This window comes from Brienomyrus brachyistius, unplaced genomic scaffold (genome assembly GCF_023856365.1).
Source record: "Brienomyrus brachyistius isolate T26 unplaced genomic scaffold, BBRACH_0.4 scaffold64, whole genome shotgun sequence".
Taxonomy (NCBI): domain Eukaryota; kingdom Metazoa; phylum Chordata; class Actinopteri; order Osteoglossiformes; family Mormyridae; genus Brienomyrus; species Brienomyrus brachyistius.
Window position 1 is genome coordinate 944,650 of NW_026042339.1, and position 71,415 is coordinate 1,016,064.

The 71,415-nt window shown below is 45.3% G+C and overlaps 3 protein-coding genes and 1 long non-coding RNA gene across 5 annotated transcripts; all 4 read left to right on the forward strand.

Moving 5' to 3' along the window:
• The first annotated feature begins 870 nt into the window (after positions 1–870).
• On the forward strand, positions 871–9,635 carry LOC125725312 (PX domain-containing protein 1-like). Of its 2 annotated transcripts, XM_049002146.1 has the most exons (6): positions 871–1,139; positions 1,369–1,653; positions 6,550–6,641; positions 7,107–7,224; positions 7,326–7,455; positions 8,171–9,635. In XM_049002146.1, the coding sequence occupies exons 2-6, from the start codon at positions 1,401–1,403 to the stop codon at positions 8,292–8,294; spliced, it is 717 nt and encodes a 238-aa protein (XP_048858103.1). In that variant the 5' UTR covers positions 871–1,139; positions 1,369–1,400; the 3' UTR covers positions 8,295–9,635. The 2 variants fall into 2 exon arrangements, with proteins under 2 accessions (XP_048858103.1, XP_048858104.1); XM_049002147.1 differs by lacking the exon at positions 871–1,139 and having other exon boundaries at positions 1,166–1,653.
• A 2,248-nt stretch (positions 9,636–11,883) lies between these two features.
• On the forward strand, positions 11,884–26,547 carry LOC125725302 (protein disulfide-isomerase TMX3-like). Its single transcript, XM_049002136.1, has 16 exons — positions 11,884–12,007; positions 12,262–12,316; positions 12,920–12,959; positions 13,116–13,239; positions 13,473–13,518; positions 14,305–14,385; positions 15,490–15,589; positions 16,154–16,231; positions 16,976–17,042; positions 20,593–20,691; positions 21,776–21,833; positions 21,939–21,992; positions 23,003–23,059; positions 24,231–24,360; positions 24,679–24,747; positions 24,923–26,547. Exons 1-16 carry the CDS (start codon positions 11,944–11,946, stop codon positions 25,274–25,276), a joined length of 1,476 nt encoding a protein of 491 aa, XP_048858093.1. The 5' UTR covers positions 11,884–11,943; the 3' UTR covers positions 25,277–26,547.
• Positions 26,548–40,904: 14,357 nt separating this feature from the next.
• Positions 40,905–43,753, forward strand: LOC125725306 (uncharacterized). Its single transcript, XR_007387432.1, has 2 exons — positions 40,905–41,127; positions 41,256–43,753. It is a non-coding gene; the product is annotated as an uncharacterized LOC125725306 (long non-coding RNA).
• A 7,465-nt stretch (positions 43,754–51,218) lies between these two features.
• LOC125725304 (dermatan-sulfate epimerase-like protein) lies at positions 51,219–59,050 on the forward strand. The gene has a single exon (XM_049002138.1). The coding sequence runs from the start codon at positions 51,997–51,999 to the stop codon at positions 55,600–55,602; it is 3,606 nt and encodes a 1,201-aa protein (XP_048858095.1). The 5' UTR covers positions 51,219–51,996; the 3' UTR covers positions 55,603–59,050.
• Positions 59,051–71,415: the final 12,365 nt, after the last annotated feature.

A 71,415-nucleotide genomic window follows, 5' to 3' on the forward strand; every position in this document is an offset into this window, starting at 1 on the left:
TATGATTTTTACATTTAAGATTCAAGTTTTTATTTCTCATATGCATGAATCTACGTGTAAATCAGAAGTGACATTGCCGCTATTCCAGATTGTGCAATAAACATGATTAATCGTTTATTTTTCAAATAAAAACACCTCACCATAAAATATTACAGTGCAAGTATGTCTAAATATAAAATTCACTGGGTTTTGTTTTGTAAGCAGTGACGATTACCATGGAGAACATGTGCTACCTTATTTTTGGCTCCGGTGATGCCCAGTCTGATGTCTGGTCATCAACAACTCCGCCCCACACACTGACCACAATGACAAACACCACTGACACCACTAACATGTTAAAATGTGCTCTGATGATGACTGTATGAATCCCATAATGCAAGAGACCTGGGGATTTTGTGGAACAGTGCTATTTGAGTGCAGGGCTGATCTCACCATTACTGGTAGCATTTGTCACACCATTTCTAAGAGGTTTTTATAAATGGATTTGCGTGGTTTGGTTGTTACTCTTAACAGTTTAACAATTTAATGATTCGTGACGAGTGATAAAATCTGGAAAAACCTCAGGTTCTCTGAAACGTTTAAAAAAGCAAGTGAGAAACCTCAATATAGAGATCTATAAAGGCGTTCTTTTTTAGGTCAAACCCTCAACGCGACATCACTTTAGAAATACGCCACTACTGTTTTCTTAACTGCTTTTTGTTCTGTGTACCAAATCCTCCTTAATTGTTAATCACTAAAACATCTATATCTCAACTGGGTCAAACTTCTAGTTCTTATACAAAGGAAACTCAAGAGGAGACTGGGGCGGGGTTGACACGCGGGAGGAGTAGGGAGGGGGGTTGGACTCGCTTCGGCGGAGAAGAATCGGAGTTTTTTTTCGTGCCTTTTAAGAGAGACGGGACACCTAAAAATGGACTTCAACATTAAACTTAAGTTTAAATCCCAAAGAAGCACGTACACTGGGGATTTACATAATGCAAAACGAACGCTAAACGCAGTTTAGGCTAAGTGTAATATTTTGCCTCTTTGACGTTGTATTTTTAAGTGTAAATTTGTAGTATACCATTATAATTTTAATCATTAAATTCTTAGGGTAACGCATAAAGTCATAAAACTTCGGAAAAGCATTAATTATATTGGTAAGTTGGATAAAACGTTAAAATACCATTCAGTATCGGTGGATGACAGAGTGCCACTTTGCTTTTTGCTGACAGTGCCACGTTTGGAGAAGCTTCTGCGCTTAGCGGTGCTGTCTGTCGCCGGCCTGGGTTGGTACGCTGGTGCCGGCTTGGACAGAGGACGCCCATTATATGAGCAGCAGAAAGGGCGCATCTCACAGTTTCCTGTAACACTGTTCGTCCTCGGCAGGGGCACCAGCATGCGAGACTGAGTGCGGCGGGATGGCATCGGCTGTTTTTGAAGGCACGTCGCTGGTGAACATGTTCGTGAAGGACTGCTGGGTTAACGGCATCCGGCGCCTGGTCGTCAGCCAGCGGGGCGAGGAGGACTTCTTCGAGATCAGGACGGAGTGGTCGGACAGGAGCGTCTTCTATCTACACCGCAGTTACTCGGACTTGGGGCGGCTCTTTAAGAGGCTCGTGGAATCCTTCCCGGAGGACAGAGGGGATCTGTCTCAATCTCCGCTCATAGACGGTAGGCATTTCTGACTTTTTATGAGTTTAAACAAATCCTGCTACAAGACTTTACTAAACCGAAAAATCGCAATCCACATAGACATACACATTGAAATACAGGGTTGCCAATTTTGGTCAGCTGGCTGGCGTGAGATTTTCAATTCGAGACAAGTCTGCACGCACATTCACACGCGTATATGTGTATGTAACGGTTTGTTAACTTTGTAAATACTTAGGTAAATAGGTTTGCAAACTATTCCAACACTTTTGATGTAGCTAATTTCAGGTTTATAATGGAATAATATAGATTTATAGATAGAGAACTTTAAATGCCTTTGAGATATGCATACACGTGTGTCTTGGAATTGTCTATCAAGTTACGTCAACTAGTGGCACGCAGTCTTTTAATGCTTGCTGTTACAGACTTTCTGAATATCAATCCGTCTATTTCCTAACCACCTATGGTGGTGATCGCTTACTAAACTTACTCACGAACAATCAGATTAGTGAGGTTCAAAACCCTCACGGTCCATTTAAAACATTGTTTCCCTGTTCTACCGAAAAACAGGTCGCTTAATAATGCAGTCACGCAAACGACACCAAAGCGCCTATCCATCACCCCGGCCTGCCGATCTCTGATTGCTGTCACATAAGACCAGCTGCAGCCCAGTGCCACCGATAACAATACCGCAAATAGAGACGATTTCCCGTATTTGAATCGATCAATCGATCGATCAATCAATCAATCAATCAATCAAACAAACAATCAAGCTGGGTCACATAGCATAGTGATAGGTGAATAGTCTTAATGTAAAAGTGATGTTAGCAGTTTTCCGATGTCTGACGAACTAAACCGAGTCCTTTGCAGCAAAATGTGGGCGTACTGGGTCATACTGGACAGGGGGAGTATTTCTTACTGTTACTGGCTGGGTGTTCGGGGATCAGTGGCTGATCTATTACCTTGGAGCCAGATGGTCCCAGCAGGGGTGGGGGGCATGTGTGATAAATGGCTTGAGATGGAGGTACACCCCCCCCCCCCCCCAATTATTCTCACAGACGTGGCTCAGTTTCTGTAGGGGGCTTCTCTCTGGGCCCATTGTTTTCTTCACTGCAGTCACTGGTTTAAAGAGGCCACCAATGGCCATTGCTGGCACAGTCTCCAAAACACTGCACCCAAACTGAGAGACGAGCAGCTACACTTTGCTTTGTATTGATATTTATTAGAGCAATAGATACGTGTAATGAAATGATCAGTGATGTCACTTGGCATGTGGTCCATGTCTGTGTGAAGGTCACGTCTGCATCCTTGTCTATGTTTGTCACACTGAATGTCCCACCAAAAGCCCCTTTGGACCCGGAAGTAGGTCTGTAGCCTGGAACAAGCTTTGGGGGTTCGGCAACCCGCTGTATATTTTGCAGACATGAGTGGGGGGGATGTTTTTTGTCTCTGGATTGCGCCAATGGGGGTCTAAAGCAAATTTCGAGTGAAGTTCAAGCTAATTGCCAGTCAAGAATGTAACACGACCCGGAAACTGACTGATGTAAACCTTATGCAGCGCTGGGCAAAGGGTAGGTTGAGCGTCTTCATTTGGTGGTCCTCTCTCTGGGGTCAGCAGGGCAGCGAATAACAACAGGATCGGTTACCCGCTCTCTTTGAGGGGTTATTCAGTAAGAAGTGAGCATGCTGCACGTGCAACATTTTAATGAATGTAAGCCTCCTTCACTGGTAACTGAAAAGTACCAATTTGTCCTTTTGAGGTGCAGTTGCTTGCCACTGGGGCTGCATCCTTAAGGGTCTGCCAGTCGTACACTAGCTGTAGGTAAATGTATCTTTTGGTCTAATTAAGGTACAGAAATGGACTCTGAGGAACATGTTTATATCGTTGTTGGTATATTAATCTTGTTTGTACCTTGGGGAACAAAACTGTACCAGGGCTGTACTCATTTTCCTGACAGTGTAGTCAGTAGCTTAAAGGGAGGTTAAAACAACAGCTATGTTTCAGGATGGGCTCCCTAACCAGAGGTGGACATTTCAGGTCCAAAAAGTACAAATCCAGTCCTGGATTTTCTTTCAACCAACCAGTTGAGTTACTCTGTGACTGTGACTCTTTATGCTCAACTGGTTGGTTTAAAGAAAATTTTGGATTTTTTCACTTTCTGGATCTGAAATGGGGGGGCGGCATGGTGGTGCAGTGGTTAGCACTGTTGCCTCACACCTCTGGGACCCGGGTTCGAGTCTCCGCCTGCGTCACATGTGTGCGGAGTTTGCATGTTCTCCCCATGTCATCGTGGGGTTTCCTCCGGGTACTCCGGTTTCCCCCCACAGTCCAAAGACATGCTGAGGCTAATTGGACTTGCTAAACTGCCCGTAGAAGTGTATGTGTGAGTGAATGGTGTGTGAGTGTGCCCTGCGATGGGCTGGCCCCCCATCCTGGGTTGTTCCCTGCCTCGTGCCCATTGCTTCTGGGATAGGCTCTGGACCCCCCATGACCCACTAGGATAAGCGGTTCGGAAAATGGATGGATGGATCTGAAATGTTCACCTCTGTCCCTAACATATGTAGATCTGCTAAACCTGCTCTGATGACTCCCATGACACGCCCTCTTGTGGTCACATGATGCAGTGCCAGCTTTGCCGATTGGTGATAGTGGGGTTCTGCTGTGTCCTATTCTGTGACAGTGTTTCATATCAGTACATGCTAGTGTTTATACGTGTCTGTAGCCTGCTTGCTGTCATAATGGACTTTGTCTGAGACTTTTCCACGTATGACCATTGTGATGATCACTCCAATGCCGTGCTCTGATCTGACCGTTCACAGATCAATACTCTGTATTGTTATACAACTTCCCAGCTGAAGAAGATTAAGTCAGAATCAAGTTGGATAAACAGTCCCAGGACAACATTGTCTAAAAGCCAAGACCTGCCCCCCCCCCCCCCCACCCCCAAAGCTCCCGACAGGAAGTGACATCAACCCGAGCCTCCCACTGAAACTTAAGACCCTTAGAGACTTTTCTCACGGAAGCCACTTTTGACACACAAGACCTCCCTGATCATTATTAAATTGAGTTTGTTAGACTATGAGTTAGGAATAATAGAACTGAAAGTGCACGAAGATTAAAAATAAGAGCCAAGGGTTACATGGTTTTACCATGTTGTGCTTCAGCAATCTGTACCTGAACGACTGCAGCCTTTGGCAGGTTTTGTTTTTCATATTAAAAGTAGCAATTTTACGAATTGCTTCAGTCACACAGAATCTATTCCCATCCAAAAAACTGCTGGGACTGCTGCTCTTTTCTGAGTGGGGAAGGTCCTGATTGGCTCTGCCCTGTGCCGACTCTACCGCTGGGCCTGTTTACATCCTGGTATTGAGAGTGTTGGGAGTCACAGGCGGGAGGGGAGAGTCACAGCACTCTGGGGAGCGGGAGAGCGGGTTGAGGGCCGAGCGTCTCCCTGGGTTTCAGGGACACAGGACATTCCTAATCCCAAGACAAAAAACAAACAGTCTGCTTTTATCTCGTCCGTGTTTTTGAGCATCACTTCATGTGTAGAATTAAGGTCTGTGGATTGTGGATGTTTTAAAGTCTGCTATAGCGTCATGCTGAGACAGTCAGGCCATTGCAAACCATTATATACTGTCATCCAAGACTCATTAAAATACTTTTTGTCTGATAACTTTAAATTTTCATATTTAACCTCAGCAAAAGATTATATTAATGTAGTTGCATGATGACTTGTGGCTGGTTTCTCATCCCTGTTCCATTCTACATCCACCCAGCAAACTTTAAATAACTGCTCCTGCAATTAGGTGACTTGGGGCTGGTCTATTGATGATGGCACTGCCTTCTATCAATGAATGACATGTAGTACATCGGCTCTGCTCCGAGACATCCTCTGAAATGGCCTTTCTTTCTTGATAGCCGAGACTGTGTCTCTTTGTCAAGTTCTGGTACTAAACAGGGAATGACCTCACCACCAACCCCCCCCCTCCCCAACCCCCCCCGCCTTGAAGTTTGGCAGGGATTTAATATGACACATAGAGTTCTTTTGATTAAGCAGCTAAAATGCATGACTGGTAAAAACCTGAATAAACCCATATACAAGAAAGTTAATTTAGTGATTTTTTTTACATCAAACAGAACCTGTGGATGTGATATAATTAGATACATTGCAAATGTTTTAAAAAAAATAAAACCAATAAGACCAATCTATTTTATCATAGTGATCACATAGATTTTATTCAGGTTGTTTACAAAGCAACTACTGTACATATGCAAAGATCCACCCAAAAGAAAGACTCACAAAGAAGCTTTAGGAAAAAAAGTGGCCTATTGGCACTGAACGCCTCTGGTTGTATCACTCTTACAGAACTTTTTTTTTTTTCCGGCACGGCCAGAGACAAAAATTGGTGTGAATTAGCACCAAATGCACCCGGCTAAGGAAGATGAAGATGGCAGAATCAGCACCTGATGTTGTAATGATTCATTTATCACCATTAATGTGTGTGACTTTTAGTGACTATTTGCAAGTTCACTCAAAGTGATAACTACAAGTCAAGACACATTGCGATATTTAGTCACGATCCATTTATTTCTGTCTGCTGATGCTTTTTATAGCACCGTGCATTGTGAATATAATTGACAATTTGCTGCTCCAGCTGACAAACAGAAACGTCTTTATTGACACCAGAGAGCTGCTTGCCTGCATGGCTAATTTGCTGCTTCTGTTAACATGGTCTTGAAATGGCTACATTTGGTCAGCCCTGGTGGATTTAAAGACCAGAAGATACATTGAACTGAAAAGTTGGTTCCTCAAGTCAGATAATTTTGTAGTGATGTGAGCAGCGTCCGAGTGCGTGAAAATTGTGTGAAATTGTCTTTGAAGCTGTTTAAAAAGTGACTCGTGTGATGTGCACTAGGACTCGTGAAGATTAAAGAGGCTGGTGAGATTGAAGCCAGGCTAAATGAGGTGGAGAGACTGCTGAAGACCACCATCCACATGCCCTGCAAGGTGTGACCCCCCCCCAGCGATTCTCACACAGAGGCACAGACACGTCGTATGAACACACACACAGTTCAGGGAGGTTTGTGGTTGTCAGTCATGTCGAGGAATCCAAAAAGTCGTGCTTCCTATGGGAGGTACCACAACCCAGCAAAGCCTTCATACGCACTCACTCGCAAGAACAAGTGGAACAGGAACTTAGGACTAGAAAGGCAAAATCACTGGCAAAGTAGCACGTGTTTCATGGAGCAAACCTAGGCCTAGAAGCTCTCTTTATGCTTGTTCAGTGTATCTAAGTGGGATGATCGACATACCAAAGAGAACAGCAGGGCATGACGTTCCCACTGAAGTTCCAGCAGGAGAGGGTTGGGGTCGTGCAGACCCGCCACTCACACAGAGAACACACCCGTCTCATTCCTCAGACAGACGCGATGGTGTGCTTAGCACATAGTGGCTGACGTGTGTCATCTCCAGTATTCCAGGTCTGAGGTGGTGCTTACTTTCTTTGAGAGATCTCCGTTAGACCAGGTGTTGAGGAACGACAATGTCTACAAGATCCAGCCATGTTTTCAGAGCCCAGTCAAAATATCCGGTAGGCCATACCTGCAGTCGTCTCCTGTCAGATAACCGGAGCTCAGGCTTGGTACTGTACATAGAGAACTGGTGTTCAGCTTTCCCTCTTTGGTTTTGTAGAGATCATGAGATCCAATGGATTCTGCCTGGCAAACACTGAGAGCATTGTGTTCGATCAGAGTCAGCCTCATGATGAAGACCAGCCTCATGACGAAGACCGCCCTCCTTCCACAGACCCGGCACAGCATCTGTGAGTCTCCCTCGCTTATTCATTTATTGTTCGCTCCGTTTTCTGTTGCTCTCACTTATTTTGCTGTTATTTTATGCTGTCATGCATTCAGTCCCCTTTTGTATTATGAGTAATGACCCAGTCATGCCTGTGCAGAGAGCAGGACGACTCTCTGTATTGACTCACAGTCAGAGGAATGCTCACAGCTGGGAGTCACGCGTACTCCCCGGCCATTCCAGCACTTCCTGGAATGCCGGCACCTCCCTCGATCCAGGAAGTGCCTCACAGAGAGGAAACGGCAGGAATAGATGGGAAGAGCTGATTTTTAAACAAGTGTTTTGGAGCACGTCCAGCCTCACCCCTCCGAGGGCCACGTGACATGCATTTTCTCAGGAAAACCAACTTTTGAAGATCTTTCATATGTATTCTGTAATGTATTCTAATTAGAGGGCAACATGTGGCCCAGTGAGCTAAACCTTTGTCCCCGTGATCGGAAGGTCGCAGGTTTGAGTCCAGCCTTGGCGCGTCTGTGGGTCCTTGAGCGAGGCCCTTAACCCCCAGCTCCGCGGGTGGCTGCCCTTTGCGGCCAGCTTGCTCTCACCTACAGAGAGCAAGTTGGGGGAGGCGTAAAGAGAATTTCTCCAAGGGGATCAATAAAAAGTGTCAGTTAGTGGAAGTAGCAGAATGCATCTCATAAAGATTCTCTGTTGATGATTGTATATGCATCTCCATCCAGGTTTGAGAACAGCGATGACTTCCTGACAGTGGAGCCCGATGACATTCATGATGACCCCGAGGTCTATGTCACAAACCTGTCCTACTACCACCTGGTGCCCTTTGAGACTGACATCTTGGAGTGATGCAAGGTTCCTCCAGCTCACTCTGTCCACCCCTGGCTTGGCTGGACGGTCAGCTGCCCCTACAACGCCCTGCGTCTGGTCTCCTGTGCTTCAGGACGATTCGGGTGATCCTGGGCTGGGTTCTGGGGTCAATGGGGGCTGACGCAGCATATCTGGCCAACCTGGTTCTCCTTTCCTGGCCTTTGGGGTGGATTTTCTAGAGAATCAAGCTTTATTTAGTTGTGATATTTAGATTAATACCAGCATACAGTATCCATGTCGTTGTACCGGGTGTAGCTGAGGACAGCGCCAGGATTAAACCACTTCTGCCGGTTTGGGATGAGCGTGACCTCTGGTGAAAAGACCCTCCAGGACCTCAGATGAGCTTGAGCCACAGGGAGAAATTGCTCCTAGAAACAATAGCCAAAGTTTCCTCAAGACTTTCCAGTTGCACGAGTTCCTCCTCTCAGGAACGGAAATCTTCACCACCCATCGGCTGATGTTTCCTGCTGATGCCTGACGGGACAATCAGAAGCTATCACGTGATCTGTGATCTGTGAATTCTACCTGTTATCAGGAGTCGTCCTCATTCCTCTGTGTATGTGTGTTGCCAAAATGGTTCTTGTGGTGTTAACATGAATGATGCACATTATATTGGACGAAAGGGCTTAACTTACAATCTGTGAACGTAAACATATTTCCGTAGGATCGATCCAGTTCTTACTAATGACTTCTTAACAGAGTCCAGTAGGTCAGGTGTTCGGTGTGACCCAGCGATGGCAGAGGCTTGTTCGGCTGGCCAGCCTGACTCAGTGCCTCAGTGGCGCCATCAGCTGTCTGCTGAGCAGCATTTGCATGTTGCATCCATTTTTGACAGCTGGCACAGAGTCTTGGCACGTAAGTCTGCAGTAGCTAATCCATGTCAGATGGTCTTTTCCAGGATATGAACTTTGCTCTGCTTTGCTATGTAAACTACAATTGGAACATTGTAGTGTTAATAAGGCTACAATAGAAATGAACAGGAATTAAAAATGGTTTTGTTAATTACACCTTCGGATTGTAGGTATATATTCTGTTCACGCTGTCTTACTAAAGGGAGAACCTCCGACACAAACTTAGCAGACAATTCAGTCTTAGAAGTTGTTTCAGTATTAGAGTTATGCGCCGCATAATGACCATGGTGTCATACGATTATACTGTAACGGAGCAGCACAGTTCCTGTCGCTTACTGATTTGTGGTAATGCAGGTGTTAACCATTTGTATAAAAGTATAGCACATATAATTATGTACAGTATGTAATACTTGATAAATAATTGTGTTCCTAGTTATAAAAGTTTATTGTAGCCTCGGTGTGTACGTAAGTACACTATATGATGCACAATGATGAAATCCCCTATCGATGCATAACAAGCATATAGCCCAGTCGTTAAGAGGCGCATGACTCTGTCACAGGCTCCATTTTGGCTCTGTAGATGGTTATGGGGCTGTCACAGACTCCATTTAGGCTCCTTAGATGGTTATGTGGCTGTCACAGGCTCCGTTTAGGCTCCTTAGATGGTTATGTGGCGGTCACAGGCTCCGTTTTGGCTCTGCAGATGGTTATGTGGCTGTCACAGGCTCCATTTTGGCTCTGTAGATGGTTATGTGGCTGTCACAGGCTCCATTTAGGCTCCTTAGATGGTTATGTGGCTGTCACAGGCTCCATTTAGGCTCCTTAGATGGTTATGTGGCTGTCACAGGCTCCGTTTTGGCTCTGTAGATGGTTATGTGGCTGTCACAGGCTCCGTTTTGGCTCTGTAGATGGTTATGTGGCTGTCACAGGCTCCATTTAGGCTCCTTAGATGGTTATGTGGCTGTCACAGGCTCCATTTAGGCTCCTTAGATGGTTATGTGGCTGTCACAGGCTCCATTTAGGCTCCTTAGATGGTTATGTGGCTGTCACAGGCTCCGTTTTGGCTCTGTAGATGGTTATGTGGCTGTCACAGGCTCCATTTAGGCTCCTTAGATGGTTATGGGGCTGTCACAGGCTCCATTTAGGCTCCTTAGATGGTTATGTGGCTGTCACAGGCTCCATTTAGGCTCCTTAGATGGTTATGTGGCTGTCACAGGCTCCGTTTTGGCTCTGTAGATGGTTATGTGGCTGTCACAGGCTCCGTTTTGGCTCTGTAGATGGTTAAGTGGCCGTCACAGGCTCCATTTAGGCTCCTTAGATGGTTATGTGGCTGTCACAGGCTCCGTTTTGGCTCTGTAGATGGTTATGTGGCTGTCACAGGCTCCGTTTTGGCTCTGTAGATGGTTAAGTGGCCGTCACAGGCTCCATTTAGGCTCCTTAGATGGTTATGTGGCTGTCACAGGCTCCATTTTGGCTCTGTAGATGGTTATGTGGCTGTCACAGGCTCCATTTAGGCTCCTTAGATGGTTATGGGGCTGTCACAGGCTCCATTTTGGCTCTGTAGATGGTTATGTGGCTGTCACAGGCTCCGTTTTGGCTCTGTAGATGGTTAAGTGGCCGTCACAGGCTCCATTTTGGCTCTGCAGATGGGCTGGCAATCACAAACTCCATATTGGCTCTGTTTGTCTGCAAGTCATGCTAAAGTTCATTGTAAGAAACCAGCGGTTCAAGTGTCGGGACATTTTAAACTGTGTTTTATATTGATGTTGAAACAATTTGAAGGATGCATTTTATTCAGCACCTGCACAGGTTTATTGTATAAACCACACAGACCAAGCAAAAAATTCTCTCCATCAGTCACTGAAATAATGCATTACAACAAATCACACAGCACTGTGTGTGTGTGTGTTGAATGTTGAACATTATACCACTTTTGAGAATGCTTGATAATCTCTCATAGATGAGGGACATTTTAAAAATAAAGACAGTGATATTTTTGTAAATGTCTAATAAAACCAACTTCTGTTAACAATTACTGTGCCATTAATGAGACAATAAATGTTATTGCTGTCATGAGGCCCCATCCATCCATCCATCCATCCATCCATCCATCCATCCATCCATCCATCAAGGACACAGGGCTGTGGTATTACTTGGAAAAGATGTAATTATTCTTCACATAAAGAAATCATTTAACAATTCTAACCCCCACAACAGCTGAAAGGACATTCGTCCTGCATTTATAGCTGATCAGCTGTGTTTTAAATGTTTTCACACAGCTGTTGGCAAATGTGTTAGACAATTTGGACAAAACAAAACAACTTGCAGATTACAATGCTGCATATTTCACATGGTACACGTGATTGGCACCACATCTGTGTTCAATCACGCCATATACTCAAATTTTCAGGCTGTATTCTTTTGCTTACTGAACAAAGTGCCGTAACCATATGCTGAAGGTATTGCTGATGATGATATAGGGGAAGTTTATCACTGTGACATTAGTATCAGCTCTCATGAGCTGTCCCGCAAACGACACATAACCTTATCATTACTTCAAACCAAGGGCATTTCAACAGCCCGTTTCACAGATCCAATAAATGATTACCTCTGCGATCGTGCGGATAATTGCTATCCATATTCGTCAAAAGCTGGACATTAAAACTGATCCAGGATCAGTGGTTGTTAGTCTTAAATCAGCCGTATGACGTCTGTGAGGTAAATCATTAAACTGATCCGGAGTCGGTGAGCCGCCGAAACTTCGGTCGCTTGTGCGCATGCGTCGTAATGTGCCTCCCACAGGAAAGATGGCGCCGGAGAAGTCTGCGCGATTCTGTGCAGGTACTTACCAAACTCTCATGTACAATGCCCTTGCTAGTTGCATTTCACCCGCCCTGAATCATGTATATACATGCTCTGTCCAGTCATTTTGAAATAATGTTTCTTTTTATACTGTTAGTTCGTAAACAAGTAGAGCTGTATCATGCTAGTACCTTGTCTGCCCGGCTAACTGGCTAAATGGTTAAATAGGTCTATATGGGGTGTTTTCTCTGTCCTTAAAAATACTGATGGCGCGTCTGTCTGCGTGCTGACAGCGCTGTTGCTGAGTTTATCTACGGCCTTCGCCCACGTCGAAGACCTGGATGACACGTAAGCGATGCTGAGATTTGAGGGACGCGCCGGGGTGCAGCAGATGTGCCGGTCAGGGTGTCAATGTATTGGGGTCGGGGGTGGAGGGTGCTGCCGCCTCAGACGCTCGGCTCCTTCAGCCTTGTACTCTGTTAGTCTTATAGGTCTAAAAAGCCTCGCTGACTGAGAAAAATGAATAAAATAAGTATATAATAATGGGTGTGAAGACCTTGGTGCAGATAATATGATGTTCAGTATATTTGCTTGACGGTAAGACGTGTTTTTGCAAATAATGTGGCACCTACCAGATCTGCACTGCATGCACTGTGTAACTGGCACAATGTGGGTTGTGTATGTACAGTTTGCTTTATCTGTCTGTTTTGCATTTGTTTGTACCCTGTGCATCCTGAATTAGATCAGGCGTGCTGTAAACATGCAGTTTAAAGAAGTTGTGGAAAACCCATTGACACTGTACTTTAATCTAATCTATTAGATATAATTTGCATTTAACTTTTGACAGACAGCCTGATAAACCTTGCCACATGCTAGTTATTACTTATTACACGTTATCTCGATTGCATTTGCACAGAATTTAGTGTAACTTGTGTCTTTCATATCCTGCAGGTTTAAGGACAATAGAGCAGATGACATCTGGTTGGTGAAAGTAAGTGTTGGCATCACATAAACCAGCAGAATCAGAATGTCTGCCCTGCTGGCCAGATGGGCAGCTCACCCTGACTGCACCTGCACCCACTGCTCCCCAGGCATGGAGCCGCTGTGCGGCTTGTCCTGCTTACATGCAGTGATGTGTGTGTTGCAGTTCTATGCGCCCTGGTGTGGCTACTGCAGGAAACTGGAGCCAGTGTGGCATGAAATCGGGGCAGAGCTGAAGAGCTCAGGCTCGTCGATCAATGTGGGGAAGATGGACGCCACAGCGTATTCCGGTGAGTTTCCCGCCTGAGGTCCCTCAGTTTCAGGCTTCCATATGTATTGTATTCAGGTTCACTTTTAATCCCATGCAGCATTATCCAGTTAAATTACAGATCGTGTTTATATGTTGATGAGTCAGGTGTCTAGTCTTCTTCTTGTGCTGTATTTTGCTATGTTTTCCCAGATGTGTATTAATAGTGACATCAATAAATTGCTGATTTGTAAACAATGACTATGTTTTTTTCAGGCGTCGCCTCAGAGTTTGGAGTGCGTGGGTATCCCACAATTAAACTGTGAGTGTAAATCGCACTTCAGTGTAACAATGCTACTGTATGTTGTCTTTTTAATTAGTCGTTCTTTTCAGGTTACGGCGGTGTGTTACTGTAATGAGGGTGCTGGTGGTCAGTCATTTCAAACCAGCAAAAGATGCTGGATAGCCTGTAAGCCCTTTGAAATTGAAGAATTTGCATTTTCTTCATTATGGGCCTTTCACTTTGTCTGTCGATTGCAGTCTTCGGTCTCACCTTGTGTTGCATTGGTATTGTGTGTTACCACTTCTTACCTTCTTACAACGATTCAAAGCGCATTGAGAGACTGTCTAATAGGAATCATGGATAGTGGAGTAAATTTAGCTTTAAGAAGGATCCAGCTCTGTCTGTGAGGTTTAATAATAACGTTCCTTATTCTGTATGATAGGACCTGAATTGTTCTTCATTCCACTGTGGTTCCTCTGCTGTTTCTACCATCTAAAGGCCATACCGCCATTCAGGGCAGTATGCATGAAGCCTTTGTTAGAATCGGCATTTCCGTCACCCATTTGCATTCTTATAGAAATGTTGCTTTCAGTCCACGATCTTCAGATTGCTAATGAAGCTACGAGCGCCCAACCGCGCAGAGGTGAGGCGAAAGAATCGCCTTTTTAGTGTTTTATTTGCCCTGACCTCAGTCTCTGCTTAGAGTTCGCTCCCTTGGCGCCTGTCAGGTGGAAAGCATTGAATGCTCACGGGCGTGTCTTCCTCTTCCTGGTGCGTTTTCTCCCAGAAGTCCCTGCTCCGTAACGGCCGCTCTTCCTTCCTCAGGTTGAAGGGCGATCTCGCTTACAACTACAAGGGTCCCAGGACCAAGGATGACATCATCGAGTTTTCAAACAGAGTAGCCGGGTAAGACGTCTTTATATGCGGACGCGTTTGCCCATTTGTCGATCGCTTGGTTACGTGATAAGGCGGCGGTAAGACACCCGCGGGGACTGGCATAGGGGTCAGTGACGTACTGCAGCAGAATGCGGCGTGTCGTTCTCATTGTGTAAATCAAACCTGACAACCTGAGAATCTAATTAATAGAATGTAAAAGGTATGTTTATGTTTACTCATGGAAAAAAAACACAATTTAACATTAGAACGTATGCAAATTAACAGTAGTACGATAAAAACAAGCAAAATAATGTCTCCGGTTCTCCAGGAAGTTTTATACCTTGTTGGATCACTGCTTCAGTTCCCAAACCTCTCCTCAGGTCCACCCCTGCCTTTCCATATAGTCATTACATTTCACCACCAGCTCCATTAATTAATTAACTTTATTAGTTAAGAAACTCAATGAGGTATTGATTAGAAATATGATGTGTGCTACTGGTCCAGTCAAAAAAAATTCATGGGCGTATTGGATGACTGTAGGGGAGGTTTTGAGATGGTTAAGCCAACGCACTCTGACAGACGTAATGCAGTTTTACACCAACATGAAGGTCATTTGAACATTTTCTTTGACTGCCTTGACTTTTTTTGCATTATATTGTAGATGAATAAAATGGTGTCAATGGCTTGTAAAGTGGTGTTTTTTTTTTTACCTTCCCCCATACTGACTCTTATTCAGCTTCCTGTGTGATGCTTCCTGCTTCCTCAGTGGTTTTTTGTTTTTGTTTTTTTGCTGAACTGGACCATTTATCCTGTACCTTCTATCTAAGGGTCTTAGGGATTGGTGCATGGGGGCAAATGTAATTGACTTGTCCACTAGGTGGTGCTGTGCACCTGCGCAGTTTGTGAGGAGGCATCTTCATAATTTTGTCTGGTCTCATGCGTTGTAGCATGTGCACGCACACGTGTGTTTGCTGACTCCGCTCCGGTGTGTTCCGATTCATACTTCGCAGTCTTGTTCAGTACTGCACTGCTGCCTGTCCCTCTCCAGCAATTGTACTGCAAAAGAATTTCACTGCGTTCCCGGCACGTGGGCCAGTGAAACTCAAAACCGCCTTGTTTGCTCTCCCTCTCCAGGCCAGTGGTGAGGTCCCTTCCCAGCAGGCAGATGTTCGAGCACATCCTGGATCGCCATGACGTGGTCTTTGTTTATATCGGCGGGGAATCGACCCTAAAGGTGAACTTCTAATGGCATGAGATTCACTCCTGTTGGGTGAATAATGACCAGCAGGTGGCGTGCTGGTGAACAACATGGACTCTTAACATTGAAGTTGGCAGTTCTAGGAATGATCCTTAATTGCTTCATTAGTAAAGATGTTAGCATAGTGGATTCATGGATTTGCACACGTCTCTGTTTCTATACAGTCATGCGCCACATAACGACGTTTTGCTAAATGACAATCCGCATACACGATGGTGGCCCCGTAAGATTGTACTGTCATGGAGATAAAAATTCCTATTGCCCCATGACATGGCCGAGGTAACGTTGTAGTGCAACACATTACTCTGTTTGTGGCAATGGTGTTGTAATCAAACCTACTGTGCTGTCAGTTGTGTAAAAGTATGGCATATATATTTATGTACAGTAAGTAATACTTAATGATAATAACTTTTTATGATGTTTGCACAGTGATGAAATGGCCTAATGATGCATTTCTCAGAACATTTCCCTGTCGTTAAGTGATACGTGGCTGTATTGGAAAAGGCGAACCGTGATTCACGCAGTGTCCTGCTTTTCCAGGAGAAGTACATCGAGGTGGCTTCGGAGCTCATTGTCTATACTTACTTCTTCTCTGCGCTGGAGGACGCTGTTCCCCCTGTGAGTCCCTCCTGGGCACTGCGAAGCTGTCGTCCGCATTTTTTTTGTCCAGCAGAAGAGACTGATCAGAAACTACTTTTAGGAATGCTGTTGCTTCAGAGTTATTAGTGATTTGGAAAATCGGCTCTTTTGTTAGTGGAACCTCTTGGTGCTGGAATGTCTTACCTGCACTGACCTGCCTGCTCTCCACTGAGGTTCCCGGGAGGAAAGGTGCTATATCCCACTGTTAGGACCCCCGGCCAGGCTCCATGCGCCCGGCTTGATGGGTCGGCTGTGCCGCCTGTTTTTGTATAACATGGCAGACCGTGAATGGACTGAACCGCTTTCATGTCCTATGTCTGCCGTGCCAGTCCATTAGTGTCCTGCCGAATAGCCGTTATTAATGAAATGACGATTAGATTAATAATAAAGTCATGATTAGTCATTAATGAATAGTTATCAGTGAAAATTGTAATTTATAATTGTGACGGATGAATAAAGATTAATTATCATTGAAGAGTTATTAATCGCCATTGTGCAGGTTGGGTACTCGGTTATTCCGGAATAGTTATTAATAATAACTGTGTTCACATTTGTGCTGGCTGGGTAACAATGAATTATTAATGAACAGTTGATTATAAATAAACATCAACACCATGGTGCTTGGTGGATAATGATTTGTTAATAACTTCGAAGGCTGTCACGTGCCTCACAGCGAAAATGATGAAATGATGACAGCTTTGTTCCCCCCCGGTTGCTTTTTAGACCGTCACTCTGCAAGAGCTCCCTTCTGTCGCGGTGTTTAAGGACGGAAGCTACTTCCTGTATGATGGTGAGTCTCGGACCATGTTTGCCCTGTATCATTACCCACAATGCAGCACAGCCGGCACACACAAGGATTATATCTACTGTTTCCACAGAATGGTAAACATCCAAAAGTAAATAGGATTCATTGGCTTCTTAAAAGACATTAATGGGGTCCCTATTTATTTTAGCCCGAATGTAGACGGAGAACGGCTCGCTACTGACGTAGAAGGTCATTACCTTCCCTTTGTCTTTTTTAGTAATACATGAACTATTATTTTCCACTGACATAAATCTTGAAGGCACAGAGAAATATATATATTTTTTGCTACAAAAAACATACCAGCTGTTTCCTAGTTTATTACTAGGACCATCACGATATCAGATTTTCACGATACGATTACTGTGGCCTAAAGAATTCACGGTATGGATCATGGTATCTATAGAAATTTTGCACAAAATAATTATAATAATGCTACCATTCAAATTCATCTTTAAATTTGTTTATTGTGTGTGTTCTCTTTTTCAGCAAATGAATTACACTCAAAATATCAGTAGTGAGGTGGATAGTCTAACTATAATTGTATAAAAGCATACGCAGGAATTAAATAATCACACTACTTATTGGATGATGAAAAGCTAACCGAGGCTAAAGGCTCCTTTTGCGCTTACTGTTGATTGGCATTTCCTGCAGACCCCGTCTAACACCTTGTCTTTTTTATGAAATCCCGTAGTGATTTTTATTTATTTTTTTTATCTGATCCCACTGATTTAGAGTGACACAAATATGGCTGCAAGAAATGCGAAATGCACAAAGCTTCACATTTCAGTTCACAGTGAACCAAAGCTATAAGGGTACCAGGATACCACGCCGCTGGATAGCAGCAATTTATCCTGATGGGAATGGACACAAAAATGTAAGATATGGGATATTTAGGTAATAGTGTTGATGCAAAAACTGGAAATTGATGACCGGAGTGAACACTTCAAATGACAAGTAAAAAAAAAAATGACGACGTCATTAACACCACTTATCGCTAAACAATGAAGCAACCATTGTATTTTGCTGTAAATGTAAACAAAATGGTTTACTGTAAAATGGTAGGATTTTTTTTATAGTATGTTAACACATGCTCAGAAATTCACTTCTTAGCTGATAAATTTGATTAAATTACCTTCTGGGCCATTGAACACATCTAATAGGATGTCTGTCTTTCAGTTTGATGTAGCTGACAAGTGTTGACAGGAAATAATGCACTATGTGTTTAAGTACTAGTGCATTATTGTTGTGTGTGTGTGTGTGTGTGTGTGTGTATGTGTGTGTGACATCGTTCAAAGTCAGTGTGCTCCGCTTGGTCGCAGCTGCTGTTTTATGAGCTCCGGCACCTCACTGTTTGCAAATGAAGCACTACTGGAAACCAGTGTCAAGCAGCAGTCCCACCACACGCTATGTTGGACTGTGAATCAGATAGTTACTGGCACAGGATTATTTACAATGTTATTGACAGAATATAGATATTTCAGAATATAGATATTTCAGAATATAGATAACACGGTTACTGCCTAAGAGTATATCGTGACACCTCTGTTTGTAACTTAGTGTCCAAATTGGCTCCCTCGCATGTTCTCTCCACATCCTGCCATTCTTGCTGTCTGTAGTGGCACAGCATCGCCGCCCTGTTGGCTATATGAGGCCATTTTCTGCGAAGAGTCTGTGTCCTGCCTCTTGGGGTATAGGGGGATCAGAAAGGGTCCCCCCACCAGGGAGGCTCACTGGGGCTCGGGGCTCCTGCAGCGGGTCAACATCAACGTGTTCTCCTCCATGGCCTGCTGGAGGCTGGCGCTGTGCTGTAGCTGCGCTGGAAGCCGGTACTGGAAGAGCAGAGCATCCAGGCAGAGTGCCACCACGAATGGGCTCCAGTAGTGGGCGTTGGAGAGGCGGCAGGAGCGATGCAGAACCCGCAGGACGAAGCGCAGGCCGCCGCCTCCCTCACGCGGCAGCGTGTCTGTCTGCTGCACCTCCCCGTTGTGGAAGAAAGCCTTGCGCAGCCAGAACGCCAGCAGCACGGGGTCATCGCAGCGGATCTCCACCACGTACATGGCGCTGTCCGGCGATTCCTCCAGCACGCTGATGTGCAGTGTGTCCGGGTCCCCGGGGGCCGCCATCGCGGCGAGAATGACCCGCGAGAGAGCGAAGGAAGACGGGCTGATTTGATGGAGAGATGGAAGGATAGGCGGTAGCGACTGAAAGGGAGTGAGTCGGCCGTCACACCTTGGGGTTACGCTGAATGCTGCCTCCTCCTGAACGAGTCGAATAATGCTGTGTTTTCAGAAAGGAGTGCAGATATCCTGCCGACGAGGCCCGGCCCGTCAGCGGTGAGTCAGCAACATATACGGCAGTGAATCCACGACTCGTGCAGAGCTGTTCCCACCGCACGTTCACTACTCTTTTCTCTGCTCTGGAGGACTAAGTCCTGGCTGACACGCTGTCATAAAAACAAACAAGCCTCCACGCACAGATACAGATTGCCTCTGGCCTCATGAGCTGTTTGTCGTCACGCTTGTGATGAGCGATCCTTCAGTTGACATTGGCCAGTGAGTCGTGAGGCTGCCACCCAGTCCTGCTGTTGGTTCTACGCAGCTGAACGAGAGCTGTCCTGCAGATTTACTTCAGTCAGACGTTGGTCTCTCTCGATCATCTGGAGAGCGTGCTCTGCTGACTTACCGGCGTGGATCTCCTCTTCTGAGTGGAGTTGCAGCTCTCGGCCAAGGCTGGACCCACACTTGTCCCAGTGGGAATGTCTGAGTGCTGCTCTCCAGGTGCTCACCAAGAGCCATCTGGAAGGAGCTTCGTTTGAGCAGCTCCAGATATGTGGTGGTGATTGAATTGCTGAGGGCGGTTTGGCAGCTTTAGAGAGCAACGTGATCCATAAAACCAGTGGAGGGGGTGGCGGCCAGTCCTGGCTCCGCCCCCATGGCCACATCAATGGCTCTGCTTTGCATGCAGTGTAAGGAGAGGCTTCGCTCATGTATGTGTTACTGTGAGAGACACTGCCCTTCAAAGTGCCTATGCTGTTAATTCCATTTGACTTGCATATAGGGAGAGTAATAATCTGAGTGATCTGCATTCATATCTGGAAGGTTATGGGTTTGAAACCAACGGTCGGCTAAGCAATCATATCACCACTTGGGCCTTGAGCTTAAGCCTAGCTGCCCCAGGAGCACTGGATATTGGCTAACACCCAATATCCAGTGCCCCCCCCCCCCCCCGAGCGAAAATTTCCTCTCTCTACCAGCAGGACGATAAGGCAGGTTAGCTAAACCATAGAGGCTCATAAATCGTATTGCCGGATGTGTCACCTGAACCATTCCGGATAATATCTTGCTCACAGACACCACAGTAGAGCCACTTGGGACTTAAGCCAGTATTTAACTCCTATACTACCTGCTGCCTTATGAACTTTGATGTTGCTGCAAAGCTGGGATTTGAACCCAGCATCTCCTGTTCGCTAGGTTAGTGCGTTAACTGCTGCAGAGCTAAAATGCATATTTAAAGTGACTCTCCTGTCCCCTTCCAGCGTACCAGCACGGCGAGCTCTCCTCCTGGGTGAATAAAGAGCGTTTCCGCGGTTACCTGGACATCGACGCCTTCACCTTGTACGAGCTGGCGGAGACGGGTGCGTGAGTCACGGGGTGGGAGAGTGTTCAGTCCTTGGCCACCTTCCCTTGTCTTAATAGTAATATTTTTTGTATATTCAAAACATGTATATATTTGGCCTTATGTGCGTCACATAGCTGACTGCGAAACAGAGCCGCCCTTGTGCAGAAGAGGAGGCGGCTTTAAATGGGCTCAGCCCTGACAGACCATCCGCTCTCGCTCTTCACGCGGTGCCTGTCCTACCCGACCCCTAGTTTCCCTGCATTTCTGTTATTTTCTGTTCCTTAACTCGGACTCGTCATGTAAAGCTTGACTGGGTTGTGCAGGATTCGGGTAAAAAAAAAAAAAGCATGTCAGAAGCTGCTTTTTAGGACTGACCTGCCCCCCAGGGGACATGCTCCCCAGCTCCAAGCTCTCTTCCGATTGGGCCAGGATTTTCCAGCTGCAGCAGTGTGATTGGTTCACTGAACCTTAACCGTATGACGGTTTGACTTTGTAGTGGGAGGAGCCAATTACATGCCGTGCAGGGTCATGCTCTCACTGTTCCGCTCACCTGCACACGGACGCACGTCGCAGAGGAAAGTAACAAATGGGGTCAGACATACGGTGGATGTAAAGAGTTTACACACCCCTTGTTAAAATGTCAGGTTTTTGTGATGTTAAAAAACCAGATGACGGTAAATCATTCCACAACCCTTTCCACCTTTAATATGACCTAACAGCAGTACAATTAAATTAAAAAACAAATCTGTTAGGGGAAAATATTATAAATAAATAAAAAAAAACCTACAATACGCTGGTCGCATAAGTGTGCACACCCTTAAACTGTTGAAGCACCTGATTTATCATCGTCTCACATAACAAAAACCTGGTATTTTAACAGGAGTGTGTAGACTTTTTTTTCTTTTATCCGCTGTCGGGATATTTTGTGTTCTTACTTTCCCCCTCTAGGGGGCAGACTGCACTTTCGCAGTTCTCTTATGCTGGTTGTATACATACGTAGTGCTGCTATGACCTGTGCCTGTACTAGGTGGTAGTATCCTGATAAATGGTGGTGCTTGTCATCTCTTATAAACTGCTTGTTTTCTTTTCTACCCTGATAGGGAAATTGGTGGCAATAGCAGTTGTGGACGAGAAGGTCCCCACAGAGGAGGGCGCCAGGTAAAAGGCTGATTTTTATACCCTCGTCATTCAGTTAAAGGCGAAAAGCAACTTTGAAGAACCAGGCTTTTCATGTCAGCTTTAAATGCTTTTCCTCCTCTCCAGGATCAAGATGCTAATGGAGAGAGTGGCAACAGAATACAGAGATCAGTTTAGCAGGTAAGATCTGAACATGAAAGTGCTGAAGTCCATAGCCGTTTAGGTATCAGTTTAGCTTACATATATAAACGAAGGCCCAGAGCTCCCCCAGTTCAGCAGCCAGCGTGTCCTGGTCGCTGTGTTCTGTGTGGCTACAGAGCTGATGAGTGACATTGTAAGTAGAGCAGAAGCAGTGGATAATCCGGAGTGCAGGCGGGACACCTGCTCCCAGCAGCCCTTAGTGGGGTTTTGCCGACTTGTGGTGCTCAGAGCTCACAGAGGGTGGTGCTGATTGTGCGAGTGTGCATATCCTGGTGAGGTTAACCCTCTGCAGTCGGCGATGCCGCGTGTCTTTCTCGTGTATTTCCGTCCATAACTCGCTGAAATCTTACTGTAGAAAAATGAAAAAAAAACGCAGATTAAATCTGTAATCTGTCTTCTTTTCAAAACGTCAATTGTCGGAAGTATCAAAGTTTTTTTTAGGTTAAATCGGCAAAAAATTAAAGCATGTCACCTTTCTTTGTTTTACCTGCATGGGGGGCGTGTGGTGCCGCGCTCACCTGAAGATCTCTATTCGCATTATAAATTCGCATTTCCACATATTCAGATCGCATTCGCGTGGTAATTTGAACAATGCAACGATGAAATGCGATCCGGATACATCCCATCAGTGCTATAAAAGGAGGTGGGGGGGGGGGGGTGTGGCCAGGTGTCAATGGCTCATTCATACACATGAAAGTTGCTACATATTCATGGAGCCCAGAAATAGTGACATGGGTTTGGTTTTTCTTATTTGTTTATCCAGTTTAGTCATCTTCATGTAGCCAATACTTTGTTTTGATCCCAGATATCTGATCACCAAACTTCCACCATTGCTTACTATGTACTTTTATAATGTTTCTGCAAGTGTTCTACTTATTTATTAAGTTTATGATATTGAATGAAATGTGTGACCATTCCCCAGTCAGTCAAAGTGTGTTCCCCACCCCGAGTCCCCAGAGGGTTAATCCTCAGAAATGCTCTTCCCACAGAGACTTCCAGTTTGGCCACATGGATGGGAACGACTACATCAATGGCCTCATAATGAGGTGAGTACAGGGGCTGCGGCCGCCTCTGCCTGCCTTTCACACTGCTGTAGTCACACTGTCACTTTTATGCAGATGAAGCCTTTTGTTGGACTTTTCACTGTTTTAATGCTTTATTCACATGGTGTATAGGATCAGCTAGCAGGATGAGACCAGGTCGGCAGCAGCAGGCGGGCAGGATTACGATCAGCAGGCTGGAGCAGCAGCTGATAGGGGCCAGATCAGCAGCCAGGATTACCTGGCAGGGACAAGAGCAGCAGGCAGGATCAGGTTCAGCAGGCAGTATCACCTGGCAGCGACAGGAGCAGCTGGCAGGCAGGATCAGGGTCAGCAGGCTGGAGCAGCAACAGACAGGGGCTAGATCAGCAGGCAGGATCAGGGTCAGCAGGCTGGAGCAGCAACAGACAGGGGCCAGATCAGCAGGCAGGATCAGGGTCAGCAGGCTGGAGCAGCAACAGACAGGGGCCAGATCAGCAGGCAGGATCAGGGTCAGCAGGCTGGAGCAGCAACAGACAGGGGCCAGATCAGCAGGCAGGATCACCTGGCAAGGACAGGAGCGGCAGGCAGGCAGACAGGACCAGGATCAGCAGGCAGAATCACCCGGCAGAGACAGGAGCAGTAGGCAGGCAGGATCAGGATCAGCAAGCTGGAGTAGCAATTGACAGGGACCAGATCAGCAAGCAAGAGCAGCAACAGGCAGGATCAGCTGGCAGGAGCAGAAGCAGCAGGTAAGCAGGATCAGGATCAGCAGGCCGAAGTAGCAGCCAACAGGGGCAAGATCAGCAGGCACGATCAGCTGGCAGGAGCAGCAGGCAGGCACGATCTGGATCAGACAGGAACAACAGGCAGGATCTGGACCAACATCAAAAGGCAAGAGCAGCAAGCAGATAAGAGTAGGATCATCAATTAGGATCAGCAGGCAGGATTAGGATCAGCTACAAGGAGCAGCTAGCAGTAGCAGGATAAGCTAGTAGGATGAGGCAGGCAAGACCAACAGCAGGAAAGATCAGCTGGTAGGAGCAGCAGCTGATGGGCAGGAGCCACAACAGCAAGCATGATCAGTTGGCAGAAGCAGCAGGCTGGAGCAGGATTAGCATAACGTGTGAAACGCATGATTGTTTATTAGTTTGGGACAGTGACTAATGAGGATGGGGGTGTTCTGTCTGCCCTTCAGTGAGGTGCCAGTGCCGTCCATCATCGTGCTGAACACGTCCAACGATCAGTACTTCCTTCCTCTGGAGCCAGTGGAGAGCCACGAGCAGATGGTGGAGTTCATTAACAGTGTGCTGGATGGGACAGCCCAGGTGTGAGATCACATGGTCTTTGGGTGAACGGGCATGTCCGTCCAGGACTAATTTACTAGCAGCTGCCCTTCCTTTAACTTTGTAAATCTGATAAACAAACACGTGATGGAGAATATTTCCTGGGAACTGACTGCTGTTTTGCAACAGTCTTAGAGTCTTAGAAGGTTCCCCGGTCGGTGTTGCCAGTCAGGGACGATTGAGCCTGAGATAAGAATAAACAAATATTTGGTATTAACTATCACGCAGTCGTCACAGTCCATTTGGAAGATGCCTGCTTTTCAAACCAGTGTGTTCACGGTGTTTGTTTTATGTCATCAGGCTCAAGGTGGAGACAGTATTTTTCAGCGGGTCAAGAGAGTGTTCTATGATGCCAGGTCCACTGTGATGGTGAGTAAAGCTCACAGGCAAGACATGTTGTAATGTGGTCATCTGCGGAGCTGCTTTAGAAGGATATCTGCTTCAGCCTTGGACTCGAGCAGCCACATGGCACGTGAAGTACTCAGGTCATGCTCTGATAGATTTGGTGGTTCACCCGGTGCCTGTCTGCTCGCTCTGCCCGCAGTCGGTGTTCCGCAGCTCGCCCCTGCTGGGCTGCTTCCTCTTTGGGCTGCCCCTGGGCATAATCAGCCTCATGTGCTACGGGATCTGCACCGCCGAGGCAGACGACGACAGCGAAGACTTGGAGCTACTGCGGAGGGAGGAGGAGGAAGAGGAGGAGGAAGAGCAGAGGCAGAGGGCGGAGCAGCAGGAGGCGGAGGAGGAACAGAGGCTGAGAGCGGAGCAGGAAGAGGAGGAGGAGGAGGAGCAGAGGCCGAGAGTGGAGGGGGGAGAGGACGACGAGGAAGAGGAGGATGAGGAGGAAGAAGAGGAGGAGGAGGAGGAGGAAAAAAGTGCCATGGACAAGAAGGTGGATTAACATTGAGCGTCAGACGGCCTCCAGGTGGAGGTGCTTCTGATTTGGTGGTGTAGTACTTGAAAATATATCAGTCTTCTCTTCATTTATGAACGTTTCCTAATTCCCATAATTCCCTGCCCATCCTTCCCATAACTCCGGCCCTCACGGGGCTTTTATTTTCCCAGTCAGGCAATAGCACTGGGCACTTCTGACTGGTAAGAATAGAGCACATAGAGGGAGGCGTGGCCCCCGGCGTAGCACAGGGCCTGCGTGGCCCCTGGCGTAGCACAGGGCCTGCGTGGCCCCCAGTGCAATATGGAGCCGGTCAGCACTCTCCTGCACACGGGAGGCAGGCGATGGGCACTAATACTCGCTCCCCCCACAAGTCATGGCCCCCCTATAGACATTGGACCCCCCCTACTGTATCTGCTGCCTGGCAGGGAGCCGCTTACATGCTGGTATTCATCTTCATTATTCCTGTTTTTTACTGGTCAGCCCTGAGAGTTTTTTGTTTTGCTGCCACAATAAGAGTTGCGTACACTACAACACGTCGCTGTTACATCGTAGGTGATGGTTTGGGGTTAGGGTTTTCATGGGTGGCTTTGCTTTTTTTATCATGGTCGTGTCCCTCAGCAGTATTAAGCAGAAACCGCTCACCCGTTCACTTATCGAAATGCAGCGTTTAGCGGACGGACGGTTCGCTGCTCTCATCATGCACTGGATGGGAAGATAATTCCAGCTGATTGTTCAGATCTGTTCAGGAATAGACAGGTGCTTCTCCGAGACTTCCACTTTGTCCGCCAATCTGCTGTTTTGCCGTACATCAGGTCGTTCCCGAAGGTCTGTGAGACAGTCAGATTCACATATGTGCTTCTGGCTATATCTACCCTATTCTTATAGGATGACCTTATGTTTCACATATTATGTTTATCTTTCATTAAGGTGGTAGAGTAAGAGTGGTGGTCTCTGGGATGTAGGGGATTCCCACAAGTAGGGGATTCCCACACTCTGCAAGTTCTACAGAACTACACCTGAAATTCCCAATGGGGTAGTTTGAGTTATTGATTTCTTTAAGAGTTGAGGTTGGACAGAGAGAAAGCACATCTGGAATCCTTAAGCCCTGTGGTTTCACACACTATTAGCTGATCCACACAAAACTCACACCATCAACCACAGTGATGACGTCAGGGATCACAGGTCCAATCGATAGCATTGATTTGCTTTGTGTCTGACTTTGGATGGTAACCCATGGAGATGAACACCAAAAATAAATGTCTTTTGAACAGATGAAATGTGTGTGTCAGTTTTATACAGGATTCCGGTAGCCCAGTGGTCCAAGAATGCATTGCGACTGTTTTTTCAAAGGAAGCCATGACATTTTTTTGGCGATGCCAAGCAAATACGTTCGATCAAGTAAAAGTATGTTTATGAATGTGCAGTTTTTTTTTTTGGACAGAATGATGTTCATACAAGAACTTTATATTGTAAAATAAATAAATAAATAAATACATGGATTCCTTCAGAGAAGTCCTTCGGGGATTTAAGGAACGAGCTTGCATCCATTAAAGGTTATTTATGTTTCTTGAACCTGACAGTGTTCCAAACAGAGAGCACTGTGTCCTAATTTCAGCATCTCGGCTAGATTGAAGTCAGTCACTTAGATTTACAGGTAATGAGAGTAACTCGGGATTGCGTCAAATCATGTTTTTCTTTCTAAATATGGTGACCCCCCCCCCCCACCTTCAGTTACATGTTCTTCAGTGGGTGAGTGAAACAGACAGACTTCCAGGCCCATGGCGGGTGGCGTTATCACATACTTTCAGTCCCCTTCCCTTTGCATTACGTGTTTTGTATGAGGCTGCAGTGAGCAGTGTATGCTAATCAGCACAGGCACTGTTGGAGGAATAACACAGACCAACACACAGAGTGAAGTGGGCAAAGGTGACTTAAATCGTGTGTTTTCCCCCAGGAAGACCACACACACAGGTGCTGCTCTAGACGGTTTTTAGAGGACAAGCCAGGTATTTAAAAACAGCTTGCGCAGGTGGCCAGATGAATCTCATGGAGCTGTTGTGTGTGATTGTGTCCCCACAATCCAAAGGTCTGCAGATAATTGCTACACTAGTGGAGTGAGGTGTGATCTGCAAGTACAGACGAGAGAAAGAGAGCGAGCCCGTGAACTGTTGAATCTCGCTTCAGGTATGTGTTTCTCTAACGTGGCCTGGAAAATCGCTTTGGACAGAGCAGGTAGTCCTGTAGTCCAGCTCCCTTTTCCCCAGCAGATGCTATTAAGTCATATCTTACCAGCTTATGTTGTTTCAAGCAAATGGGAAACTCTGAGCTTCTAAAGGCAGCAGTGACGTTGCTGCCCAAAAGGGGCCCTGTCCCTGTGAGTGTGTTTGTGTGCTGCAGCTGGGCAATATACAGTATAAACTGTCACAAATGATTCTGTGTTTTTTTTTATTCTCAAAAGAACACTTCTGCGCTAAGCTAAAGCTATTCTCCATTTGCACCTTCCATCTCTCTGAAGGGACAGCAGGGCTGCATGTAAACAAGTAGATTCATATTCACACACCTAAATTCCCAAGCAGGATCTTGTTAAATGATTGTTAAATGATAGCGACAGCATGACATGGAGTTTAGAAACAAAGCATGTATGGATTAGTCCTGAGTTTAGAAACTGATCAGTGTTGCTCCAGTAACACTGATTGGCTAACAGCCTAAAAACAGCTAAAACACAAGTAAGGTCATTATGATGTTTCCGCTGGAGAAAGTAAAGAGAGAGTTCAGTTATGCTTATTTAGTCATCAAAAAACTCCTCATAGGGTGTGTTGCGTATGTCTCTGATGAGATCTCTGCTAATACGATAGGTGTTCTTAGGGTCATAGTTGCTGCCGCCTGTGCCGTATTCATAGTGCTGCGTGATGTACACTCGGTCGATGTAGTCGTCTAGGTGCATCCTCACGATGATCCGATCCCTGTTGTTCTGATCCCGTTCATGAGAGTCCTTGGAACTATAAAAATTCTCAAAAACGTATTTAGGAAGTCGTTCATGAGCTGGAGAGTTTACATTATCCAGCAGGTTGCCCACTGTATAATAAATATAGCCTCGCCGCAGGAGTTTTTCCTTGTTTCTATACCAATGAAACCCATATGCTCCTTCTTCTGGATCCGTCACTGGAATCATGTTGTTATTATTGTCAAATGAAATATACTCATGACAAAACCAGTAGAGGAGGCGTAAACCATGTCTTGGATATACCCTTCCAAACTCAGTTTTCTGTAGCTCCTCCATGCTCCTGATGGTGCGGAAGGAGGTCACAGACACAAGGCTGACCGCCAGGAGAAAGAAGCAGAGCAACGTCACGTTTGCCATGATGGGCCGAGGGATTTAAACGCTGTAGAGACTGAAACAAGATGAGACAACATGGAGCCCAAGTAAACAATGCAAAGCAAACAACAGTACGCAGGGTGTTTAATCTCTCTAGTTATACAAATATGAAACAAAATTATAATTAATGAAATAATATATATTTATATATATATTTGTGTGTATGTATGTGTATAAATGAAAATTTAAATGAATTTAAAAGTGTAGGTCACACAAAAATGGCCTGCATGGGCTAGGACCGGCCCTGTGTGGATGCGAGCAGCTGAGTTTGCGGTTAGCAGCTTAAGGGAATGAGCTGATCGAATTTAAAGGAACGCCTGACTTGCTGACATAGACACGTTTATAAGGAGGTCAGAGAAGTGCTAATTAACGTTTTGCCATTACTCGTAAAAATGGTGTGTTTTCATTTGATGGCTTCTTCATTCTTAAAAATGAAATTAAAAATGATGAAGATCTGTAAAAATACGAACTGAAATGAAAATCAAAAACTCATAAAACTGAAATTAAACTGAAAGAGAAACAAAAACTTTAATTAATAAAAATGAGCCTGAAATGATCCCAACCTCGATCAAGAATGACACAACAGTATTTTAATTCCAGTACTTCACATATGAAGCATGCATATATAGCTATAGATGACTATAGTTTATATAATATTATGCATTAAGGCTTTCTAAATAATATAGTATATTTTGAATGCCATATTTAGTTGGTGTGCCCTATGTACCATTCAAAACCAAATAATCGTAAACGCAGGAAAATGTTTGTATTACATATATTACATAAGAATGCAAAGTATATGGATGTACGTCTTACCCAATATACAGTAGATAAGCCTCTTAGTTATGGGAACTGCAGAAATGCTTCTTCCCTGCTCTTTAGATGAACTGGCCTTACCAGACTGCTGCCACTGGGGTATATGTACTCGGCAGCAAGTACACGTCAAAGATAACTCTCTAGAACATGGTTAACTAACGCTGACACAGCTCTTCTAACGGACCTCTGGACCTGCATTCCAAATCCAGGTCTTTTTAACTTTCGGTTCTTCCAGATAGCTAGTTTAATAACGACTGATTATTAAATCATTTCAACTATTGCGTAACCGAAACATTTCATTTAATTTGTATCAGACTGAAAACAAAATCAGTGACATGAATGATCTCTGGTGGCGCTAATTTGACCGTAATCCACTTACCACGTTTTCAGTCCCGGGATGCGTGCAGCAGTGTGAACTTACTGAGCGTTACGGAGCTTCTGAATCCTACACAGGGCACAAGCCCTCCAGCTATGAAGCATGAGGGAATAAGTGTGAAAGCTGCTGGGAACCAAAGAATACCGGGTTGCTGTCATTGCTGACATTTTTTTCCGTATTAACTGTATACTGTATGTGTTCATCACAGTAAACCAGTATATGCAATTACTTCATATGACAATATGTTGTCCAAACAATCATATGAACCAGGATTTTTGAATTGTCCTTCAAATCCTTATTGGTTAAGTGGTAGCCAGGCCTGATATCTGCAGAGATATAAGCATCTATAAGGATATTAGGTGACCTGCTAGAGTTTGGGATATATACTACTGAGATGTGCAAAGAGTGTAGCATGTGCTAATGACTCTTTGTGTTTGTTCCGGGTCATTTTTGTGGATCTGCTTGTACATACCAGCTCATATAACTTGTTTTGATGGCCTCCAGTAGAACCTTGATCAAACCAAAGCGTTTGAATTGTGCGGCGAAGTGCGGCTGTTTCATCAGAATCGCTCTTCCTCTGAGCCTGTGGATGTTTTTTTTTTTTTAAAATATCATCTTCAGGGGCGGCATGGTGGTGCAGTGGTTAGCACTGTTGCCTCACACCTCTGGGACCCGGGTTCGAGTCTCCGCCTGGGTTATATGTGTGTGGAGTTTGCATGTTCTCCCCATGTCGTCGTGGGGTTTCCTCTGGGTACTCCGGTTTCCCCCCACAGTCCAAAAACATGCTGAGGCTAATTGGACTTGCTAAATTGCCTGTAGGAGTGCATGTGTGAGTATGCCCTGCGATGGGCTGGCCCCCCATCCTAGGTTGTTCCCTGCCTCGTTCCCATTGCTTCCGGGATAGGCTCTGGACCCCCCGCGACCCAGTAGGATAAGCGATTTGGAAAATGGATGGATGGATATCATCTTTGAGAGTTTTTACACAAGCCTTACAAACTTAAAAGTTGGCCGGGTACTGTGAGCAAAGGAGATCTGGTCTGACAATGACACCGACTCCGAGCTCAAATCGTGAATTGAGGTGAGCTGTGCAAGAATTAAACTGGGAAAAAATAAAGGCTTCTCTCATGCAAGATGTCATTCAGTGGACTTTCTATTCCCCTCACGAAGTGCATCATGGAAGCATGGGAACGCCTAATACAAGACGTTGCACATGAAAAAGAATTGTTTAAGTTAATTGCGACTTGCAGAGGAAAGCTTGGTGTTTTAACCAGAATGAAATAAACACATTGATTGAGACTGGAGAAAACAAAGAAAAGATAACATGTCGTGTTGAAATGTTTAATACGTATTTGGTGGCGTTTATGGAATTGGAAGTGTCTGTGCAAAGTTTATTGAACGATGATGAAAAGAAAGGCGATCGTGACGATTGGCATGAGCCAGTCATTTTAGAGAATTCCTAAGTGGTATTAAGGCATGGATGGCTGATGGTAGTGAAAGCAAAAGGGTGGAGACATCCATGTGGAACTGGGGGACAGTGTATGGGTTAATGTCCTAAAGGTCTCCAGTACTTCTGTGATTTATCTGCAGGCTGAGGCAGAGCGTGTTGCTCTAGCGCCTAGAGATCAGGCATTGGAGCAGAAGCACACTCTGGATTGGGAGCAGGCACAGCCAACGGCCAAGAATGAAAAACCTGCACCAGAAGCTGAACTAGCAGTCAAAGTGTTCAAGTGGTCTGAGTCACTGTGCGGAAAACGAACGGAGGCATGTACAATTCATCAGAGGTATAAAATGCAGATCAAGATCTTGGGCACAGTGCCCAAAATAACGGTGGGCACAGTGCTCTCTCAAACAGTTTCTTAAACACTGACAACGCAGAATGAAATAACAGAATCGCTGATTAACCAACAGAAAATTTCCTTCTAGGGAAATACGTGTTTTTGATGGTCACCCATTGCAACTGAGGTCCTTTATCAAAGCTTTTGAGTAAAGCATTTTAGGTAAAACTGACAATGTGCAAGACAGGCAGTGTTATTTGGGGCAATTTACGACTGAGCAACCTAGAGATCTAGTGAGAATCTGTCTACGTGTGGGACCCACAGCAAATCTACAAAGATGCAAATCTTCGGATAGCATTTATGCAAGAATCCATGTTTGGTGCACTTGCCATTGGTACTGTAAGTGAACTGCATGGGAGTTTAAACAAGTAAAAATTACACCATATCTTTTGATGGCGCTCCTACGTTTCTTCACTTCAACTGGAGCAAAATAAAAGGAAAAAGGTATAAAAGGAGGGAGGTCTACAGTTATTCCGTCCGTGAGGAGATTTGACATCTTTTGCTCACCTATCCTAGCAAAGACTGTAAATAGCAAAGACTGAGCTTTCTTATCACATAATGATGCTGAAAAATTACATGCTTTTATCACTAGTTGCCTTTACAATTGTAATTCCCTTTTTACAGATTTGCCAAAAATGACTACTTATAAGTTCCAAGTAATTCAGAATGCTGCTGCCAGAATGTTAAAGAGGACTAAAAAAAAACCGATGTGACATCAATCCTATAACCTCCACAATCTTTTAGAATAGATTTTAAGATCCTTTTACTTATAAAGCATTAAATGGACTAGCACCTTAATATATTATTGACCTTTTTACCTTTTATACTCCCACTAGAACTCCCACTAGAACTCCCATTAGAACTCCCATTAGAACTCTGCAATCTACCAATTGTAGATGTCTGTATATTCCGTAACATAAATACAATGGTGAGGCTGCTTTTATCTATTATGCTCCAAAACTGTAGAACACGCTGCCAGAAGACATTAGAGAAGCTCTGTTGCGTAACACTTTCCAAAAGCTATTGAAAATAGCTGTTTTTAAAAAAGGAATTGTGTTACTCGACAAGAGAGTTTTTAGAGTGATAGTATTCTTAGGTAGGTTCTGTTGAGAGAGCAACCAGTCGATAAACCATAACTCCTAATTCCCTATAAGGACTTTTAAGTCCTGATTGGTCACAAAACACCAACAAACCGATCTCAAACGTATAACAAACACAATTCTCCTGCTCTATTGCTTCACCTTGGTAGCAAGGGAAAATCCACCCATTTTGCTCAATTTACCAAAACATGTCTCGACTGCTAGGCTCCTACTTGAGATGTGGATATAGATCATCTTGAAATTGAATCACTGTAAATAAATGATTAACATATGATTAATATGATTAATGTAAGAATTACTTATACATATGTACTGCCGCATAACTGACGTTCAGCCATCCAAACAGAAAGCAGAGAATCAGGGTCGGGAAACGGGAGTCCAAAACGCGAGGTTAATTGGCCACGACGAGCAACGGAGAACAACATGGCAGACACTTCAATGACGGAACTGGGAAAGCAGACTTGAACACGGACTGAAATACACGGGACTTCTCAGAAATAACACGAATCAGCTGAATACAATCGGGAATTCACACGAGGTAAAGAGGGGGGCGTGGCACACAGAAGGATCATACGAGCAGGTCATGACAATAACATAGTAAGCGCATGGCCTACTGCAACTACTTTATAACTACAACTTTTTGTGCACCAGTTGGGGCAGCTTCAAAACCCCTTCCTGCAGGCGGTTTCTCCCTCCCTTCTCCGCTGTCCATCTCTCCAAGGTCTGATCTCTCTTCAGCGTCTGTGGAACCAACCACAGGCAGCTATCATGAGGCGAGGACACACAGTATTCAAAACAATCTCTCCTTGCCTAAGGCCTAAGACATAACAGACCCAATATGCCTGCCCTCCTGGGCCTATTAGTGTCAAATTTCACTTCCGCACCTGTATCAGAATCCAGTCTCTGGTGATACTTCTACACACTTATGTAAGTCGCTCTGGATAAGGGTGTCTGCCAAATACCGTCAATGTTCTTACATATACATATTTTTTTTCATTTGCATACCTCATGGACATTATGTTTTGTGAATGGTTTTGTTCGTGGAATTAAATAAATAATTCCTGAAGTTATTGGACTGGAAATGTGTCAAAACTCCTACATCACTGGTTTGCCAGGCCACGGCCGTACAATGGACGGATAAGCCAGCACACTGAATTTTTACAAGCTGGAAAAGAGGGGGGGGGGGGGGTTACCCCCACGGCAAAATTATGCCAGATGCCCAGTTCAGTCCTGGTTACAAACCACAGCTTCCAGTACACCAGGGCATAACTATATTCATTTACGGTAAACACCAGTCCTGTGTTACCAGTTTGTTACTGAACTGTTATCAATGTCCTTTCGTATTAATACCAACTAACACATGAATGCCACCAAAAATAAAACTCGTGACTCTAGCCAGGGTAAATCATATTAAAGTAAAAATAAAGGATGACTGGAAGACTGTCATCGTTGCCAGTTTGTGCTGCCATTTTACAGTATATGACAGTCGAATAAGATTTGGGCCTTTTCATGAACACAGAAGTCTTTATTGTAAAGCTGAGCTGGGCTGGACAGGCCCAAAGTCACAAACCGAACACTCCGCTTTCAGACAGCATCCATCTGTGCCTACATTTCAGCTAGAGTCTACTTTGAGGGCGGCTGGTTTTGTGGCCATCGCCACATTGTTCATCCATTTCCATAAACTGAACCCTTCAATTAGATGCTCTCACCATAGTGAGGAAACATGCCCATCAAGCGGCCTGGCTGTTTCAGTCATTCATTATAGCATGTCGAATCGTGGAAGGAAATGTGTTATGGGACCGAGAAGTGGTGCACAGCGGGATTATTGTCAATGTCTTAGGCCGTAGGCACCACAGTGTTTGCTCCTGTGTGGTCAGGGGTTGTGCACTTGCTTGCAAAGAATGTGCTGAAATAGCAAAGTTGCAAAAAAGGCACGAAACTGAAGAACAGGGAAATGTCAGGCAGAAAGAGGAACTTGTGTATATATCTCGAAAGTATCAAGTTTAAAATAATCTAGTGCAGGGCTGCCCAATCCTGTTCCTGGATAGCTGCCACCCTGCAGAGCTTAGCTACAGCCCTAATGTAACACATCAGATACAGATAATCAGGCCCTTCAGTATCACCTCAGTATTAGAGTCAGTTATGTTGAAGTTAAGCTATTTCTCATACTGAGATATAACTGAAGGGCCTGCTTCCAGTGGCCTGTGCTACGAAGCGGGGTTACTGGCTTATCGGGGTAACTTATCGGATTTAAGGTACCACAGTTTAAATGGGCTTCATATTCGTTCACTTACAGTTTTCCCAGACTACTTTAAATCCGACAAGTTACCCCGATAATCCAGTAACCCGCTTCGTAGCACAGGCCACTGGCTTATCGGGGTAACTTATCGGATTTAAGGTACCACAGTTTAAATGGGCTTCATATTCGTTCACTTACAGTTTTCCCAGACTACTTTAAATCCGACAAGTTACCCCGATAATCCAGTAACCGGCTTCGTAGCACAGGCCACTCAAAGAGTGAGGCAGTTCATCAGGTCATCTGTCATTACCAAGAACTGTGATGGTCAGCTTAGGGAAGTGGCTTTTCCCTGAATCTGAATCTGCTTTTCTGAATCTGAGTCTTTGTTCGGAACAATTATGAGTTATATCTTTAAGGGAAGTTTATTTAAAGGAATTTTGTAACTTTACAGTTTGAAAAATAAGTCTTGCATTTAAACAGTATTTATACATAATCATAGATGCTTATGTTGTTCTGCTACTGTATGCAGTATCAAATGCAAACCGTTTGCCTTTGACATTCCAACTAGGGCAGTGGTTCTCAAACTCGGTCCTCGGGCCCCACTGCCCTGCTTTTTTTCCAGCTATCCCTGCCCCACACACTGCTGATTACCTGGATCAGGTGTGTTCAGTCAATCAGAAGCTCAATCAGGGATAGCAGGAAAACAAGCAGGGGAGGATGGAGAATGTAACTGATGTACTTTATTTTGTGTTATATATTCGTGTTTGTTCTGAGTCATTTAATGAAGTTGTGATGTTCAGCTAAATTTAATGTATTTCTTTGAAATAGGGTTCAGGGTTCTTTTCAGTTTTTAAGCTGCTCTCGTTTGTTTATAATAATGTGATATTTTAACATTTGTTGTGTAGATTTGGTTACTGTTTTTTAATAACTGTGTAGATATTTGCACATCTGATTAGTTTTTGCGTTTTGCATTTATTTGCTATTCAAAGTTGAGAGATTTTTGTTGAATTTGTTTTATTCAGTTCTTGTTCTACTAGAATAAAATATTTAATGCATATAAACTTATTTCATCTAACAGTATATCCGTTAATGGGTCTGTGGGTGCGGGCGGGACTGGACAGAAATATTGCGGGAGTGACAGAGACAGACAGCGGGATTGGCGGGAGTGACAGAGACAGACAGCGGGATTGGCGGGAGTGACAGAGACAGACAGCGGGATTGGCGGGAGTGACAGAGACAGACAGCGGGATTGGCGGGAGTGACAGAGACAGACAGCGGGATTGGCGGGAGTGACAGAGACAGACATTCATTCTAAGTTCATCGGAAGCGGGATTAGAAAAACAGGGCTCTAATTCCAACTCATTAGCACAGTAACAGTTACTGCTATTGCAAGCTAATTGTTTTTTTTAACGTTGTTAAGTTAAACTAATGCAGTAAAATGAAGTGTTTTGCAGATCTTCTGAGGTGCTTTTTATATAGCATAGTAATGATTAACAGAGAGCTGCGTGTCAATTACAGCTCAGACGTTACATGTATCTAACTTTACACACTGTGGTTGTTTTTTTGTTTTGGGGGGGGGGGGGTCCTGTTTACACCTTCAATCCTGTGTCCATCCGCCATCCGTCGCATTTTCACTCTGAATAAGGCCCGCTGCAGACAGTACGGGGCGCCATGGGTCGCCTGCAGGTCATCTCAGGGACAATGAGCGTTACAAATAGGCCCTTGTTCAGGTGATACTCACATTCACAGCGCTTCCTCTAGGCTGCTGCCAAGCCGACGTCTTCGTATCCAGCATGCTTTCAGTTTACATGCTAGATGAACGTCATGCTCCCAGAAGAACAGTTATAGAAATGCTTTTAAAAGCAGATGCTCTCTGTGGACATGAGAAGCCTTTCTGTTTTTGGGGCAGTGAGGCAGTGTGTTTAAGCCCTGAGGGTGTCCCAGTGGGAGTGTTCAGTGGATTCGGTACTAGAACGTTGGAATATGGCACCTTCACACCGAATACAAAGCAACATAATCTAGGGAGCAGTAATCTCTTCGCTAACAGTGTTAAGATGGTCACATACCTCAAACAAAATCGACGGAATTGCTGTCGTTTCGCCGCATCGCCTGTGCAGGGTCACCAAGGTGGATTTTTTTCATTTGTTCTGATCCCACCCTTTGTCTACAATGGGCAGTGGTGTCGCGATGGTTAGGGAAGCGCACTTGTAATTAAAGGATTGCAGGTTCGAATCCCTGACCAGTAAGGCACCACTGAATTACCCTGAGCAAGTTACCGCCCCCAAAGTACTGCCCCCAAGCACTGCTCCCCGGGCGCTGAATTAGCCGCCCCCTGCTATGTCACATATGGGTTAAATGCAGAGGACACATTTTGCTGTTGTGCACTGTGTGCTGTGGTGAGTCAACAATGGTCACTGATCTCTAAATTCTAAAATTCAATTGGTCTCCATGCATGTGATGCCACGGGATTGGACGGCAAGACTAAGACAGTTACCAGCGTGCTTTACACCGCCCCACACATTAAACATTGTAAATTAATATGTGCATTTCTGTTAATAGTAAATGCTGTGAGCATGTAATGTTTGCCATGTGTGTTTGGAGGCCAGCACCGTGAGTGCTGGCCTCCTTTTCTGTGCCGCCGCTAGCATTAGACCATTAGCGATTGTTAATAAGGAGAGCGACTTCCATTTTAAAACATCTCCTTCATTAAAATGACTCACACGCTCGCCTCAATATGATTATTTGCCCTCTGCGTGCGAGTCTGCTATATCGAAAACATTCCACACCCTCTAGGATTGTGCTGTGACGTAAAGCGAAAAAGATGGTGGCATCGCGTTAAGAATGCGATAGATTGTTCTCGCCGACGTGTTTGTCTGGACGTTGATTGAAGTGTCCGGCCACCTTGGACAGAGCTGGAGAGACAGCGCCCCTTATGGTGACTGTCGCAGTCTCTGTCTGCACTGGTTTCCTTTGATGCCACACAGCACTGCTGATGTCATACATTCATGTCATTTCTGTACGCTGCTCTCCGAGAGGGTGACCAATGTGGCCTCGGTAATGACAGGTTATTCCACTCGCGGGGATAGAAATTGCACCCTTCTACCATTTCAGAGGCTGAAATAAAGAATTATACAAAGAGCAAATGTGTCATGCTTGTCTGCGCTGGGTGTGGACGGCCCCTAGCTGTGGTAGCGGGCTTTCAGGCTGCAAATTCCCAGCTGTAGAAACATGGTGCACAGAAGGTCCTCTCTGAGCGGGATGTGTGGCAGGCCGATCGTGTCAAAACAGTGAGGAGGCAGGGATGACATCGGGGTTGGGGGGGGTGGTGTAGCCACACACAGGTCCAACCAGGAGACGTACAAAACACAGAGGCCTTCAATAATCGATGGTCCCTCAAGCCCCGATTGTCCAGCCCTCGTGTGTGCCACACCCCCCGATCGACCACGTGTGCTTCCGCGATTGTGACCAGCTGTTTTCCATTAGTCTTATGTCATGTCCTATATTTACTCCGCGTTCTAGCCTGTTTCCCCAGTCCGGTCATTGATGTTGCTGACAGTCTGTATGGTGTTCCGTGCTTCCTTCATTAAACCCCTTTCATTTACCCTGGTCCTTTTCCCCGTGCTTGCTTCCCCGCTCCGCACTGCACCCGACGCCGTGACACGCATGAAGAATCACACTGAACACCAGCCCGAAAAAGGTGTCCTCCTCTACTGCACTTTCATTTAAACAGGCATTATTATGGTCTGTTTTTTTAACCCGATTCTTTGCCTCACAGTAGGGTTCTGTAGCTGCTGTTCATGGAGGCTCACTGGGTCCCTTATTCTGCTGGCTGATTTAGGTTCCTTTGCGCTAAATTAGCCTCTATTTTGCACACTTTCCCCCATTTCAGTTCCTGCTCCCTGCGAATGGATGGCAGGCTGCCCCCTTGAGATGCGTCCTGAGCTGTGTCTGTATCATACGAGCCTACACTTCATATCTGCAGAAATATGGGACTTACTGGTGGCCGAGGAAGAGCAGGATTCCTCTCTTTTTGGCGCTGCTCAGTGGAGCGTACTGAAGAGTACCAGCTATGATCTGCAGTCACGCTCCTGCTTGTGTCTGGGCAGCAGCCGGGGAGCATGTGTTTTGTGGAGCGCGTTCTGCGGAGCGTGGCCTGGGCTGACAGGCATGCGGCCTGGATCTTCCGCAGCTCCACGGAGAGCCGCTCTTTTCAGGGAACCATCACGTCCATAATCACGGCCCTGAACATGACTCCATGATGACAAGTCCCATCATTTTCAGAAGAATAAAACTGCAAAACAGATGCAGTCCAAAACCTCAGGGGTTTCTCTCAGCAGTTGATTGACATTAACTGTGTGTTGAGCTGCTAATGCCTGAGCACCATGTTCCCTGCGTTGCGTCCCTGTGTTATGTCCCTTGTCATCTGTGCCATGTCCCCTGCACTGTGTCCTTGTGTTATGCCCCCTTTCATCTGTGCCATGTCCCCTGCACTGTGTCCCTGTGTTATGTCTCCTGTCATCTGTGCCATGTTCCCTGCACTGTGTCCCTGTGTTATCTCCCCTCTCATCTGTGCCATGTGCCCTGCACTGTGTCCCTGTGTTATGTCTCCTGTCATCTGTGCCATGTTCCCTGCACTGTGTCCCTGTGTTATCTCCCCTGTCATCTGTGCCATGTCCCCTGCACTGTGTCCCTGTGTTATGTCCCCTGTCATCTGTGCCATGTTCCCTGCACTGTGTCCTTGTGTTATGTCCCCTGTCATCTGTGCCATGTCCCCTGCACTGTGTCCTTGTGTTATATCTCCTGTCATCTGTGCCATGTTCCCTGCACTGTGTCCTTGTGTTATGTCCCCTGTCATCTGTGCCATGTCCCCTGCACTGTGTCCTTGTGTTATGTCCCCTGTCATCTGTGCCATGTCCCCTGCACTGTGTCCTTGTGTTATGTCCCCTGTCATCTGTGCCATGTCCCCTGCACTGTGTCCTTGTGTTATGTCCCCTGTCATCTGTGCCATGTCCCCTGCACTGTGTCCTTGTGTTATGTCCCCTGTCATCTGTGCCATGTCCCCTGCACTGTGTCCCCTGTCGCTTGTGCCATGTTCCCTGTACCATGACACCTGTGCCATGTCCCCTGTTCCTTGCACCCTGTTTGCTGTGTCTCCAGCATCAGGTCCCCTGTGCTGTGTTCTCCGCACCCTGTCCTCTATGCTGTGTTCCCTGTCCCTGTTCGCCAGGTGTCCTCTCTTTGTCCCCAGTCTCAGGCTCCCACCCTGACCTTTATGTTTGATGGTGAAGCACCCATTTTATCTCCTTCCTTGCTTTGTATCTTCCTGTTTCCATCATTGCACCTTCCCAGCTCCCGACCACCACGCTCTTCTTAATGAATAGCAGTAAGTGTGTGGAGCTCTGAGGTCAGGCTTCCATACGTCACCGGCATCACCAAACACAAAATGTCTCCAACTACAGAACCAGCCAAAAGTTTGGACACAGCAAGCCACCAACAAAGGCTTATGATAGCGTCACATCACATGACCTGGCCGTCTGACCTAAACACAGCAGAGATGGTTTTGGAGGAGATTGATCAGAAAGTGAAGCGACCAATGAGTGCTCAGCATATATCTGAGGCCTCCTTCAGGACAGCTGGAAAAGCATCCCAGCAGCCCATCTCATGAAACTAGCGTAGAGGAGACAGTAGGGTCCGCCAGTCCATGGAGCAACTGGGGGTAAGGGCCTTGCTCAAAGGCCCAAATATGGTCACAAAGAAATGGTTGCTTTCATTTTGACATGGTGCTGCTGTATTCTAAGATATCACTGTCAGTATGGGTCTTCTGCCGAGACCTGAAACCCGTCCTTATCTTACTGACTTCAGACGCTCCAAAGTCCCATAAAGAGCAGATTAAAGAAACCAAAGGCATCTATGAATATGTCAGAAAATGCCACCCAGGGGGCTTTATTTAGCCACACATGGAGGTATCAGTGTGGGAATGAAGATGGAATAATTACACCCTCGGCGCTCAGCTCAGAGTTGCTGAAGCGAAGACAGATCAGCAGCCTCCTGTGAAGGACAGACATAATCGGAAATACAAGCAGCGGAAGCAGATTTAGGAGAAAATAATGCAAAGGTGAAAAGAAATGGAAGTTGCATTTATTCAGTTATTGCAGATTTTAAATCTCATTAGCATGGTGGTGTGTAGCTCTGCAGGTTAGGATACTGTACCTGTGATCGGAAGGTTGTCGGTTTGAATCCCAGGGTCAGCAGAGTGATGAGTGATCCCAAACTGCTACAGGGACTGGCTGATGGTTGTTCCTCATGGTGAATCCCACCTCTCCTCAAGCTCAATGCGTAATCAGGTGTGTATACCCAATTTTGAGCTCTCGTTTCTTGGTGTGGATTTGTTAGTTCGGGCCCAGTGTTGACATTCGGCTCGTTTCCTGATTCTTGGTTTATGTCTGCGTCTTGGATCCCGTTTGCCCATCGCCTAACCTTGTTTAGCCCTTCAACACTGCAGGTGATTTAGAGACACCTGTTCACTGCCGACAAGTTTTTGGACACCCACGAGAAAGAGGGAGAGTGCAGTGACAGAAAAGGGGTGGGATTCACACCCCCAACCTCGGAGGTGTGAAGCAGCAGCACCACTCACTGAGCCGCCGCGTCTGCTTATAAGACGAAATGCAAGTAAAAATATATATCATAAGACACTTAAAATGTCTTTCATTCCCTGCCTTGTTAGAGAATTTAACAGCGTAAAGATTGTTGCTTTTTTTAATTTACAAAACTCAAACTAAGGTTGATTCTCTTTCCATCTGAGACAAGGGTGGGTAATCATGCGCAAAGTGCTGGTGTGTGTGTAGGTTTTTGGGATAACCCTCCGGTCAGCTCTTCAAACCCAGGTGTGAGCACTCTTCAGCCAATCAGTCCTCTGATTAGTAATGTAATTAAGGAGTTATAGTGAACATCCGCACACCCAATGGCCCTTTCTGGGGTCAAGATGGCCCACCCCGATCCAAGGGAAAGTACGTGGAAAACTCAGGATGGATTTTCCTTCTTCACTGGGGTTCCTTTTGAAGCCTGATGTACGGTGCAATAAAAATCTTTTAAGGCAAACCGTTAGTAAATTCCTAAAGTGAACTTTTGCTCAAACTGTAAATTGGGACTCCAATAGAAATTAGAAAAAAAACACTGAAATAACAGCACAACCTGTTCTATCGAGAAAGATAAAATCTTATTGAAAGCAGGAGTTAACAGGCATATCTGAGCAGGTTTGTGTTTTTTAGCATCCACTCTGTACAAGTTTTTAAGAAGCCTTGGGAGAGGATTCCGTATATGAGGGCCATGGCAACTAAAAGCTGAGTGTGTATTTTGAAGGGATGTCCAAAGTGCTCTGGAGGGGTCATATCCAAAAAAACAGGGGGGGGGGTGGAAGGTGAAAGCAGCTGTTTTTGATGGTCTTTGGCTTTCAAACATCTGGTTTCAAAACAGGGCAGAATGTCTTTTCTTTTCAAGAGTTTTTCTGCCTTGGTTGTTCTGAGCTTTAGAAACATCCTGGCATCGATGTCATCGGTGCAGTCAAGCAGACAGCTGACAGATCTCTGAGCATCTGGTTCCAGAGACACATATAACTGTGGCGTCCACATATTGTTGGAAGCTGATGTTCATTTATTTATTGTACTGATCGGAAGTGGTATATAAAATCTGAATAAGAACGGTCCTAGAATTGAACCACGGGGGACCCTACAATGATGTGTGCCACTTGTAAACAAACATGCCACCTGTGCAATTCAGAACTGTGATGCATTACAAAATCAAAAGCAGCATGACTGTCCCATCCATGTTCTGTTCTCATATGCACTCCAGAATATGATAGTGAAGCAAATAATTGTTTACCTAGTTTGTTTGTTAACCCATGAAGACCTGGGAGAAGTACTATGAAGCAAATATAATTTCTTGAGCCTTACTTCTGAGTTTATGATAAGGTTTTCTGTAGGGGGGGGGATTATTACCAACTGCTGTAGATTTTTGTTTAGTTTGTCTCCTTACTATAATCTTTAGACACATGCAACTTTTTTTATCCAAATGACTAAAAATTTTTAACTGAATTGAACTGATAACAGTGAAGATTGACGAAGATTATTGCACTCAGACACACATAGAGACGGACACGCGTACTGGCAGGTGGCTGCCGGTGATTCCTGCAGGACATACCATGTGTCACTCTGTGTGTGTGTGCCCGTGTGTGAGCTCACACTGCCCTGGCTTCATTACTGTGCCGTCACGTCACCCTGAGCAGATGGACGCGTCAGATGGATGGGGGCTCCTTGAACCAACCGCTTGCTGTGATCCACACGTCAGAGCACACTGAGCTCTCTCGCTTTTTGGATGGAATGAATAAGCTAAAAGTGGTGAGATGATGGTAAATGACCTTTCTGGATGCCACGGGGCCAGAAGAGAGAGAGCAGACATTCTTCACGCCAGTCCTCATGGACCCCCCCAGATAGTCTATGCTTTTGCTCTCGCTCTCCCAGCTCCAGGTCAGCAGAACTGGCTTGAGAAACACCGATGTAGACGTTCCTCTTGCTGTTATACTGCTTTATTGTTTATTGCATTATGTATTGTTTATTGTTTTATGTATCTACCCTCACTACAAATCATGGCTTGCATGAATTTGTGATTTAAATGAAAGAATCCGAAAGTGGACATGGATGAGTTGTTTTGCATTCACATATATAAAGAAGATATATTGCAAGAAATGTGGCATGCTAAGGCATATACTGTATCAGTCAGCGAATGAAACGTAGGACTCAAACAAATATATAAACCCCAAGCAGATTTTTAATACTTGTAAATATGTCATTAATGAGTGTGTCTGCTGTACTGTCAGCCCATTGGATATCCCTTCCCATTCTCCGTCTCGACTCCATTCAAGCAAACATGACTCTGAAGCTACTCCGAAGTCCTGTCTGCACATGGAACATTACAACGCATCCTGCTCCGCCCACTCCTGGCAAACGTCACTCTCAGCCACACCGTAGTGACGCTGTAGTCTTGGGAAATGTCCTTTCCTGCCCTACGGACCATGCCAGCTCGACCACATGCCACAGTTACTGCCGGCCGCCCCTATGTGTGTGGTGGCCAGGGGCCCCAGAAGATTGGACTGGCTGGCATCTCCCGCTCAGTCCTGGGTGATGCCCGAGTTGGGTTCACCGACTCTCCACATGATGTAAATTGTAGGTTATGACACGTCTGTCTTGGCATCAGGGGAAATTTGACAAATGGCTTTCTTGAATGCGGATTAGAGCAGAGACAGGGTACGGAAGCCAGGCACAGATGATCCCACACTCAAGGTGGCCGTGCTACTTCAAACGCCATCTGGAGAAAACGAGATCGCACAAGTCAGTAAAAACAATCTATTGTATCCTTAAAATGATGCCACAAACTTCTGTGTTCTCTGTCATGCCACAACCCGAGAGGGCAAATGATTTTGACGCAGCAGACGCACGTAAAAGCATATTGTGGCTTGTGCGAGAGTCATTGTAACGAAGGAGACGAAAGCTCTTCTAAAATGAAAGTTGCTCTCTTTATTAACAGCTACTATTGCTTTAATACCGGCAGCAGCACAAACAGGGAATGTGACAATTTACATTACACATGCATTCCATGGCAAACATTACACGGTTATGACATTTACTATTAACAGAAATACATGAATACATATCCAAATGTACGCTATTTAAAGGTGCCTGCTGTGTGGTCCAAAGCCTGCTCATATATCATGCTGACCAATCTTGTGGCGTCACAGCTTTATGTCAGCCAATCGTGGACAGCGGGTGGGTTCAGAACCTATGAAAACGCTCACCTCGGGGGGCCCTGCACATGGGGGGCGTCAGAATCGATTCCGTCTGATGTATATGGCCAGTGTGATAAAACATGCTGCTTTCGCCTCTATGGGGGCTCCGTTTCCGGAAGGTCACTATCCTTCTGTCCCTACTCTATTTCGTTTACTCAGGGAGTAAACATTGGTGACAGGAAACACTGCAAAACATAGAGAAGCCAGAGAAAAATACATGAAGGGTTGAGAGCGAAAGTAACCTTCCACCTTGTTATTAGTGGGTGCCTCCAGATCCATACTGACTCCTGGTGGTCAGACACAGAATAATCCTCCAGGCTTCTCAAAGGCGTGCTGGTCGTCCTTCTTCTCCCTCATGATAAGACGATGAGCTCTAGTTTGGCCTGATTTGTGAAATTCTGTAAGTTGGCCATTTGTGACTTCATTTTATGCAGCAATGAGGAGCTGAAAAGCTGCTAAAACTGGCAGAATTCTTTGAGCCAGTCTCTCGGGATGCCTGAGAGGAATGTTTTGATGAACAGGCAGTCAGTAGGAATCAGCTGTCCTCCAGAGAGCTTCGTGTGCTTGCTGGTTTTCATTCATGTCTGGTCCCCAGCTCCGACTGGCATAACAGATCCCATTACTACTTCCTTTCTGAACTTTCTCTTTAGTAATCTCTCTACTAATATGCAATATCACAAAATTGCAAGATCTTTATAATGCATAGTCTGTCCAGAGTAAGGGGTTGTTTCCTCTACTGAAAGCAGCATTCTGTCTTAATAAGACCAGCACTTTTTTCTGCTTTTATTAAAATAATTAGCTTTCAGGTTCTCCGTCTGGTGAATGGATGAGAGACAACTACTGTGAACAGACTGATGCAACTGGCATGTAAGAGGGCAAAGGCAAATGAACATCCATGCAGAGGAGTGAAAGTTCGATAGGATACTGACACAAAGAGGAGTAAAGGCTGGATAGGATACTGACACATAGAGGAGTAAAGGCTGGATAGGATACTGACACAGAGAGGAGTAAAGGCTCGATAGGATACTGACACAGAGAGGAGTAAAGGCTCGATAGGATACTGACACAGAGAGAAGGAAAGGCTGGATAGGATACTGACACATAGAGAAGGAAAGGCTGGATAGGATACTGACACAGAGAGGAGTAAAGGCTGGATAGGATACTGACACATAGAGGAGTAAAGGCTGGATAGGATACTGACACAGAGAGGAGTAAAGGCTGGATAGGATACTGACACAGAGAGGAGTAAAGGCTGGATAGGATACTGACACAGAGAGGAGTAAAGGCTCGATAGGATACTGACACAGAGAGGAGTAAAGGCTCGATAGGATACTGACACAGAGAGGAGTAAAGGCTGGATAGGATACTGACACAGAGAGGAGTAAAGGCTCGAGAGGATACTGACACAGAGAGGAGTAAAGGCTGGATAGGATACTGACACAGAGAGGAGTAAAGGCTTGAGAGGATACTGACACAGAGAGGAGTAAAGGCTCGAGAGGATACTGACACAGAGAGGAGTAAAGGCTGGATAGGATACTGACGCAGAGAGAAGGAAAGGCTGGATAGGATACTGACACAGAGAGGAGTAAAGGCTCGATAGGATACTGACGCAGAGCGGAAATTCAAAAATATTGTTACCTTACATCACCCTAAAAGAAGGTATCCAAACAAGTCAGAAAAACTCCAAATGCTAAACCGACTGTATATACACTGTGCATTATAATATTGTTATAGGAAGTTTACAAATTGCCGCCATTGTTTCCCATCAGACCTTTCGCATAGGTTTTATCCATAATGTAAGACATTCCAAAATATCATAAGAAGGAGATGATACATGACGAGTGAACAACACAATCAGACAATTCATTTCCCTTTACAAGGGTCTCTTTCATCATTGCCACCGTGTCAGAATAAATGAGCTGGCTTCTAAACTTAGACTTCCTGCAGGGTGACTGCTTGCGGGATCGCTTTCTTGCACACATCTGTACCTTCCTCTGAACTTTAATCATTTTACATTCGCATTAGTAGCTCACACTGTTGTCCAGAGCGAAGCGGATCATCACACACGCTTTACGCCGCTTGATATGTCTGTCGACATACAGTATAAAAGGCCTCATGTCTGCCCATTGCTGACCTCCCCTTCTGCCTCAGACGCCTCCACGTAGACAGCAGCCCTGGTCCTTCACGCAAGACTAAACGTGGCTCAGGCTCAGAGCCTTTCTCATACAGGAAAGATTAATAATGCTGACAAATGATCAGTGAGGTCAGCACTGAAATGGCTCTCATGACTAACAGCTTACTTTCACGTTAATGTTACTAAGTGAATGCAGTGCGACATGCCATTCGTTCAAGCTGTTCGGCTCAGTTGGACGTTGCCTTTGCTGCAAATGGCAGCAATCTACAGATTTTATTACTCGTCACCGTGCTGTTATACCAGTCTGCTCTACCTGCTCCTCCTTCTGCTCATTCGGCCGTATTACCTTCTCTCCTTCCATGCCACTGTTTTTTATTAAGAGTCATGAAGCATTCAGAATTCATTTAGCACATTTATTATGCTATTCTGGTTAGACTAACACCACTCTATTGGGTGTATTACCTCATGAGCACCTCATACTAGCATTTGCGCTTCTGGAAAGATGCAAAGCAGCATTTTGTTGTATTTGCAGTGACAATAAAGTTGAATCTCAATTTCAATCTCTTCCCGTGAATCTGTGTACCTCAGTGTCGGCTACGGACATTTCTGCTCGTCACACACACTGAACTTTAACAAAGTAATTTATCGTGGATGTTTCTCTCCCAAGTTCTCTTCACTTAATCTGCATGAAAGTCGATTCATTCTGTTTCAAAGCAATTTGACTGCAAGGTGAAATAGAGAGAATATAAAATGGCCATGAATCAAGCTGGCAGCGCGAACATGTTATAAAACAGTTCATGAGAAACACTTCTGTTGTTAAACAGACGTTGCTCTGCCCGTATACAATGACTGAATTTAAAATCTCAGTGAAATTACATTAGCATGCAGTGATGCTTAAAGCGGGATTATAGACACCCTGGGGATTGTGCTGAGCGCTGCCCATCCTGCTGCCTATTAAAAAGTAATTATTCTGCCTTATATTTCAATGGAAACCAGCACAATGCAGGCAGATCCTGCTCCAGCGCAGCTTCCTGTTTGTCTCCAGCTCTGCTGACTCCACCTCCCGGCTTCTGCCATAAAGACCCATTCAGTTCCCGCCTTCTCTGGGCCCTTACCAGCGATTTCCAGAGGATAACACAGGCTTCCTGTCTTAAGCAGATGGAAAAAGTGAACTGACAGTGTATCGTTCTGCCGAGAGCTGTTAAAGCGCAGCATGGTCAGTCTATAATTAGGGCTACATTTGACATTTGTAGATTGGATGAAAAAAAGTTACTATTTTACCCCCAACATGCATATTCATTCAGCCCTAAAATTTTCTGTTGCTATTTGCTAATCTTAAAAGATCGGAATTTTTGGAGATTAATTAAAAAAAAACGGAGAAGCTGGCTGCTATATTTGTCGACTGTGTTATGGGCAAAATCGGGCAGTTTCAAGCATTCAAAGCTATATTAAAAGTTACAGCAGCGGTGAATAGCTCAGCCGCTGTGCCTCGATTCTGGAGATTATTGGTTGGAGCCCAGCCCTGTCAGGATGGTCACGTATCCATGGGCCCTCGAGAGGAGTCCTTAACCCCCACCTAAACCCCCAGCTTCCTGGTGCTGCCGGGTGCCTGCCCTTCGCTGTTACTCCACCTATATTTTCATGGAGAGCAAGATGAAGTAAAAAAAAAATTTTCTTTGGGGATCAATAAAGTATCACTATTCTATTCTACTGAAACATTGAACATTTCTGATTAGTGATGTGTCTGTTTATCCACAGGAATGATTTTAATTATGAAGTAATTAGAAGAAAAAAAAACTTACAGTGATTATCTTTCTCTCGTTTCAGTGATAGCATTCAGTGGTCTTCGCATTTCGTCAGTTAAACCTGTGATTCGCACGTCGACCTGAAGTATGTTTTTCGGGCTAATGTGTTACTATTCCTAAAACTTTTCAACTACAGATTCATTGTTCAGGAGGCAATAATATATTTGTTTTATATTGAAACCCACCAGTAACGTAGTTGATGGTGCGGAAACGTAATTGACACTAGATGACGGAGCATCAAAAACCAGAAAAGTTTTTTTTTAATAATATTTGATAATTTATTCACGGTAATTGGTCAATTTATTTCACAAAACAAGGATATTTCACTTCATTGTTGCAGTGCTGTTGGCTTTGAAAGGATATGATTCTATGGTTTGTTAAGACAGGAATGAATTACGTCGAAGCAGCACCTGGGCGGGAACAAAGAGATGGACTACAGTACTACATTTTTAACCAATAATAGTTATAATTGTTACCTTTTGCAAAGCTGGAACCAGCACTAATGCCCATTTCTCTATAGATCAGCACATTCAGCTGTTCTTCAGTAACATCATGCCCCCCCCCCCATTTTGTTAGAGGATGTAATTTCTGCTTGAAAGCATGGGTGGGGGGGGGGGCTAAAGGTCAGGTCAGCTAGTGACACTTTATAAATACGTGGTATGTTTACCTGGTAATGACATGGATACTTAGCACTAATGAAGGTGCCATGTGACACATGGTATTAATATTCATGAGGCTGTTAGACAGCTGATTGGTTGGACAATGAATAAGGAAAACAAGCTCCCAGGATGCGGCGATTCTCTTGCAGAGAACAGATTGTTGGTCTCCCCTCCCCCGCAAACACCTTCGACGTCCCCCCCCACTCCACAGCCCCCCACCACTCCCAGCATGCATCTTTGTTAATGAGGGTATCAGCTGGCCTTTGTGTCCCCAGTTTCACAGGTTGACAGGCTTATCTTTGCCTTTAACCCGGCTCACACGCCCCTGCTGCAGCCGGTGTCAGACCCCTGCGGCGACCATCTGCCCGCGAGCCCTCACACGCGCCTGTGTGTTTTAAGATAGATGAACCTGAACTGAATTATACATGTGGCTACATTTATGTCGTGATTCTCAACAGTTACCACATTATTATATGAAATACATAAGTGGCTGTATTTTAAGTTCATGTAACATCCGGCTATACTACAACATCATCATCCTTTCTGCATTCCTACAGAATTTCCTAAAGACTATGTGAGATTATTCTTCTGAGTTGCACATTAATTTTAATTACTAGAGGGATCTGGCAGTCACAAAATCAGACTTCATCATATGCGTTTGTTATGGTAAACAGCTCAGGAGTGATAGTGGTAATAACGGATTGGTCCATTAAACCAAAATAAAGACTGTGAGCCTTAATCAGGCTGCGAGTTTAATTTAAAAATGAAATATATTTTCATAGCTCGCCACATTTCTTGCAAGCAACATCTCTTGAAATCTGGACAGCAAAATTCAAAGGAACAGTACAAACGTGACACTGCTTGAACACGCCCCTTTACAGGGATTGGCTGAATCTGTTGGACCTCCACAGCTTATTGGTTGGCCCCATTTGAATGAAGGGGCTGGGGAAGTAAAGCTGTATGTGAGTTAGGACCTTTGAAGAGGGCAAGGGGGTCTTGAGCAGATGGCCCCGGACCTCTCCTGTGTGTGGGGTTGTGCTCCATAGTAGAACGGACCCGCACACCAAAAACCCAATTTTCCATGGTGCCAAGAAAATGTGCATCACTCCATTCCATTTTCCCGATAATTAAACGAGAGGAAACAAACATCCGCGCAGTATACAGGCACGACGCCTAATGTTAGGCGCTCCCTGGTCGCCGTGGAAACGTCGCTCTTGTCTCTCTCTCTGTGAGTGGCATTGACATAATCAGGATGCAAATTCACACTCTGTCTGACACAATGTTCCTGAGAGTAATACCAGTGAAAAGGCTCATCAAATGTCTGGGTAACTGGCGTCCCGTGCTGGATAGGATACACTCTGGGTCTCCGATGACCCCGAGCAGGACATGCAGTTAGAAGATGGATGGATCTGTGAGGGCAGGAGCTGTGGAAGTATCTGGGTTGTTCCATACACTCAATCTATCCTCTGCTACATCCTTTAAAAAAGTGGACTATTTATGTTTCTCTGATTTGGGCATTTAATTTGTACACCTCTTCTTTAATTTGTAAATCTTTTAACAAAAAGTAAACTGACCAAAATTGAGTGACTGGGTAGATGAAATAATTATATTATTGGTAATAATCGAATTCGTGTGGCACGCGTATCAGTTCATTTTTGTGGCAGTGAAATCACATGCACCCCCGGTCCACATGCTTTTCCATCCCGTGCCTCTAGCGCCCTCTGCAGACATATAGTGGAACTGGATTCAGACATAGGGCTGTGGGTAGTGTTCGTACCCCAGCCGTCCGGAGCCACTTCTTATTTTTGCTGGACTGTCTGTTTCAGCAACGCATCCTTCTCTGCCGGCTCTGTGTAATTTCAACAGTACGAACTTCCTTTAGAGTCCTTGCGTTTTTCACTCCGTCTCAGCGGAAGTTGCCTGAAGTTGGGGGCGGGGGTGCAATATGGGATGAGAGAAAGTGCGGAGGAGCTCGGGGTGGGGGGGAGCCGCAGACGCAGATCCAGGACCGCGTCGTGCGCTTCACGCTGGCCCGGAGGAAGCGGAGCCCGGTCGGCTGGCTGATCGCCTTTGAAAGATGCATACAAGCGTCGGCACATGGATCTCGGATCACGGACGCAAGCTGGATATTCTAAATACAATCACCCTGGATCATGCATGTCCAAGCTTTCGGAAAACAGCGGATATAAAGCTTGCGCTCACAGCCCTTTTTGTGGTTTAATAGCCTGCGTCCATTTCCGAGCGTAAGTCCGGCGGCTTTTGTGACTCTCTACCCCGGCTCCGTAAATCATGTCCCCCGGTGCAGACTGTGTGTTAAGGCTCTACCAGCAACAACTAAAAGGGGATCCGGACGCTATAAGTAAATGTTATTTATAGTTTTAATAAAATAAAGCTTGATTAAGCTTTAGATACGCGTGTTTTGGGATGAGGTGGAATACAGCACGGGTTAAGAAAAACTTCCTTTGGATACGTTTTGAATGACTGCTAAAGAAAACTGTAGAGAAAAGGGAGAAAATTAAAAGGGGGGAAAAAATCTGTTTTTTGGATCATGGCTGTAGAGTGCATGGGGCGGACTGTGGTTTTATTGCCATTCCTGGCACTGGGGGCTGCCTTCTCAGGTGTTTTTAATGGGACAGACAAAGATGTTTTTAATGATGATTTTGAGCAGTTCAGGCTCAAAACGATTGGTGTCACAGAACAGTGGAAGCTCGTGGCAGACGACCTCCACCCCAGCTTGTTCTTTGACCGGGCGGATGTACAGTTACTCCGGCAGCGCTCCACCACCACCCACAACCACATTTTTAGAGTGATTCGCTCAGCGGTCATCACCATGCTGTCTAACCCTGCCCTGTATCTGCCCCCGGTTAAGCACAAGGAGTTCACCAGCAAGTGGAACGAGATCTACGGGAACAATCTGGCTCCACTGGCTCTGTACTGCCTGCTCTGCCCAGAGGATGGCGCCGCCCAGCAGTTCCTGCTCAAGTTCATGGACAGGATGGCCGAGTACCCAGACTGGAGTGTGACAAGCGCTCCGAATGATGAGGTTCCGGTGGCACACTCCCTCACGGGCTTTGCCACAGCCTATGACTTCATATACTCCACCTTGGACAGGCAGCAACGGGACCGATACTTGAAGAAGATCCGTAGTGTGACTGAAGAGCTCTATGAACTGTCCAAGTATAGGGGCTGGGGGAAGCAGTTCCTACAGAATCATCAGACCACTAATATTTTAGCCGTACTGATTGGCTCTATTGTGGCTGGCGAGCACAACGATCCAGAGACCATGATCTGGAAGCAGGTCTGTGTGAATTACATGGAGAAGACCATGTTCCTTCTGAACCATGTTGTGGATGGGTCCCTGGATGAAGGTGTGGCCTATGGAAGCTACACTGCTAAGTCCATCACACAGTATGTGTTTCTGGCCCAGCGCCACTTCAACATCGACAACACTCAGAACAATTGGCTCCGTGCACACTACTGGTTCTACTATGCCACCCTTCTGCCAGGCTTTCAGAGGACGGTGGGCATTGCGGATTCTAACTACAACTGGTTCTATGGGCCAGAGAGCCAGCTGGTTTTCTTGGATGCCTTTGTCTTGCGCAACGGCACTGGGAACTGGCTTGCCCAACAGATCAGAAAACATCGGCCTAAAGATGGACCCATGGGTCAGTCATCTGCTCAGCGCTGGACTACGCTGCACACGGAGTATATCTGGTATGATGCTTGCCTAACCCCGAGAGCGCCCCCTGGTTCTGGAAAAGCCGCAATGCACATTTTCTCCAACTGGGGTGTGGTGACATATGGTGCCGGCATGCCTGACCTGCAGGGCAACACGTTTGTCTCCTTCAAATCTGGGAGGCTAGGTGGCAGGGCGGTGTATGACATTGTCCATGCCAAGCCCTATTCCTGGGTTGAGGGTTGGAATAGCTTCAACCCTGGGCATGAGCACCCAGACCAAAACTCCTTTACTTTTGCCCCAAACGGCCAAGTATTTGTATCCGAGGCTCTGTATGGACCCAAATACAGTTACCTGAACAATGTGCTCGTTTTCGCACCCTCCCCGACAAGCCAATGTAACGAACCTTGGGAGGGGCAGCTGGGTGAGTGTGCCAAGTGGCTCCGCTGGGCAGATGGCGAAGTAGGTGACATGGCTGGCGAGGTCATAGCTGCCTCCGCGCACCAGGATGCCATGTTTGTGAGTGGGGAGGCGGCGTCAGCATATTCCTCGGCTATGAAGCTCAAAAGTGTGTACCGGGCCCTCGTTCTGCTCAACTCGCAGACCTTACTGGTGGTGGACCATGTGGAGAAGTCGGAAGACTCTCCTCTGAATATGCTAAGTGCCTTTTTTCACAACCTGGACATAGATTTCAAGTACGTCCCTCATAGATTCAATGACAAGTTCAACGGGGCCCTGATGGATGTGTGGGACGCTCATTATAGAATGTTTTGGTTGGACAGTCAGGGCGCCAGTCCAGCCGGAAGGATACAGGAAGCCGAGCAGGCGGCGGAATTTAAGAAACGATGGACGCAGTTTGTAAATGTGACGTTCCCCATGAGCCGTGCAGTTACTAGGGTTGCGTACGTGATGTATGGTCCGTACGTCAAAGTTACGAACTGCAGGTTTATAGACGACAGCAAAAATGGCTTGACACTGTCTCTGACAGTTAACGACACAGAGAATATAGTATCCATCGTAACAAACTATAAAGATTTAAGTGCCAGGTTGAACTACTTAGGTTTTGGGGGTTATGCAAAGGCAGAGGATGGAAAGCGTGTCATCCGTTTTGGTGTGGGAACTCAGCTCGTAGCTAAACAGAGCCGAGTGGATCATGCAGTGTTTAGCTTTGGCTTTATAGTTACTGTAGTTGTGGGAGTGACACTGTGTATTGCCATCGGGTTTTTGGCTTTGCAGAGAAAGTTTTATATCTGTTTCAGCAAGCTGATGCGATACACCCTGCTATCAGTGCTCCTGCTGTGGGTTATCGAGCTTCTCTTTGTTTCTAATACTTGCGATCAGCTCCTCTGCAGTGTCAGATGGAAGGGTGTCTCTGGATCAGACCCACCGGGGAGACTCGCAGACCAGCAGCCGCTTCTTCTCCCCACTGTCGTCATAACAACACTGCCGGGCTCTGGGGCAGAAATCCTTAAGTACCTTTTTTACAACAGCTCCGACTTCTTCTACATCAGCATCCCCACGGAGCACGTCGACATCCCAGAGAGCGAGTTCGAATTTGACTCCCTGGTGGACGCCTGTGAGTGGTCGGGGTCTGATGCTCAGGATGGACAGTTTAAGGTTCTCCAGGGCTGGTTCCACTCGCTGGTCCACAGCACCAAGCTGCATCTTCAGAACATCCAGCTGCATGAGGCGAGCGGCCGGTTTGCGCAGGCAAGTGGGTTCTCAAAAGACAGGAGGATGAGAGTGAGCAGGAAGGACTCGCCCGCAGGATTCAGGGCTCTGGAGAAGGATGCAGAATACATTCGGGAGCTGTGGCGGCACGTGGGCCGTTATCCGAGCGCCCGCGCAGTCCTCAACCTGAAGAGTGGAAGCTGGTCCCTGAAGTTGCCCTTCGTCCATGAGGTGATTGGGCCATCACTGCGGGTTGTATACGTGGTGAGGGACCCACGAGCCTGGATTTATCTCATGCTCTATAACAGCAAGCCCAGCCTGTACACACTCAAGAACATCCCGCAGCACCTTAGCCTTGTCTTTCACGAGGATCGTGGCGGGGAGAGGTGCACGGGCTTTGCCCCGGAGTTCCGGCTTCTGCGGGAGCTCGTCTCCCGCGCGGAGAGCAACCCTGTCCTGCTTCTGGCTCACCTATGGCTGGCCCACACCGCCGCCACGCTCAGGGTTGTCGGCAGCCTGCCCGCCAACGCTCATCTGCAGGTCAGGTTCGAGGACGTCGTGCAGTTCCCCGAGGAGACGGCGGGCAGGATACACACTTTCCTGGAGGTGCCCGTCGCTCCGGCAGCCTTAAACCAGCTCATGTTCACCACCTCCACCAATCTGTTCAGCCTGATGTATGAGGGAGATGTGTCTCCAGGCAGCATCGGCATGTGGAGGCAGAAGATGCCTCGCGATGACATCCGGCGTATAGACAGTATATGCTGGGTGGTGATGAAGCGTTTGGGATATGCGCGGTTCACAGATTAATGCTGCAGGTCAGCAGAGCTTCACTCACTCTTTTGCACTAACAGGGGGATCCTGTTGAATTTGTACTCAAGTGTAACCGTGGAGTCATAGGGCACTGAATCAGAAGCTTAGGATGGTAGTTGGTTTTGTTCTTTGTGCGCTTTGTGGCTTGCGCAGATTAAGAAATGTTTTATATTAAAATGTCAAACAATCTTTACGTAATATCTTCCTGGCCACAATGCCGCCTAAACATCCATTTCAGTGTGATGTCTAGGAGTTAGGAGTCCTACACATGTTGTCAATATACATTCCAGCTGTGTTTTTTGGATCTTCTGTACGCCCCTGGAAAGTAATCATCAAAGTAAAGGTGTATTTTCTTATAGTCTCTGCTTATTCGTATTTGTTTTTATACCATATATTTTTGGGAAAAGGTATATGTGGTGAAACAAAAAATATTGAAATGTTTACTGAAGCTTGAATCTTTTAAGTCCGGCTGTGTTTCTTTTGCCTTGTTGTTTATTTGGTTTCTTTGGTTCTGATCTGTGTTTCGGGTCTCGGTGGTTACGCCTGCAGTGTGGCTTTCCTGCCCACCCCCATGCCACACAGAACCAGAGGTGCTTTTACTTGCCTGCTCCGCCGAGTCCGTCCCGGGATCGGAAGTGTAATTGCTGATTTCACACTGTTTACGTCTGGTAGCTTGACAGTGATGAGGTACAGATGTAGCCGCTTGAATTTTCCCCTCCCAGCCGGCTGCCTGTCGGCTGCCAGCCAACTGCCAGCCGGCTGCCTGCCGGTTGCCTGCCAAAAGCCAGGCAAAGGGACTGACCCCCGTCCTTCTGGGGGTGTGCCTAAATTCTCATCTAAACCCGCCCATTTATTCACTTTCAGGGTGTTACCATGAGATAGCGCTTTCTTTACAAAAACACATTTTAGTTGTGGTCACAAGTTTACATACAACAGGTATCAACCAGAATCTTTTGGTAGCCATTAGTAAGCCTCTGGCATAATTCTGGCTGAATTTTTGACCACTCTTCTTTGCAGAATTTCTAGTTCATTTAAACTAGTTGGGTTCCAGGCACAGACCTGGCTTTTCAGCATAACCCACAACTGTTTAGAAGCTTGACATCCTGATCAGGAGTGACAATTTATGTAAAAACATAAAAACATAAGAAATTTATAAACGAGGCCATTCAGCCCATCAAGCTCATTTGAGGAGAACTGTAATAGCTCAGCAACTAATAGCTAACTAATTTGTTGTTTTAATATTCATTTATTGTATTGTATTATTCCTGTAATATAATGTGATTGCACATTTTATACTTCAACGTTTAATCTGTTGCATGTTATAAACTGTGAAAAGGCTAGTATTGTGTTTCTTACAGTTTTTTTTCCAATTGCTAAGACAGTACCATAGATTCTACTCTGTCTCTTCACATACATGATCCATCCTTGGCATTGCTCTGGAGAAATATCTTGGCATACAGCATTCATTGTTTGATCTTGTGTCAATTAACACAATTTGTTTATTTTATGTGTTTTTTACAATCTATTTTAGAAAGGATCTTGATAGTAATTTAGTAAAATGATATATTTTGGTTTTGACTATTTTACTAGCAGTTTTAGGGTCAGTATGTACTTATGTGCAAAATGGCCTCTGATAAATTAATTGAAGAATAAATTTTGAAGAATTTAGTTATTGATTGCATTTTGTATGAAAGCAAAGCAAAATGCTTAACAGTTTAGCCCACATAAGCTAATGTTGTGGTGACTCTATGAAAAGTTTTGAGAAAGCAACTTCAGTATTGCAGTATCTGTCTTAGCAATTGAAAAAACCTGTAAAATTCACACTGCCTTTGCAAACTGATTGGTGTGAGGAGCAGTGACAGACATTCCAGACTGATGGGCCATTGACAGTATGCAAAGGTGTGGTGACTCCAATCACTTCAGAGTTGTAACACTTTATACTCAAACCTCATACAATTCTTTGAATGTCTCATTCACCTTTGTGTAGCCAGCCCCTATGTCTATAAGCTTCAGAGCTCAAAAGTCTTGGCTAGAAATGTTTATAATGTGATTTTTTTTTTTTACAATTTCTCAGCACCACTGAAAATAGGTTTTTGAAAAGTTTGTTTAACTAGAACCAAGGCTGCACAAATTTGCACGGGCCTTCAGCCCATTGTCCTCCTGCCTCTGTTGTGCAAACACACTGTTGAACCCTGGCACATTTGCATTTACTCAGACTGCTAGCTCAACAGGTGAGTAGTGTGTTTGCACAACAAAGGCAGGAGGACAATTGAGTTGAAGGCCCGTGCAAATCAGTGCTGGCTTAGTAGTTCACATTCACATGTCATTGTGACTGCCCTGACCCCCCTCTGTGAATGTGCCGCCAAGTCACTTCTGCTTTCATAATCCCCCTGGTGGATGGATAAATCATTGCAAGTACTTTACACACAGAGAGGTAAGGGGCGGATCATGCCGGCCTACTTGTTCATTACATCATAGTGGGGGATCTCATTACAGTCAAGGTCCCACCCAGAACCCAGCAGGGGCCAGCCAAGGACCAGCCAAGGTCCCATCATGGAAACTGGGGAAAATTCAAGCGGCTACATCCGTATGTGTATCTTTCATGTTTTTGTAAATTTTACCCTAATCTGCTTTTCTGATCTTTTCATTTTGATCAAATCCCTTTTTAGGTACTAAATAAATTGTGCGTTTTCCCCCTTCATTAAACTGTAAGACGCATGGTAAAATCTCATATATACTGTGTGGGATCTTCGATATGAATGGTGCCCCAGGAGATTTAAGATAATGGAGATACTCTTCAAAAGTTCATTAGCAGGTAATTTGAGGCTTGAGAGATTCCTGCGAAGCTTCTTTATATCTGAGCCGGTCCTCTCTAACTCTAACTGTAGTTAGTTTAGTTCTGTATTGCAGTCAGAGCCTTTGTGGATGTGGCTGTATCTGCCTTTGTGTTTTCTGTATAACCTTCCAGTCATGTGAGGCTGTCCAGTGCACAGTGAGCTCTGCACCAACTCCCCCCACGCTGTCCCACCCCTTGTGTTACCTCCCCGCCCCCAACATGTGCTGTTTCTTCACTGTAAACGTAACCAAATCCGGGGGACATATTTTCACGTCTGCCTCGCTCATGGCCGGAGCCGCCGAGAGGTCGCAAGGGGATGGACACCCTGGGAGCTGAGACCTCAGCGTTCTGGAATGTTCTTCTGCTCCTTGTTTCCGATAGTCGGGGCCCATCTTGGGTGTTCCATCGAGAGACGTTCATCGAGGTGCCCCTTCAATGGAGCCGATGTCACTTTTCTCCCAGGTGGTCAGGCTCCTGTGCCGTGGAGCTAAAGTCCTGCATTCTCTCTCTCTCTCTCTCTCTCTCTCTCCCTCCCTCCTTCTTTTTAAACATGGGGAAATCTGATGTTGTGAGTGAAAGACAATAAAATAATGTATACATTTACTGAGATTTCGTTGACCATGGAAGTATTTTATTTGTATGCACCTTTAGACATTAGTGTTCTGCTTAAAGATACTGAACATATTTTTGACCATCTAATTTTTGCTTGATGGAAAAAATTGTGTGGAACATGTGACCTCGTCAAGGAAGCAAGTTTACGTTTCGCTGGAATTTGGTGGAATTTAAATGTCTGTTTCCTGGTGCAATAGAGCCTCCTTAGAGGCTGTTTTATGGGTTAGCATCTGTGGGCCTGTTGGTCGGTTAGGGGTCATGCCTGGGGGGTGGGGCTGTGGGAAGGGAGACAGACCCCCCCCCCCCCCCCCTGCTGTGGTCTCCAAGGCCTGTCTGGGAAATCGTGCATTTTAACCATACAATATTACAAAAATATGTAATTACACTCCTTTTACATGTTTTTACTTTGCCCATCTCCCTTGTATTCATTGTTCTACACACCATGTGGCCTTCAATGTGGACTAATTGATTGATTTTCTTGTGGAACCATCTGGTTTGTTAGGTCTAAGTAAGACGGGGTGTTCTGGAAAAACACTGGAATGTGCCCTTGGCTTTGGGGGTTAAGAACGCCTTAGGTAATATCTCACTGCACTCACACCTGTCAGATGGCGGGGGTGTGCGTGGCGTTCGCCTGGAGGTGGAAGGACACGCCCCCTCGTTAAATTGTCAGAGGGGTGCGTGTGAGCTATCAGATGTGTGACGAGCTTGTGCTCTGTTATCTACTGTTTGGCAGGGGCTGACAGGAAAATGCAGCCCCCCCCCCAGCAGTTGCCTATCAAGGAGCATCAGCTGGATGCAGATGTGGAATGTGAGATGACGGGTCCTGATGTGTTTTACGGTGCAGTGGGAGATGTCGGCAGGCTTTTCGTTTCAGCATTTACCGAGACAAATTTATGCGGGAAGAAACTGCATTTGACAACTGATGTGCTACAATGGATTTTTTTTATCTTGGAAATTGGCAAAAAGTTTTTTTCAAGATCAGTAGGGCAAGTATTAATATAGTCCTTTAATTTAATTAGACATGAAGTTCAACTGATTTAAAATCCATGTGTCCATCATCTTCTAACTGTTTACCCTAGACAGGGTCACGGTGGTGGGGGGGCTGGATGGAGGCTATTGCAGGCAGCACAGGGCATGAGGGTTGAGGTACAGGCTGGATAGGGTGTCCGTCCATTGCAGGTCACATACACACACGCTGAGACACACAATCACTGCGTATCATCGCAGTGAAACGGTTTCACATCAGTGGCACTCGAGTCTCCGTATGCATGGAATCTTGGTGAGCACTTGAGTGAATTTTTTCTGTCTTGACCTGGACTCACGCACTTGTGACTCAGAAAACCTCCCCGAGTCCACAGCCTGTGTCTGCAGCCTGTATACAGCTGTGCCCCCCCCCCCCAATTTCATATATTAAATATTAGCTTCAGTGTTTTTCAACATTATGCAACCACCCACGTAGTTAACTCGTGTCCTTATCATGTCTGGCTGCTGAACCAATTGTCCATATGTTCAGCTGGATACCGGTGCTATAGTATCTAATGTAAATGTAACATATTCAACTTACATAAATGTAAACTTTGATGTACAGTATTTGTTTATTCTTCAATTTATAGGTTTTGAATTCAGATTAAATCAGATTGAATTCAGTCTAGAATTAAACTTGAGTTTTCCGGATGTGGACTTGCCTACCCGGCTCTGGTAACGGGCTTGTCTGGGACTCATCCCCCCTGTTTGGCTCAGTCTTGACTCTGATTCAGTTTGTTAAAGGTACGGTGTTGATGTACTGTGTCCTTTGCAAACATTCTCTAACTTAATTATAGCTATTGTGCTTGCTTATACATCTTACCTAGATGCGGAGATGAACTGTAACGTTAACAATAACTAGCCGTATTTGCGTGCACTAATTGGGCACTGTACAACTTCTTTGTGGTGAGAAAGGCATCACAGTGAGTCTCACTTACTCATGTTTCCGGCCATGAATCTGAAAGGATGGAAGCAGTCGCTGAGGATTGGGGCTCACTTCCGCTCCTCATGTAGAGCAGATTGACTGTAATTTTACTTAGAGCCTCGTGTTTTTTTACTGCTGTGTTCAGTTGATGACATTTCAGTATGTGGTCTGTAGAGGGTTTTGTATGATAGTAGTTTGGGGCTGGTTTGAAACATTTCAACTATATTTGTTTCAATCTAAATAATAATTTTTATTATTGTTGTTAACATCCTTCTACAATAGATGGATATTTTATGCTCTCAGTATTTGAGCATAGCTAATGTGATAACTGGTGCATTTAAATAACACAGCACTGTCTTTTGAAGAGCACTGATTCATTGGCTGATCTGAATTTGGGCCGTGTGCACTCTCCGTGGGGGGGTGGGGGGGGTCAGCGGTCCAGCCTACCGTGCCAACTGAATCATGGCTTCCAGCTGAAATATTTCTGTATGGAAAATCCTGTTTATGGAATTTTCACAGCGTGGCCATAAGCACGGTTTAGTTCCTGTGGACCTTATCAACTGTGCCTCTTACTGGTCCCCTATGTAAGAGCTCACTGCGAATGGATACAGTCCCTGTACATGAAGCAGTAAGTCAGCCTTGTGGTAATGAGGTCATGCACACATTGTGCCAGTTTAATTCCCACCTGAAATGTGGCACATCGGTGTTCAGCAGCCATTCGCTCACTGTGCCGGAGACCTTTTCCATTAACGTGCTGAACATGCATGGCGAGGACGATCCCACGCCTCCTTTGTAGCCGTCCTCCCACATACACCGCCATCACTCGCTGTCGACTGCCATTACTGATGCCTGCAGTACTGACAGCTGCTGTTATTGACGCATGCAATACTGATGACTGACTACTGTCGACTACCCATTACTGGTGCCTGCAGTACTGACAGCTGCTGTTATTGACGCATGCAATACTGATGACTGACAGTACTGTCGACTGCCATTACTGATTCCTGCAGTACTGACAGCTGCTGTTATTGACGCATGCAATACTGATGACTGACAGTACTGTCGACTACCCATTACTGATGCCTGCAGTACTGACAGCTGCTGTTATTGACATCTGCAATACTGATGACTGACAGTACTGTCGACTACCCATTACTGATGCCTGCAGTACTGACAGCTGCTGTTATTGACATCTGCAATACTGATGGCCGCATTACTGTCGACTGCCATTACTGACGCCTGAAGTACAGACAGCTGCCATTACTGACGAGTTTGTGTGGGATTTCAGAATGTGCCGGAAAGTGAATGTGTGGGAAGGACTGATCCACCGTGCCTCCAGTCTCTCAGACAGCTCTCCGTTTATGCAGCTAAATCCCAGCCCTTTTCTCTGCTTTTCAGAAGCGTAAAATGTGTCAGTAAAAGTCCGGTTTAGTAGCTGCTTTGAACGGTGTTGAAAGGCTCAGAGGGGCTGCTGGTTCTGCTGCTGGACACTGGCAGGGTTGCACAGGCTCCTGTACAGACGTCCACCGCCTTCCTGCAGCGCTTTAATCAGCCAGCGGCTGCACACTGTACACTTGTTCTCTGTCTATCTGGACGGTGATCAGTAGAATGAGAGCAGCTCTGCATTCGTGGCTTCCTGGTCTAAAGGTTAATTGTCTGCAGCGGCTGATTTGGACCAGGTGCCTGAAAGAGGAAAATGCTTCTGCCTGCATCTCCACTACAGAAGCTGTCACCTCTCTGAGAGGAGGATGTGACTCTGTTTCACTCCATCATTTCCTCTGAATTGTCTCACAAAACTGGCATCAGTTTTACAGGGTTAAGTTTACAGAGTTAAGTAATAGAAATAAAATTAACGTTTGACGTATAGAATATGCATACCAAGACATTTTCTGCAATTCTATGTTTCCAACTTTGTGGGAACAGCTTGGGAAGAGCCCTTTTCTGCTCCAGCATAACTGTGCCCCAGTGCACAAAAGAGAAGAGATGTTGCTTTCATAGCAACATACGTCTCTCTAAAATCCTAATACAGCCCTCAGAGTCGATGCTACCTTCACAGGCATGTAGCTCAGCCATGCCGTGGGCACTGATGCACCCCCATACCATCACAGATGTTGGCTTTTGCACTTTTCACTAAGAGCAATTTGCATGGCCGGCTTTATCTGTGGCACAGAGAACTCGACGCCAGTTTTTTTTTACCCGAAAACAAGCTTAAATGTGGACTCATCTGACCGCAGCACATGGTTCTTTCGGTCCATCAGAGATTATCTTGGTCCCAGAGAACTTCCTGGCGTTTCTGCAGAGTTATTGTAAGGCTTCCTTCTTCCGTAATACGGCTACAGGTTGCATTTCTGGATGCACCGTCGGACTGTCTCCCGAAGTACTCCCGAAACCAATTGGCTATATTTCTCTCAAAGGCATAATGGTTTCTTAGGCGGTGCCGCCTGAGGGCTCGAAGATCACTCGCATTCAACAGTGGTTTCCCACCTTGCCCTTTAGGCACTGAGATGTCTCTGCATTCTCTCAATCTCTTCACAATATTACGCACTATAGTTGCTGCAACCTAAATTCTCTGAATTATCCTTTATTGCAAAGACTGAGCGTTTGATGGATGCTACTTTTATACCAGTTGTACTGACCAACTAAATTGTATTTTGGAAATGTACTCAAAGTTAGAATTTGATTGCTGCAACACACAGTGGTGGACAGTAACAAAGTAAATGTAATTTGTTACTGTACTTAAGTAACGTTTTCATATATCTCTACTAAATGTTTCTATTTGGGGATACTTTTTACTTTAACTCCACTTTATTTCCAAGTCAAATATCTTACATTTTACTCCACTACGTTATGCAAAATCTGTCATCCCTTTTAACTGATGAGTGGATAAAAATATGCCTGTCACTTTTGTTGAGTGTATTGCAGCCGTCAAACTTTGCATATGTTTACAAACTGTTGAAAATCTTTGTACTTTTCTCTGTTAAACAGAGGGGTCACGTGAATTAACATATCACAGATTTTTCTTTTCATTGCATTTTAGGAAATATCCAAACTTTTCTGGAAATGGCGCCTGTAGAATGGAGATTGCGAGCCAGGCCTTCACGTCCAACATCAGTGCCTGACCTCACAAATGCTCGTCTGGATGAATGGGCAAAAATTCCGAGAGGCACCAAAATCTTACGGAAAGCCTCCCCAGAAGAGTGGCAGCTGTTATTGTTGGAAAGGGAGCACCAACTCCATATTGGTGCCTGTGGATTTAGAATGGGAGGTCATGAAGGCTCCCTTGGGTGCTATGGCCAGGGAGTCTCAATACCTTTGGCCATATAGTGTATATGCACAAAAAATTCTCTACAAGTATCTTCACAGTTTCAGTGTCTTTGGCTGCTGTCTTCAGATTAGACACTAATAGTGCTTGATGGTCTGCATGATTGATTCCTGGTTTTATCCCTAAACTTTCCCCATGTCTGTCTTCCATTCCGTAACAGGTGAACAGCTGCATTTCCGATTAAACGTAAAAATAACCGAACCAGACTAAATGACTCTCTTTGCTGCAGGAACATGATTCATTCTGCACCTGTTATGCCGCCCTAGTTAGGAAACAGCGTGGAATGGGACCCATTTGGCTCTGAGGCTACAAAGTGGCCTACAAAATGCGTAATAATAGCGGCTCCCCTCCCCCCCCACCCCCCCCCCCCCCCGTCCTTGAGAATGAGCGATGGGTGTAGCTGCTGATTCCACAGCTGCTGGCTGTCTTCCTGTTAGAGACGCAGATGAGGGGCATGTTTCACAATAACTCTTGTGCTTTTCTGGGTGGAGGTCTCCGATTCTGACCTTCTCAGCAAATGGTTGCAGATGCTCCTGCCAGCCTTCTGGTAGATTCTCTCACCTCCAAGAGTGAGCAGCATGGATTTCTATCCTCACCTGTTCTATTCATAAAAATAACTCTATTGCTGAATTTACGTTTTTTTTCCCCCGATTGTTTTGGCACATTTCTCGAATGACAACTAATATTCGCAAAACAACTAGAGTAATCCCCACACCATACTGTTATGTGTGCTGAGCAGAACATCATTTCTCATTGCTTTGCACAAATTACAAATGTTTTTGTACATGTATGCAAATGATCTTGTATAATTGTTATCGTCTGAAGTAATTTTCAGTTGCTGCAGTCTTGTTGGTAAAAACGGATTGTGCAGTCTGCCATTAAATTCATATTATGCTCAAAACTATACAGTACTGTGCAAAAGTCTTAGGCAGTCCAAAGAAATGTTTGAAGTCGTTTATCTGGGTAGCAAGTGTACTTTGGCTTAGAACAAAGAACACAATTTAACATGAGAACATGTGCAAATTAAGAGTAACAAAATAAAAACTAGTAATAATTTCTTCTGTTTTTTAAAAAGTTACTGATGTCTAGTTGGATGGCTAGATGAACACCGCTTCAGTTCCCGAACTTCTCCTCATGGGCACTTCAGCCGTTCCATGATTTTGTTAAATTTCTCTGATAGCTCAATTAAATGATTAAATATATTGGTTTAAAAAGTCAGTGACAGACTGACCAGCTGTATGAGGTGTGCTAGTGGCCAAGTCAAAAAATACATGGCTGCACTGGACGGTCACTGCAAATACCAGGATGGTTTTAGCAGAGGTTCTGAAATGGCTAAGCTGACACATTTCGACAGGCATAATATCATAGTTTTACACCAACACCAGGATAATCTGAACATCATTTTCTTTGCCTGACTTTTGCACAGTGCTGTATATGTAAGTGATTGTTGTGATAGCCACCACATGCAGAACAGTTCATCAAACTTTCAAAATGATTCAAAATTATATTCCATGACTTGTAGTGACACAGCATTGTTGTATCTTTGCTTCCCATGGTACATGCTTTTGTTGCCATTCTGCTGTTTTTGTGTTATGCAGTGCGGTGCAGTGCTGTGTGGCTTTGCTACTGAACCGTGTCTTGAGATCTGAAGAAGTTACATGCGCATGCGAGTGCTTCCTCTTGCCAGTGAACTTTATATACTGTGATGCAGTGTTGAAACTGGTGTCTTTGATATGTATAACAATTAGTATGTGAAAAGAAAAATGATCAGTCGGCGATGAAGAGAAAGTGGGAGCCGACTATCATTCAGAATTGTGGAGCTCAGTAGCAGACTTAACCTGACATACTGACGATGTGTCTAAGGATTTTCATGCTCACGGTTAAAACGATGCTGATTGTACTCTTAATTTTGGGGGCACTGACTAATTCATTGATGGAATTGTTTTGGGTGAGATAAGGCCTTTTGCAGCTACACCATAGCGTTGCGCTGTATGCATGAATTGTTTCTGAGAAATGCTTTCATAGCCGTGAGAACATTAAGTATGTTTTGTGAAACGTGCCAAGGCAATTGAGAAAGACAATAATCTGTGACAATAGCTGGTGGGAGTCATTTCCTTCATTTAATGAAGGCCTGACCTTTGGCCTTAGTCTCCCTTCATGTGGAAAGAGAGCGGAAGGGAGTGACACACGTGTGACTATTGGCAGGACAGCACCTGGGGATTTATTTGCCCCCAGTGGTTATGGGGGTGTCACATTCATGCATATAGAAAGACTCTATTCTGGGTTTTTTTTTATTTCTCTCAGAACATCTCCTTGACAACTCATCACAGCCCTTGTGGTCTTTACTGAAGACGCCTGTTTGGCGACTGCCTCCCTAGCAGGGTGGTCTGTGGGAAACACCTGTGTTCAGGAAGAACCCAGAGCTTACCTATGGCTGCCCTGTCAGAACACAGGATTATCAAAGCCGCTTTCGAAACTAATTTTGAAGAACCAATTTCCAACCAGAACTTCTTCAAAGACCATCTAGCCATTTCAGTTCACAACTTTGACTGAACATAAAAGTCACGCAGCAGAAAACCAAACTTTTGGACAGAGGTCTGTGAGCTGAATTTTCGGCCATTATCCACAGACCCCAGAGCCCTGAAGGCTGATCTGAAGGCTTCAGGAGTCTGACAGGCTGTGTGCTCTATTCTACAGGTTATAGGCTTGTGGAGATCCTGTTTCATTCACAGCTAATGTGCAAGTAAAGTCAAAAAAGCATTTGCCGGATAAGTTTGCTGTTTGGAAGTATTCAATCAATTATTGAAATGAATTTGTTGTGAATTGTTAATGAACAATTTGCACTTCAAATCAAAAACAATGTGGTTTTCACAGACTCCTTTCTTTAATATGAGTGCGAGCATCTAGAAAGGATAATTTAATTTAAATGTGATTGATTGAAGTTTGGCAGTGTGCCGACGTTACGTAAAACTGTATTTGAAAAACTAAACATGCGTATCGCATTAGAACATGCTTGTTTATCACATTAGAACGTGCATTGGAACATACTCATGTAATGCATTAGAACCTGCATTAGAACGTTTGTGTATTGCATTACAACATGCATTAGAACATGCTTCTGTATCACATTAGAACATGCATTACAACATGCTCATGTGTTGCATTAGAATATGCATTAGACCATGCTTCTGTATCATATTAGAACATGCATTAGAACATGCTCATGTATTGCATTTTATCATGCATTAGAACACTTGTATATTGCATAAGATATACGCATTGGAACAATCTTGTGCATCACAGTGGAACATGCATTAGAACACGTTTCTGTATCACATTAGAACATACAGGGGATGGACAATGAAACTGAAACACCTGGTTTTAGAACACAATAATTTCTTAGTATGGTGTAGAGCCTCCTTTTGTGGCCAGTACAGCATCAGTTCATCCTGGGAATGACAGATACCTGCACGGTGGCCAGTGGGATTGTGAGCCGTTCCTCTTGCCCAGGTTTCCTGACTCGCTCCTCTAACACACCCCAAAGCGGCACAGTAATATTCAGATCTGGTGACTGCGCAGACCATGGGAGATGTTCAACTTCACTTTCATGTTCATCAAACCACTCCATCACCATCTTGTTGTGTGTATTGGTGCATTATCATCTCGATACACAGCGCTACCTTCAGGATGAAATGTTTGAACCACTGGGTAAACACGGTCCTCCAGAATGGGTCGGTAGTTTTTGGCCTATCTATAATAAGTGGTGGGCATAGGGAATGCAATAATAAAGCAGCCCAAACCATCACTGATCCCCTCCCCATGCTGCACTCTGGGTACAACAGTCTGTGTGGTAAGCCTCCTTGGGGCTTCTCCACACCGTAACTCTCCCGGATGTGGGAAAGTTACCCAAGATTTGCGCTGCTGTCACCATAAAAAACTGACGTTTGGCATCGGCACAAATGACCGAGGATTTGGCTATAGCAGCCCGATCATGAATATTGACCCTGCGGAGCTCCCAACAAACAGTTTTGGTGGAAACAGGAGAGTGGAGGGTCGCGTTTAATTCTGCAGTGACTTGGGCAGCTGTTGTATACAATCTGGGTTAGTACCCGGACATTGCGTTCAAACAGATTTTTCTTGCGCCCACAGTAAGTATCTGTAGGATGTGGTCCATCATTTGTGATGGCATGCTGACATCATCCCGGATACTGTGGCTCTTCATAAAACACAAAGACTTTCTGTCCTGTTCACAGATGTACCAGCGAGATCTGCAACAATTACTCTCATGGAGAAAAAGATGGGATTGGGGCAAACTGCTCAATTTCCAGATGCAGATAAATAATGCATAAGTCCCAGGTAAGAAGTGGTAGCATGAACATCCCAGGAAGAGACCTCATAACATCATGCCCTTGGATAAGTATTGGATGCTGTCAAGCTCTATTTATCTGAAAAGATCTGTCAATGTTAACGGTGTATTTAACGGGAGAAGCAAGGGACAAAAATATTGACAGTGTTCCATTTGTTAAATCTCACGGTTATGAAGCAAATCAAAATCTGTCACGGCAGAATCATCTCTTCACCACTCCCACACACGGTCAGACTTTCATGTTTTTATTGCACCAATGAAACTCAGTTATCGAAGCTAAACAGAGGTGCTGCCTGAGACAGGAAAATCGATAGCGAATGGGAGAATACAGTCAGTCACACAATACTGGGTATTAAGAGTGAGGAAAGCAGTGTATTTACACTCAGTGCCACTGTATTAGGTAAACCTGGCTAGTACCAGCAAGGAAGAGGTGTCAATTTATGTATATGTATAGTGAGAAATATTCTTTCACCCTGTATTGCTATGACGACCCTTCCTCCAACAATGTTGTCATGGTGACATGTATAAGAATGAAGTGATGCTGCTGTATCAAAGGGTAAAGGGTTTCAGTCTTATCATTTACTGGGAAAGAATCCATCTTGATATGTGACATGTAAAGTTAGAATTTTTTCCTTTGTGTTAAATCTTCTGCAGCTGAATTGGGTATATAAATTAGCATCTCTTCTGCGCATTGCATGAACTGCTTGCTGTTAGATCAGCATGCAGAATGCACAGAGTTATGTGCCTCTGTCTTCCTGCACACCTGTGGCATTTAGAGAGAGACCAGTGTCTGGTTTCAAAAGCGGTTCATTCAAATCCCAGTATAGTACTCCCCCCCCCCCCCCCCCCCCCCCGAATGAGGGTCAGTCCCAGGAGAAATCAGCACTAAATGAACGCGGATGACTGACTGTCTTGCTGCTGTAGTTTTCCCCAAACGGCGGATATTTAGACTTAATATAACCCCTGGTCACGATTCACGTGATTTCCTGCACATGCATCAACGTCCCTGTGAGTGAGACTGAGCACCCCTGAAGAGCCCTCATGTCCGAAGCCTTCCTCGCGGATTCAGGGGCTGCCTTTCTGCCACGGAGTTCTCAGATCTGCTTACTGGTCTCCTGCACAGCCTGGAGCCCGTTGATGAGATCCTGGAGATCTGACCTTAGCGACAGTCTTTGTAAGCCGTCAAGCTAGTTTGCGCGGACATGGTGCTTAAATATGCCTCTGTGTCGGGCGACCGAGGAAGATCCCAAAAGCCATGGATCAAAGGCTGACGTTTCTCAGTTATCATGGCCTTCTGGAAAATGGACACCCTGCTTAGTATTTGTGTGACCAATAAAAACGTTCGGCCAAATGATTATTCTGTCATGTTGGATTTTGGTGAAAATGAGTTCCATAGTGATTAATTTTAAGTATTAAAGATAAAATAACAGAAATATGAAACAAAAGGAAATTAAATGATGTGTCCTCCTGGATCTGTAAGAAGTGTACAAGCCCCATTCAGTGACTCAACCCATCTGGGGTCCTCCGCAAACATAATGTGCTCCGAGCTTCCAGAGCCAGTGACACGTTCCAGTGCAATTCCAGAAAATATTCTAAACTTAAACCCAGATCCTGTATCATAAAGCAGGATTTCCTGCTTAGCCAGATAACTTGACTAACCAGTCAATCTAGTCAGAGGTCACATGGTGAGGAGAACACGACACACAAATAAGGGGGAATGGAAAGGGGCAAAACATGTGAAATAGTGTAGTAACATATTGGTAGTAAAGCATGATTAAAATGCATGATTTATCATAGTATTGATATTCGGCTCAGATAGTGAAGGTACATGGACTTAATTCTCACCACAATGAACGTACAGCAGGTCTGGCGTGCACTCTGGAGGACTGACAGCACCTCATAATAACAACAGAAAGTCAACACCAGGCCAGTTTGTCTGTTTTCTGTCACTGACATCTTATGACCTTACATACAAATGCACACCGGCTCCCTCTGCAGGACGAAAAAATTTTTTACATGCATTTAGGGCCCTCGGAGAGCCTTTGCGTTTCATAGCAGGAAACGAACAGGGGGAATTCGTGACGGCAGCAACGTGCTTCAGGCAGCTTTGACGCCTGCGCCACTAATGCTGCGAGATGCTCTAACGCACCCATGGAGACCCACCTAGTGACACCAGACGTCTCCATGGCGATGGAGCAGATGAAGACCTCTGCGGAGATACAGACCTCCCTGGAGCTACAGACTTGTTAAGGGCTTTTTTTTTCCCTGCGAACAGAGCTGAGCAAAACAGCATGTGTGGGGTTTTACAAACAGGAAGCTGGGCGTTTTAGCAGTCTGACACTGCCGGCGTTTGGCAGGGATTCAGCAGTATCTCAGAAATAAGCAAATGGCTACAGATACTTACGCCCGATGGTGCCAGGAGAGCAGCAGCTCTCTGCCCTGAATATATTTCACAGTTAAGTTGTCTGTCTCTCAAATTATTCAGAGTGTAATCACTGACATCATAATTATCTCCGTACCACAACGGGCTTAACCCCAAGGCAATTTGCATAAGAGGTGCTCATTTGCATAAATTAAGATACCATTGAGTCACCATGACTAAACAACAGAAAAGACAATTTATGAGAAAAATGCTCTAAATTCCCCCCCCCCCCTCAATTTATTGTAACAGATCTGCATAAAACAACGTTTCTGCACCAGTATCAAAGCCATTTAGCAGATGAGCC

What these genes read in the sequence shown, in the direction of transcription:
- LOC125725312 (XM_049002146.1), top strand. Translation starts at nt 1,401, where the DNA reads ATGGCATCGGCTGTTTTTGAAGGCACGTCGCTGGTGAACATGTTCGTG. An exon ending in CCATCCACATGCCCTGCAAG is followed by an intron (nt 6,642 to 7,106) that starts GTGTGACCCCCC and finishes TGTCATCTCCAG; the next exon opens with TATTCCAGGTCTGAGGTGGT. An exon ending in GAGCCCAGTCAAAATATCCG is followed by an intron (nt 7,225 to 7,325) that starts GTAGGCCATACC and finishes TTGGTTTTGTAG; the next exon opens with AGATCATGAGATCCAATGGA.
- LOC125725302 (XM_049002136.1), top strand. Translation starts at nt 11,944, where the DNA reads ATGCGTCGTAATGTGCCTCCCACAGGAAAGATGGCGCCGGAGAAGTCT. An exon ending in ATGACATCTGGTTGGTGAAA is followed by an intron (nt 12,960 to 13,115) that starts GTAAGTGTTGGC and finishes TGTGTGTTGCAG; the next exon opens with TTCTATGCGCCCTGGTGTGG. An exon ending in ATGCCAGGTCCACTGTGATG is followed by an intron (nt 24,748 to 24,922) that starts GTGAGTAAAGCT and finishes CTCTGCCCGCAG; the next exon opens with TCGGTGTTCCGCAGCTCGCC.
- LOC125725304 (XM_049002138.1), top strand. Translation starts at nt 51,997, where the DNA reads ATGGCTGTAGAGTGCATGGGGCGGACTGTGGTTTTATTGCCATTCCTG.